This window comes from Acomys russatus, chromosome 5 (assembly GCF_903995435.1).
Source record: "Acomys russatus chromosome 5, mAcoRus1.1, whole genome shotgun sequence".
NCBI classification, from domain to species: Eukaryota; Metazoa; Chordata; class Mammalia; order Rodentia; family Muridae; genus Acomys; species Acomys russatus.
This window is the reverse complement of record NC_067141.1, coordinates 35,085,813-35,157,901: the sequence shown is the minus strand read 5'-3', so window position 1 is coordinate 35,157,901 and position 72,089 is coordinate 35,085,813. Positions and strand designations below refer to the sequence as shown.

Sequence of the window (72,089 nt, the reverse complement as noted above, 5' to 3'; positions counted from 1 at the left end):
ACTCAGGGCTTTGAGTTGGCCCACCCCCATATCTGCATCACCTAATTGATGGAGCACATAGAAGAGCCAGTTCTGCTGATGCAATGCTGCAGGATCTCCATGACACAGGGCAACAACACGATAACTGGGAGGAGTCCCAGTGAGGATCCAATAATAATGGTGTGACAGAAGCCAGAGACCTCAAATGAGAACAATGACTCATTGCAGTTAGTATTTGCAAGTGAAGATGTTTGGTCCAAAGGGTATACTGTGAGACATACTGCAGCACACTACAGCTTTCATAACAAGATGTTTTCTATGCTTTGTTTTGTTTTGTTTCGTTTGTTTGTGTCTTTTTTATTTTCCTTTGGAAGAAAGTTACAAGGGCAGAGGGTAGGTATGAGGGGATGGAGTGAGAAGTGGGACTGGGGTATATTATGTGAAACTCACAAAGAATTAGTAAAACAATAAATGCACACACACAAATGCAAATAAAATAATAAATAAAATAAAAATACAAAAGAGAATGAAGCCAAAGAAACCAAAATGCTACAAACGAATCTTAACTAAAAGAGGATGGGTAGGACCATGGTACTTCCCAAATATGTGCTGGGAATAAAGTAAAACCATAAAACTCAAACCTGCTCCCTCAATAATAAGCAAAAATCATTAATTAATACATACCTTTCAACAGGCTTCAAACTATACAAAGCAATGTCTGAACTCCCAACATTAGGAAAGTTTGATATCGTTCTTATAGAAACTGGAGAGAGCACATAAAATGAATGTAGAACATAGATGCTTTGGAGAGAATCACTAGAAGGCTAATATACTCAGCATATACTCATTTAAAGGGATCAGTGAAGTGATTTGTTTTAAAGATACGTACATATAAAAGAGAACTTTAAAAATACCGGAAGAAAATATAAGGATTGTGATTGTCAACTTGAGTTCATGAAGGAATCTCAAACGAATTTCAAAATATAGAAACCATATTTGAAAAATGACAAATTTGACCCAGCCAACACTTAAAACTTCTGTAAGGTAAACGGAATCCTGCTGTAATTAAAATGCAAAGAATAGAGGGAGAATTAATCTGAATCATGTAAAACATGAAAATCATTAGATGTAGCCTAAGCTCTTATATAAAACGCCAGGGAAAAATCAGCAACCACAAAAGCGAAAATGAAAAGAGGGCTCAGAGAGTCCATTTACAGAAGCTATCCAAAGGATAATAGACACAAAAACTAGCAACTATGCAACTGAAATGAAACACCAGTCACCAGTGCAGCACCCTCAGCACAAACATTACTAATGGTAAAACTGAAGCTTCTCAGGAAAAGGTAGACTTTGGAACATTTTTCTGGTGAGCCTAACATGGTATTAATGAGTGTGACTTTCATGTTGACTAACTGAAACCTTCCATCCTCTGGAAAATGGAGCCTAGAGTCTGCGGTTGGCTCCTTTTAATAACTCTGTTTCCAGTGTTAGCCTCAGGCACCTCTAGTTCCCTGGACATGGTTTCCTTACCTCTCTGAGCATGTTTGTAAATAGCTGAGTTCAAACCTTTACCTAGTAAATAAATGTGTGACCCTTTGGGGCTACGGCTTCTACTGATAGCTTTTTTTTTTTTTTTTTTTTTTTTTTTTTACATAGAAGTCATATTTTCTTACATCTCATCATGCCTCAGAATTCTAACATTTTGGTGTGAAACTTATGAAAACCGTATTTCCTCATACTTAATTGGCCTTACTGTGTATTATGGCCATTTTTATTTAATAACTTTCCAGGAATAGTTTGTAAATGCTATTGTCTATTGTGGGTAACCACTGGAGTATCTGCTCCACTGGCTTAACAGGCAAAGGCTTAGGTTCTCAAGCTGTGGGTCATGACGCCCTTAGGGGAGGTCAAACAACACTTTCACGGGAGGGGAGGCACATATCAGACATCCTGCATATTGTATATTTATATTGTGATCCATAACAGTAGCAAACTTACAGTTGTGGAGTGGCAACAGAATACTTTTATGGTTGGACGTCACATCAACATGGGGAACTGTATTAAAGGGTCACAGCAGTAGGAAGGTTGAGGGCTACTGGCTTAGAAGAGAGTTTCCTTAAATGATTTTGAAGAATTCACGAAAACAAGTAACTGATCCTATTCTCAAAAGGAGTCCCTATGTGCTTTAGGACATGTCATCAACATTTTCTGAAGAGGTGGTCATCCACCATTTTTGTGTATGAAGAGACCCAAAGGCAACCAGAGGAGAGAGCTCACAACCCTGGCAAACGCTTACCAAGGATATGAACGGCCTGGGCCTGCCTGTGGCTTCTAGATTCTAACGTAGAGACCAGAGTTCTCCCAAGCGTTTATTCCTTAAACCTTCTCGTTGCTCAGCCCTTTCTCCCAGGCTTCTTGAGTAGTCGCTGCTTTGTCTGCACAGCTGTCCATTGCCTCAGGAAGCACCTGCTACCTCAGAGCAGCTGTTAGGAATCTGAGTTGTAATTTTTTTTTTTTTTTTTTTTACTTCCACCAAGATGATAAGAGAGCAAGGCCACAGTAAGAGGAAACGAAACAAAAATTCCTCTTCTTCTTGATGGTTTACTACTTTTCTTAAATTAATTATTCTTGTATTGTGTGCTGACTTATTTGGGGCTTTTGTTTGTTTATTTTCTTTTGTTTGCCAACTTGATACAGGCTAGAGTCATCTGGGAAGAGGGAACTCAATTGAGGACATTCGTCCATCAGATTTGCCTGTAGGCAAGTCTGTGGGGGCATGTATCTGATTAAGGATTGATGTGGCAGGTCCTACTCCTCTGTGGGTAGTCTTACCCCTTGGGAACGTTGTTTGGGGCATATAAGAAAGCAAACTGAGCAAGCCATGGGGAGCACGCCGGTAAGCAGCACTCCTCCGTGGCCTCTGCTTCAACTCCTGCCTCCAGATTTCTTCCTTGATCTCCTGTTTTGACTTCCCTTCATGATACAGTATATAATGTGTAAGACGCAATAAACCTTTCTACTCCAACATGCTTTTGGTCATGGTGTTTATCAGAGCATAAGAACGCAACTAGGACACATTGCTATACATTTTTGTTTTCAGAGTCCTGAGAAAGTGATTCATTAAAAAAAAAAATGCCAATAGTTTCACCATTACTTTTATGAAGAGATGGAGACTGAGCATACTATACATTACTATTTTCTTTGATAATATATATTTTTAAATGTCCATCTAGGCCTAACAGCCTTCATTTACATCTTTTTCCTGGTAGCAGGATGTTAAGTAACAAACATTGTAAACAATCTAAAGGTCTGTTCAAAGTTCCCAAAGTTGGGGAATATGTTAGTTTTGCTAATAATTGCAATACCAGTCCACATTCCACGGAGCACTTATACACTAGGCATGGTACCATATACTTTATATGTATGTCTTCTCTTAACGTGTGCAGCAAACTATGTAGCAGTCACTTTTATTACCATCACTTTAATAGGAGGGGGAAAAAGAATCTTAATGAAGGGAAAGCCAAAGCCATACTAGCAGCAAGGTAAGTACATCAACCAATAAGTGCCTACTGTCAGTATAGGACTAGACATTTTTCTGTGTGTTTGGGGTGGGGTGTGTTCTATACTTAAATCCTATTACTTACCAAGGAAGTAGTAATGAACTGTTAAAAAAAAAAAAGAAAGAAAGAAAGAAAGAAAGAAAGAAAGAAAGAAAGAAAGAAAGAAAGAAAAAGCTTTAGGTTAGGATATTTAGAATCTATCCAGTGGGGATTTAGAGAAAGTAGTCATAGATTATAATACAAAGAGGACTTCATTAAGTTGCTGATGAAAACTTGAAGAAGAGACTTGAATAAGCCTTAGAGACTCAGGATTCCTCAGCTTAAATTGAAAAGTTATTTTTCCCACAAGGCAGACTGTATTTAAGGCAGCAGATAACAAAAACTGAGGCACTAGTCCTACACTGTTACTGAATTCACAGTTTTATTTAAATATGGTGTCATGCACTGTGTGGTAAGTTTGCACTAAGTGGTACAGGTAAATTTAAAGAAGTTCCTAAGGACTTATCTGAAACTTCCAGAGACAAATCAATCCTCACATTGTCCCTAAAAAAAAAGTGGTAGGAGTTGTAAACTTACTTTATTTACCCTTCTGGGAGGACTCAGGCCTCCTGGGAATGGTGTGTGCCCAAAAGAGCATTCTTATTTCTCAGTCCAGAGGAGCAAGCTTTTTTCCTTCCTGGTCTATTGGTACCTCCTTTCTTTTCTTTTTAATTTTTTTTATTTCCTTAATGTAGAAGAAGCAAGGCAGTGTATGTAGGTAGCTACATGGTGTACTGCTTGTATTAGTTTGCCATGAGCCAGGAAAGGGAGAGTAAAAAGACCTTTGAGTACTCAGGATAAATCTTGGAGATATGAAGACAACCATGGAAGAAAAAGAGGGATTTGGGTGTTCTGGACAAGCTTATCTGGCAGCTGCATGGTCTTTCTTGACTCGAGACTTGGTTACCTTTTTATTAATTAATTAATTTATTTATTCATTCATTTATTTATTTATTTACTTTATATCCCTATTTATTTCTTTATTTATTCACTCACTTTGTATCCCAATTGTAGCCCCCTCCCTCCTCTCTTCCCAGTCCCACCATCCCTTCCTCTTCCCCCTATCCCTCCTCCCCTACCTCTCAGAAAAGGGGAGCACTCCCCAACAACCCACCCCAGCACATCAAGGTACATCAGGACTGAGAGCACCCTCCTCCTTGGTGGCCTGGGGAGGTAGCCCTGCCGGAGGGAAATGACAAAGAAGTATGCAACAGAGTCAGGCCCCACTCTCCTTACTCAGGGACCTAAATGAAGACCAAGGTACCCATCAGCTGCATATGTGTGGGACCTAGATCCAGTCTGTGCATGGTCTTCGGTTGATGCTTCAGTTTCCACAAGCCTCCCTGAGCTCAGGTTATCTCTGTGTGGTTGGTTTCTTTCTCACTGTATTTTAAGCCATTTTATTAATCTCAGTGAATGCTGATTTTCTTTTTCATTGTTCTTATAATTGGAAGTCAACATAGTTTGAAAATCTCCCCCCAACCACTACCCTTTGCTCACACCTAGTTCTAACATGCTATCAAATAACTTAGCAAAGAATCTTAATATTCCATCATGAGTTCGCCATGAGTTTGAGTTTTGAGAACAGCGGTGCAGGAAGAATGATAAGCAGTTGGACTTCGTGAAGCCTTGTAGGGAGTCAAGGCAGTTACACTAGACTCGGTAGAGTACATGGGGCAGCAGCTGATCTGCCAATCATAGCATCACTTCATCAGCATGCCTGAACAAGCAACAGGGACAGTCATCAGAGACTGACCCATCTCTCCTCAGAATCCATGCGGAGGGACTTGTTGAACAGATGAAATAAAGGGGGGGAAAGTTCATCAAGTTTTGAACAATTGTTTCTTGTTCTTTGCAATTATTAATACGACTAATTATATATTACTATAAAATTAAAAAGTAAAACTTGCATTCTTTATATAATTTACTGGAACAAAATTGCCAACATAAAAACGTACTGTTACTGGAACCCTTCTTATTTGTGCAGCTGTCTCTCCTTTTATCTATGGGGCATAGGCTCCGAGGCCTCCTGCGGATATGAAAATCTGCTAATGTTCAAGTGTCTTATATAAATTAAACAGTATTTGCATATTATTTATTATTTGCATATAATATTCCATATGCCTTAGTCATCCCTGGGTTACTTAATGTCTGTAATATAATGTGGATGCTATGGAAAGAATGGTTATAGTGTAGTGTGGAGAGAGCGAGGCTCTCGAAATGGGGGAGTCTTTCACAGGGTGTCCCACTCCTCACTTCATTCACGACCATTCAAAATAGTGCTCAGGGTCAATCAAGGGAAAGTTTACAGGTTGGAACCTTCTAGAATTTTTTAGATACTATCCTTTGCTGTCTGACTCCACAGATATGGAGCTTGTACATAGAGAGCCTATTTCATACATTTCTGAGTCCAGATTAAAGGTTACGTATTTCCACTTCCATTTCCCCTCATGAGCATTGCTGCCTTCTCCTCTCTGAAAATGAAAAGTCGCAAAACCCATTCCTAAATGTTAATGGTTTGGAGGCATTGAATTATTTTCCCCGAGTCTCCGCCTTCCCTCTTCCGCCTCTTACTCATTCCGTTTCAGATGCATTGAACAACCATAATCAAACAGCAGCACCCTCCCTACACTGGAAGTGTTGGCAGTTTATCCAGACTAACAGTGGTCAGATTAATGTACAGCTCATCAGAGAATTAGTGCGGGTATTTTATACATATTTTCTACACTATCATTTTTTTCAAAATATGTGATTAAACTGATATTGTAGAAAATCTGTACATTTCAAAAAAAAAAAAACCACAAAAAACAAAAAACAACAACAACAAAAAAAAACCTGAGGTAGGCTGGATCTCTTCGCCACTCTTTACAAACCTAAGCTGAGATTTGCACAATAAATGATTGTCCAGGAAACCACCCAAAAGAGAAAAAAAAAAAAAAAAAGAAAACCTAAGTGAATGATCTTTAGATTCTCATTCAATGATGGGGCTTTCAGTTCAGCACATGAAAGAAATCTGTCACCTCGCTCGGGATTTCTGCCCGCTTCTGCTTTTAACACATTAGTGACTGAACTGAGTACAGCTGACTGTTCAGAAAATGCCTTACACTGTGCTACCATCTAATATAGTGCCGCTGATATCAGAATCAATAGAAAAACAAATTGTTTAATGAATCAGTTGTGAGAACACTTGTCGTGACTCACTTTCCATGTGGTGGCTCACACCTGTGACCCTCACACTCAGGAGGCAAAATCAAGGAGGAGAATCAAGACTTTCAGGCCACTCTGGCCTACATAGTGGCACTGCCTCACAAACGACAGCAACAAAGAAAGGAAAATCAGAAAAGAACACAGGAAAAATAATCAACAAAGAAAGGAAACTAGTTATAGATTGGTAAAGAAAAAGCATTTTATAAATACATTCTTTACAGAATACATAATCATTTACAGGCAAGTTACAGAGGGTAAAAGTCAGGTATTAAAACCAAACTGAAATGAAAAAGTGGTGAGTTTATACCATAGCTGCAGAAAGGGAGGGACCTTCCCAGAACTGAGGTGTGAGTCCCAAAGGAAAGTGCTGGCAGGTTTAACTCCCTGGGGCTGGTAGCTTCTGATTGCGATCAAAAGTCAAAGCAAATTGATCTAGCTCATACCCATCAAGAATTTTTTTTCTTTTGGGAGAAATGTAAGAAAGAAAGCTTAGGTGTCAATCATACATGCAATGGCAATCTACACAGCTAATGAAATAATGCAGACACCATAGTATTACCTGTACCAAAGCCACATACACTTTCATACAAAATACAACGCGGGATAAAAAGCTAGGCATGCCAAGGATGTATACTAACACGAAAATCTGCTTGCAAATTTTTACGTTAATAAATTTAAAATGTCCTGTTATGTGATAGGAGTTATTTTAGCATTTGTATCTCTGCTCCAAGTTCTGGTTAGATTTTTATCTGAATAGAATCTTTCTGTTGTATAGATTACTTTCTGTGTCTGTCTCTGTGTGTGTGTGTGTTTCTTTTATGAAATCTCTCACATTTTAAGGCTCAAAGTTAAAGTTTCTCAAAGCTTCTGAATCAAGTATTCAGATCGAAGAGTCAATGGTTTAAACTTCAGAAAATACAAATACTCGTCTGTAAACTTCTACTTACAGTTCTGAAGGAAAATTGCTTTTCATTTACTTGTCATTACATACCTTTTAACATTTTAACTTTCTAAGTATTTTAATTCCTTAATTGCTTTGCAACTTCTCAAGTGGTTATCAACCCTGCCTTTCACAGTGTGGTTCTAAACACACTGCTAAGCTGCACACACACTGAACCACGAGCTACCGCCTCTCAGTAATCTTAACACACACACACACACACACACACACACACACACACACACACACACACAGACACACACACTGGGTCAGGGTCACAGAATGTGCCTTCAGATGGCATGGCACATCTAAACACACGGAGAAGACTTTTCATGTGAGGATGAGCCACTGGACACAACTGCACAGTGATGGGAAACCACATCGCAGAGGATGAGAGGAACATGGTGTGGAAACAGTGCAAAGCAGTCTAATTTCTTCTTATCGTTGTGCCCAATCATTTCCCTTTCTCAAAAGAAATGTGTTATTTTGTATAATTAAGTCTTATTATAGCCAATCTGATTTGTAATCATGTGTTTCTTGGGTGAGTCAGTCTCTCTCTCTCTCTCTCTCTCTCTCTCTCTCTCTCTCTCTCTCTCTCTCTCTCTCTCTCACACACACACACACACACACACACACACACACACAGGAGCAAATTAAAACAATTCAGTAAGATTAAAACAATTCAAACACAAAAACCATAGACTTTGTTTTATATTATCTTGGGCATAGTGTGGTTGATATACTCAGCGACGTTCCATTGGAGAAAATTAATTTCCTCTTTCTAGCAGTTTTCAATTGCAAATAGCTTATTGGCTAGGGGTGAGATTCTGTGAGCATTTCCCTTTTTAGATAGTGGTATTTTGTGTGGTGTGAACTTGCGCAGGTGTGGTGTGTACTGGCACAGCCTCTATAAGTTCACACATGGGTCAATCCTGTTGTATCAGAATGGTGCTGTTCTCATGGAAGTCCTCCATCACCTCTAGTCTTTACTATTTTTTTGTATCCTCTTCTGCATATGTCCCTGAGTTTTGATGGTAAGGTTTGATAAGACATCGCATTTAGGATTGAGCACTCCAAAGCCTCTGTCTGCTAATTTTTCAGTTGTGGGCCTCTGAGGGCTGAGCAAAGCATTGATCTAAGGGTATAGGAATATGTCCTTTGAAACCATTTTATGATATTTTCACTTAGCAGAACAAATAGAAGTGGGTTTTTTAGTAGGGCTCATGACCTAGCTAATTTCAAGTTCTTGACCTTAGCAGTGCTGTGTATAGGTTGTTTCATGATATCTGCCTTAAATCCAATCAAATATTCTTGGCTAATCCTATAACATTTGTGCCACTATTGCACTTGTGTATCTTGCAAGCTGTTAGCTGTTGTAAATTGCAGGGTCCGTAGCTGGGTAGCATTGAGTACTTTTCTCCTCTGGTGGTGTGCACAGTACCTTCTAGCACCATGAATGCTAGTCAGGAGTGGTGAAGCTTCTAGTCAGGCAGAAGATCATTTTCTCCATACTGGATAACAGAGAGTAAGTGGTGTCTTCAGCAATGGGGCTTTACTGTCGCTCTATAGAAGGGAGCTAACACCCTTGGCAACAGCCTGTGATGTTAGACATATGGTCTGAAATGTCCAGTGACTCCTGAAGATGCAATATTCGTGGCACCTGAGGTTTAACTTGGTGGAATAAGACGCCTCTGCCATTATACAGTGACTCCAATTAAATTTGTTTCATCCATAGATGTATATATCTTAGGAAGTCTCTATAGAAGTGGGTTTCCATATGGCTTTTTGAGAGACCTTTAGCGTTAGTTGCCTCTCTTCATATTCCCTTCTTTACCCTGTCCTTCTATTCCCCTCCCTACGCATTCCTCCAATTCTTGTTTCCACTTTATCTCTTTAGAACACTGTATTTTGGTTTTCTTCAATGAAAGAGTCCCTCCTCCCACCCTGGTCCCTTACTAGTTACCTAAACGTTATGTTTATTCTAATTAAATTACACATACATAAAGCTTAAAAGTTAACAACCACATGAAAAATATTAAGTGTTTGTCTTTCTGATTCTGAGTTACCTCACTTCTAGTTCCATCCATTTACCTGTGAATTTCACAATTTTATTTTACTTAACAATTGAATAATATTGTATAAATGTTGCACATTTTCATTATCCATTCATCAGTTAATTAGAGTTATTATTGAGTAGTGTTTCTTAATTCCTGTTATTTTATTGTGATAGGTTTTTTTTTTTTTTTTTTTTTTTTTTTTTACTGATTGCTTGGGGATTATTTAAATTTTGTGTCAGTTTTGGTGCAGTTAGCCTTTTCTGACTGAAGTTTTCCTTTCAGTGCATTCTGAAGAGCTGGATTGGTGGAGAGAAATTGCTTTCATTTTTTATTTTATTTCTCCATCAATTGTGATTGATAGCTTTGCTGGGTACAGTAGTCTGGGTTGGTATCTCTGATCTCTCAGAATTTGTAGAACATCCATCGAGGCCCTTACAGCTTTCAGGGTCTCCATTAAAACAAAACAAAAACAGATGTTATTCTATTATAAACGGACCTGTATTTATATGTGACTTGGTCTTTTTCCCTTGACGCTTGTAATATCCTTTCTTTGTTCTGTACGTTTAGTGTTTTGATTATTATATGTCCTGGGGAGTTTCCTTTCTAACCTCTTCTGTTTGGCATTCTGTTTGTCTCTTATACCTTGGTAGGCATCTTTTCCTTTAAATAGGTAATTTTTCTTCTATGATTTTTGTGGGGTTTTTTTGTTTTTGTTTTTGGGGGGGGGTGTTTCAAGACAGGGTTTCTCTGTGTAGCCTTGGCCATCCTGGACTCACTTTGTAGACCAGGCTGCCTTTGATCTCACAGCGATCCACCTGCCTCTGCCTCCTGAGTGCTGAGATTAAAGGCGTGCGTCACCACACCTGGGCTATGATTTTTGTTAAAAATATTTTCTATGACATTGACCAGGTTTCCTTTCTTTCCTCTATACCCATTATTTCTGAGTTTGGTCTTCTTATAGTGTCCCAAATTCCCTAGATATTTTTGTCTGAATTTTTTAGATTTAACATTTTGCTTGACTGAACTATTTCTTCCAGCTTGTCTTTAACACTCAAATTCTCTCTTCTACTTTATTTAGTCTATTGGTGAGGCTTACCTCTGGGCTTTTTATTTGAATTCCTGAGATTTTTCATTTTAAGTTAATTTCAGTTTGGCTTTTCTTTAGTGATTCTGTTTTTTTGTTAAATTCTACTTTCATATCTTGAATTATTTTCAGTATTTGATGCAACTGTTTCTGTTTTCACCTGTTTCTGTAAATCATTAAGCATTTTTCATACCCTCTTTAAAATCCTTGAACACATTCATAATCACTATTTTAAAGTCCCTGTCTTGTACTTCAACTAAATACCTTTTCTCGGAGCCAGAGTTGCTGTCTTCTGAGGAAGTCATAATATCTTGGTTAATCCTGTTTATGTTTTATGCTAGGTTATAGTACCTGAGGAATGATGCTTGGTTTTCTCTTTTGGTGTAGCTATCTGGTGTTTCCTTTCTTGGTGGGTGCTACATTCTTTGGTTGCTGTTCTTACGATCTGAGCCTACTAAAGTGTGGATACTGAGAGATCTCTTATAGACAGCAGGTTAGAGTTCCAGCCACATGTAGTGGCTCTGGAGTTGCAGCGTCCAAGCCAAGTGGCAGCTGGAGTAGAGACGGGTTCTGGAGTTGATGGGAAATCACAAGATGATGGTCAGCTTGAAGGGATGGCACCAAAAGGAGGAAGAAAGGACCCACAGATCTACTTTAAAAGTCATTATCTGGCCTTCTATTTTGCCTCCCTTCCTAGACACAGAGGTACATACAAGCACAAAGATTCTCCTTAGTATATTTGATCTCATCCTTTGTTTTGGTGTGTCTTAACAAGATTTCTTTAGAAAAAAAAATATTTCTTACATTTTTTTGATGATAGATTATTACTGAAGTAACAAAATAAAATACCATTCTGCCATGTTGTGTTGTTGGTTTTGTTTTCTGGTTTCTGTTTGTTTGTTTGTTTGTTTTTGCCTGCTTCCTTTTTGTCTCTCTGAGGCAGGATCTCATTTGGTAACCTGTGCTGGCCTGAGACTTAGTATGGAGTCCAGACTGACTTTGCTTCTCAGGTGCTGAAATTACAGGTGTGAACCACGACTGTGGCTTTTCTTTTAGTTGATAAGACATATAGAAATAATATAAAGTTTACACCACAGGTAAATCTTATGATATGATATGGTAATAATGACTCTTTTATTTAAAGTGTGTTTATGATTTCATGCTATACTGGGAACTGGTGTTAAGTATTTTTTTTTCCTTATCTAAAACCCAATTTGCATGCATGACCAATGCAGAGGTTTTAGTCCCTTGAATTTCCTGGACATTTGAAAGTGTATGAAACCCTTAAAGGAACATATTAGCATATATCCAAAAAGTTAGACTCAAATACTATTTAACTGCTCTATTTTTCCATTATGGGTCTGTCAGCAGGAACATGTTGCCCTATAGTACATGACAAGGGAAAACGTCAGTAACATTGTTTTTCATAGACAGAAAAAATACCAAAGAAGCAATTTCTTAGCTAAAATGTCACCTGTTAGATGTATAGGGCTCACTGTATTTTGTTGCCCTGGTAACGGCTGGTGTAAAATGACTCCTTTGCACTGCTCCATCAGAGTGATTGCATCCTGTTTTTTCCATCATTTTACAAGAGGCTGTTTTCATTCTCCCTTCCTGACCATATTAAGTGTAAAGAGATTGAATTACTGTGCTGTGCCCTCTCCATTCGATGTGGATTTAAGAGTTGATATTGATGTACTGAGAACCCTGTGCTTCTTCAAGAAAAAAAAAGCTACAAATTATAATGAATTTGACTTTTATGTATCGACCATTCAAGAGTTGAAGTAAGGTTTCAGCACCCAAGGGAGAGACAGGGCCCGATCAGCATTTTTCATTCGAACGAATCCAATTGATAAAGCAATATACCTGGTGTCACTTTGCTTGATCTTCAAGTTTAACAATAGTCATGCTAAAAGTAGATACATTACTCCATAAATTTTGCTCATAAAAAAAATGTGCTAGCCATAGCTTTCTACGGCTGCACTCCTTCCAACTTTTAACTGAGCAGGGTAGAAGGCAGCTCAGCCTAAAATCATGCTGAGGTTGTGCGGGAGGACATGTGGGCAGTGAGTACTGTGGTGCCAGCTCACACCCCTGCCCACAGCTAGCCATTGCAGTCTTGCCTCTACAGCTGGGCCTTGCCCTCCTCTTAGTGGAAAATTACTCTCCCAAGAGGCATGCTGCTTTGTAATTACTAAACTGTTTCATTGTGTCACATTGAACAACTTAATGCCTCAAAAACCCATTTGTTTGAAATGTTCACTTGTCCTGCATTTGATACCAGAGAGTCATTTTTTTTAAAGCAAAGGCTTTTGTTAATGTGCTTGGGGTAATTTAAATTGTGACCATTCCTACATAATATTCGTCATCCTATGGCATTTTTTTTGAAAATCTGGAATAGGAAAAAGAAGTAAGTGAGAGTATGCCAAAGAAATGAACAGAGGAGAGGAGAGTTCATTGGACATAGAAACTCGGTCCCTCTGGCTGGGTTGGGGCCAGGCGATCGACTTCACTTCATTGGCATTTATGTCATGGGAAAGGTCTCTCTAGCCAACTGCTTTCCCTGAGTATTGGCTCCACTTGCAATGTTGTAAAGGCTCGTGTGAAGTCCTACAGCCTGGCCACTGCATTAGAGTCTGCCCACATTGCCGATTGGGTTAATTGTGTATTTAGACAATTTTAAATGACTTCAACCATGATGATCAATGGTCGTTGCCCTTTATCAGTGAAACACTGCAAACATTTAAATAGCTAACTAATGACCTTTTTATTGTTTGATGATTTTTAATATGTATACAACAGGAAACTGGTATCGATTTACTCTGTCACTCTTCTCTGGAAAGCTAGCTATCTAAGGTTTCTCTGTCTCTCTGTGTCTCTGTGTCTCTGTGTCTCTCTCTCTCTCTCTCTCTCTCTCTCTCTCTCTCTCTCTCTCTCTCTCTTTCTCTCTCTCCCTGTCTCCCTCCCTTCCCTGTCTCCTCCCCTCTGCCTCTCTCTCCTCTTCTCCACAGTCTTGTACTTTCTCTTGCCTTCTCTTTTCTTTTTTCAAATTCTCTACATCCCACAGATTCATTGATGTAAAGTATATTGATCCCTCAAATCCCTTTGACTAAAATCTTAACTTTTAAACATGCAGTTTTTATAGAACTTTTCTCACTCCCGCATGTTTATGACCCTCATTCCTGTGATGCTGACATGTTATAGCTCCCTAAAGCAGCACTGTGGCACCTAGACCAGTAGCAACAGGAACCACCAAGAGCTAGTGAGAAATAGCAATTTGCAGCCTATCTCAGGCCTATAACATCCAATCTTGTGGAAACAGTCCAGTGATCTAGAAGAGTCCCCCAGTTGGACCTCAGTTGGCTCACAGCAAGATCTACTCCACATCACATCCATCTCCAGGAGTGAATCCAACTGATTTCAAGTGACCACGCTATGATAAGTGCTGGGGTCACATGAGTACTCTCTCAAAAGCATACTTGTTCTTATGTCTCTTAAAGAGTTTGGGGGACAAATTCCTTGAAGTAGCTTTGAGAGGGAGCAGCCAAGTGACAAGCTCAAGTGAGCAGAGGTCACATCCTGCTGGGTCACAGTCCTGAGAGTGGGGTGCAGTCTCTGCTTGCCCTGAAGAATGTCAGTTTCCCCATTTATAAGTGGAAATAAAGCTACTCAAGTCACAATAGCGTCAAAAGCAGCCATATGGAAGCAGGGCTCGGTTCTTTCCCTGATTTCCTACATTATGAAGATGGACAAATACTAGAGGACAGTATTGATAGCGTCTCATTCTGTCTTTAATAAGAGCTTTGTGGGGGTTTTAGAAAATGAACACATACTGACATGAAATACCTTGTTCCACTCTATATGTTTCTGAGCACGTGGGGGGCCTTTAGGGAAGAGGTTTTCTTTTGCCTTTGCCCTATCTCTTCTCTCCTGTTTCTGTCCTGGCCTCCCTGCGTAAAGAGCCTGGCATATAACACCACCTGCTTGGAAGATGACAAAAAAAAAAAAAAAAAAAAAAGAGTAGCTCTCATTTTGTGCTCAATCACTCATATTTTAAGAGAGATGAGAGAGCTCCCAGGAGCCAGGGCCTTGTAAATATAGTTTCTTTGTGGGATAACAGGACATGGAAGAACTGGTAAGTGTAGATAGTCCTTTCTGGAATGTGTCACTTCTTTCTGGGTTGGCAAAATTAAGTGAGAGGTGCTAGGGCAATTATTGCAGTTAAGATCCAATGATTATACACATGGAGAGAAGACTACCCCTTGGCAACTTACCTTGTTTACACACTTTAGGGACTGAAAAATTTAGAGAGGTACTGTTTGGCCTCAATAATGCAAGCTACGCATGCCATCCAACTTATTTTTTCTTATAGCCTCATTAAAACGCTTAAAAATAACAGGTGCAATTGATTTTATAAATTTTCTTACTCTCCAAATTTACCTGAAATATTAAGATGTCACCTGGAAATTGACATAAACGTCTTGTTTCCCATCTCTTTTTCAAAGTAAACTTTTGGAATCTGGTGTACATCTTCCACTGACAGTCACATGTGACTAATGGGACTGACTCCTGATTGTCCAGAGACGGCTCAGGAAATGTTAATTTTAAAATGCAGGCTAGCAAGACTGCCTGACAAGAAGTCAAACCCCCTTTAGGCTGCACTGGTGAAGCACCTTCTGCCTCTGTGCTGAGCTTTTCACTTCCTGACGTCTGCCTGCACTCAGACACATTCCTTGCTACAGTTAGACAGAGACCCTGGAGCGTACATCATTTTCCCCTCCACCTTTCAGAGGCTTTCACTTCTGTCCCTCTTGGCAGGGAGGGGCGGGGAGGATGTGTAGGACACAGATTAGTCGAATGTTTGCTCTTGTTCTTATCAAACAGAAAAGGCCAAAAGTCTCTGTGTATTGGAGGCTCCAAGGCCTTTCTACTTACCAGTTCTGTGACTCCCCCCACCCCTTAAGGCAGGCAAACAAGAGTAGGAAGGAGACAGGAGATGAGGGCCTGAAAAACCTTCAGGCTACCTGCCCACATTCCCACCTTATGCCTAGCCTTTGAAGGGCTAGAAAGTCCTGTTTTGGTGCTGTCTGAGGCCTTCAGTGTTTATACAGGAAGAAGACTCACGTTTTGAAAAGGAAATCAATTTCTTCAGGTAAGTTCACGAACATAAAATGTAATTAAAAGCAAGCACTGAGAAACAGCCCAAACATTAGAATTTCTTAAAATTAGTTATGTTTTTATTATGCTTGAAAATGCCTGTTCTGTGGCCTAGAAGATGCTCCCCCTTAGAATTGCATTACTTTTGTCAGCAGATTCTTCTTGGGGACAGGTATCTTATCAGCTTGGGTAAAGTTTCGACGTTGCCACTCCACCCCAGACCTCATCACCCCAAGCCTGTATCCAGTGAACACCTCCCTAAATCTCACTGGCTTGCCGTCAGCTCTATCTATCCAACCCTCAGACTGCTCCCTTGTCTCCGTATAAATGTGCACCTCTGAGATCATCAGGGCAGGGCTGACTTAGCCTAGCTGGTTTGATATAACTGGATAAAATTATTGTGCGCTGTGGTTGTAAATACTCTTCTTACTCATAGCCTGGAAAGACTGGAGAGCCATTACATCTTAATTGGGTAATTTCTTTTTTAGATATCCAGAGGCATCAAAGGCAGTGTGGTGCAGGGCATCTGGTACCAGCTGCTGTTAAAATGTTGTTGATTCTGAGAGGACCTGGGACCTCATTCGTGGAGGGAAGGAATCTTTTAGGATTTAAAGCACTTTTACTTAACTTGTTTTGAAACTGGAGATCTCAATCCATTATTCCAATCTGCCTGAGGAAGAAAATATTTGGTCTGTAAGGTCTCTTTTGTTTCCATTTTCTTTCTTTCTTTTTTTTTTTTTTTTCCTTCCTGTTTTATGTACACTGCACTTTTAGAAATTTCAGCAAATTGCAAAGCCATGTGTTTATGTAGCAAATGACTTTGTTCTGGTTCATTTGCAGCTTACAAAATGTGTTTGGATGGAGATGTGCATAAAGACACGCACACATCAACGCACACCTTGCAGCTCAAAGAAAAGAGGTCAGTTCTCAGAGTTCATAAATTCTACCAATTAATTGGGCAGTATGCTGCTGTTGTCATTGTACAGGAGACCAATAAAAGAAAATGAAGCCAGGAGATTCATCTTGGAATAAAAGCAGGAATGTAAAAATGGAGGGGAGGCAATCTTTTGCCCTAAGCATTATGTGCCAATCCAAAACAGAAGGAAAGGAATAAAAGCACTGTGGCAGGGAGGAGAGGGAGGTAGACAGAGGTAGGAAATAGCAGTGGGCGCTGTCCTCGCCACTACAGAATCTGCGCGCGACAAATTGCTGTGCTTTAAGGAGAAGTAGCAATCAGCACCGATTGAAATATCCCTGAATGCAGCTATAATGATGTTCCTCTTCTCCCTCTTGTGTCTGGCACGATAAGCCATCATCAGAAATGTGCACCATCATGCAGGGTACATTTTCTAAAGACAAGAACACCCCTGCATATGATTCCAAGCCTGAGAGCAATCTGTGTGCCTGAGGTGCCGACACAAGGCCAGCTTCACCAGCATGTGACCTGTCCAATCACACGGAGGCCCACTAGCATAAAGACCGCATGCTTCACTAAATGCCACAGTGTTGTCAACTTGAAATTAAAACTCCTCATAATTATGAACAAGGAGCTATGCATTTCATCTTGTTGTAGATCTTGTTAATACCAGAGGCATAAAATACAGCTATTTAAAATGTCTGCAACTGAAAGATTCATGCCAGGCTTTCCTGACCAGGTAATCAGTAGTGGGGGAAATAAAACAATAAATAGAACATTCTCACATTTTATGAAGATAACTCTCCCCTTGTCATTTGCTGGTTACCAAATTGCAACTGTCAAAAAGCACCCTGCTTCCCTAAACCCCAGCTCTGCATCCACAATCCACCAAGGTAGTCCTGGGTGTTTCTATTAATCAGGTTGAATTACAGAACACCCAAGTCAAGTCACATCAAACGTTACTAGATGTAACAAGACAGAACACAATGTGCTAGAAAACAGGATCGGAAGAAAGCATTTCATGCATGTAATGCCATGAGTGTGGGGAACAAAGCCGGGATAAAAGAGGACTCCATGACAAAATAATGCTGCAAATTGTATGTGATTGCGTTTCTCTGGTTTTTTTTTTTTTTTGCCCTGGTGATGAAGACGGTGCAGACCTGATTAAGCCATCTTGTCACTTCTTCCCTGGTTCCCAGTGCAATATTTTTAGATGTGAATGTGTCATGGGGAGATGGGTCTAGCTCAGAGAGCTCCTTAAAAGAATTAGCACACAAACACTTCAAAAAGAGATTTTTAAGGAGACTGTTGTCAAAATGTATAATATATAGACTGCCATAGAAGGTTCTATTGTGGTTGTGAGTATAGTTTAATTAAGCTCTCTTCTCAAAACCATTGAGAACAGTGGACTTGAGGGAAGACAACAATGCAGAATCAGATAACCCTAGATGTCAAGTAAACCATCTACCTCTGAGACTTGTCCGGGTTCCTGTCATGTGGATTTATATATACTAAGGAAAGAATAAGAACTGCTGCCTCTTCTAAGGAACGAGTCAGCCACACACAGAAAAGGCTCTGTTGCCATGTCTGCTAGCTCAGGCATTGTCCTCTCTGTCAGGTTTCATACCATCCATGACGTATAATCCTACTGTGATCTATTGAAAGGAAACTCTGGATTCCAAGGGAGGCGTCATCATCCTGGGATCACAGTTAGCTCAAAAAGACTCTTCCAGTTGAACAAGCAGACAACCAGATGGGAAGAAATTGACAGGTATTCCTAGATCCCAGGGCCCCAAGGTATAGGTCAATGATGTCTGAGATTCTAGCACTCTTATTGATGCCACACAAGGAAGAAAACAAAAGTTAGTTCACCACCTGAAGTTCACTAGACCCACCCTCTCTGTGAAATGTGACCTGAGTTCACAGTCTGATCCTTAGACACTAAATATCTGGAGCTTATTGCTGGATCACTCTTCTTCTTGAACCACTGCCATTTAAGTAATTGATGTAATGCTGTAGGATTCAGTTGCATTTTATACATAGCCAAGATCTGCATAATGGCATTTAGGCTAACAATGGAACATATACACAGAAGTTGTCCCATGAGAATATAAAGGAGGTGAAAAATTCCCATTACCTAACGATGTCTTAAGCCATCATAATGCCATAGACAAACACTACTGTGTTTTGCAGTGAGGCTAGTGGAAACACTCCTGCTGCATTGCCAGTTGTATTCAAAGTATATGCTGTGCAGTCCCTCCATAATGATGAGGAGTGACTATGTCACTTGCTTATATGCTGTACCATACTCCCATTACTTTAGAGTATATTCCTCTGTATAAAAGAATGCTTGTTATAAAATAGCATGCTAAATCGCACTAGCAGCAGCCCATCCAAGGTGTTGGCCATGTCTGATGATTGAATCAGGAGGCCATATAGTGTGATGGGCCTACATCAAAAATTGCTGTTGAAGGCACTCTGCGACGTCCACAGAATGATGAAATTGCACTTCTCAGAATTTGCCCATATTTTTAAGTTTTGCATAACTGTGTATGTTGGAATAGTTCATGACACTTTTGTCAGTATCCTGCGGAAACAAACATATGCCGCTTAGAAGAAAGCCTGCACAGAGCAAGCATTTAATTGACAAATATCTTTGATATGTTCCAGTTATTTCTTTTCCATATTACCACTCTAGATGCCTCTCATGACAAGATCAAAAGAGAGATGACATGGCCAATGTGCTTATTGTTAAGGCAAAGTTGGGGAAATATCCTTTTCCTGTCAGTTTTTCTTCTTTAGATACAAAGGTGTCTATGACTCCTAACGTTTCCAGAAACTAGCCAAATTATCAAGACTTAGAGACTCACACATGTAACCTAGTGATGGACTAAGGTGACATAATACAAAACAGCCCACAGATTGTGCATCGATGAACAAATCTTAGCTAAGCAGCTGAGTTACTCTGTTCTTGTACTCAGGTCACTGTATCTGGTTAAAATGTAGAAGGTACTATTTTTAAGGTCATAGAAGAGACCCTACAAACGTATAAATGTTCCTTCTCCCTTTTCTGTTTTACCAACAAGTCCCTTCCCACATTTTCAAGTCCACAAAGCCAAAGAAACAAACTCAGTTCTTTCCACAGTGAAACAGTATTGTGAGGAAGAAAGAAATGGAGTTTTAAGTCCATGTCACCCCCAGGAGTGTTATTTATTTATATTACCAACGACACCTCTAGACTTACAAGAAGCAAGATGAGAAGTAAATATCCTTATGATGTAGCTGAGAGAACAGTAAACACTCTAATTTTAGCATGTCATGTCTGTGGGAAAGCCCTTATTCTACTAGAAGGCGGCCTTGCTTCCAGTGTGCTGCTTCACCTTTAGAAGTTTATTGGCTCCATGGTTTTCACAAGAAATTTAAGATGTGAGGCTCCTTTAATTTTTTTTTAAAGAGTTTAAAGTTTAAACCCTCCTGACTTTCTTTGGCATGAGAAATTAAGTATAGAGGCCATATGAGAAGTAAGTTTCTTAACAAGAAACTAAGACAGAGGGTCTGGCTTGCCTACTATGGGCCTTTGGTCAAATAATTTAGTTGACCTAACCCTTTGGGTTTTTTTTTTATTTGTTTGTTTTTTTCTTCTTTGGAAGATGATAAAATTCTGACTTGTGGTGACTAGAAATAAGACAAGACTTTTCCACATGGTAGTTAACAAACTGGAGCAAACAGCAAGTATATACAGAGCAGGTCTTCCCATCTCTCATAGCTACTGTAAACTTAGTCTCCAGCTTCCTTATCTCCGCTCCAGCTGTATGCCTATTCTAGTCATACAGTCTCCCAAATGTACTGCAGTTACCGTTTGCAGAGACTCCTCATGTAAAACCGCACAATAAGGATATGCAATAGATTAGCCTGTCATTCTTTATCTATGGTGTTTCTATTAGGAAAGGGGAGGAGGGGCCATGTGCTTCGCTTTTGCTAAGTGCTAATGCATGGGCACTGGCAACAAAGGAAGGGGACCTGGAAACCTGTGGGTTTTCTAAAAGGGAAAGTTGGCATAGGGGAATTGGGATAGAGGAGGGGACGCAAATAACCTTACAGCCAGCACTGTGGCTACTCTAAAGCTCTTGGCTTATTTATAATTCAAAGCTGGTCTAAAAGGCAATAGGAAAATGATTTAATGGCATCTCCTCAGCTTGAAGTAGGGCTGGCTTTTGCACCTGGAGAGATGCCTGCAATGTCCCAGGCAACCTGACACTGAGCCATACCAAGGAGATGTCCCAAGGGCTAGGGTCCACAGTATGGCCAGAGTCACTGGCACAGCAGAAGGCTGGCCGAGCAGGCAGCCCACAAGCTTGTGTACGTTTTACCATTTTTTTTCTCCTTCTCACCCAGGGCACCAAATGCTGGGCACCTTTTGGAAACCCTCAGATGGTGAGTTTTCCTGTGTCTAAGTTCTTGAGAGATGATCCAAAGAACCTTCTAGCTGAAGTGACTACAGGGTTAGGACAAGGACCCTGAGGAAAGGAGAATTAAATAGTCAGTTAGAGGGCCTGAGGGGAATAGGACAAAGGTCTCTGCAGCTGTATGGGGTGGGGTCTCTACTGGGTAAAAACAAAAACAAAACAAAACAAAAAAAGCAGATCTATACGTTCCTATTGAAACTGATCCAGAAAGAAGGGAAGGGACTCACAGCCACACAGCCCAAGGCCATTCCCAGCCTGATACTAAACTGGGTGTTTATAGCAGCAGTGGCAAAGAGACTGCAAGATGAATTCAGTAAGGTCTGGCCGTGGGCCCTTGGCACCTTCAAGGCTTTTTTCTTCCAACCCTTGACGGGGGGAAGTTGTGTTTACCGTCTTCATAGCGACCTTCACTTTCATCACATTCAAAGTAGAACCATGTTAAAGTCTGAAAGGATTAATGAGGTAATATAACATGAGGTCACCCTCTCATTAAACAAAGGGCTAAGCTGCTTTAATATCAAGTTTGACATGCACCTGTTTCACCAATTTCCATCTGTGTCTGTGGAAGCCAGTGCCGGGCAGTACTTAGACTCCGAGTACAAACTTGTGTCATGAGATCTCTTTACCCCGAGCTGACCTCGAGAGCCAAACAGGGTACACCATCTGCAGTCAGAGGCTAGCTGAGACAAGTATGGCCACGGCACATTGGGCAGACAGCAGCCTCTGCTGCTCCTAAATTGGCAGGCAGAAAGAGACCATTTTCAAGCTCTATTCTAACTCACTGACCTAGATTTTTCTTGTGTTCATTAAATGTCACGTTCCGTAGATCAAATGGTGAATCCTGTGTCCTTGAATGAATCGACAGTGAAACTGTGGAGCAACTGAAATTCATTTTATATTTCCACAGATCCTCAGCCAGCTCCTGTCTCCTCCACCATCCCTCAGTCCCATCAAATTAAACTGAATTTAGTAATGGCACAGAGCTATGGCAACAAGAATACCAGCTTTAAGGGAGATTTCTAAATGAGTAAGTCTTTAAGAATGGAATGAATAGATTGATCTAATCGGGCCAAAGTACATAATTTATCTAGCTTGGTTTGCTCCTCACTGACTAGACATTTTGTGGCCTCATGCCCCATGCATTGGAAAGTCACTGGCCCAGGGAAACCAGTAGAGTAGCCCCAGGTACTTTGCTTTATTTGTTGTTTTTGTATTAAAGGCTTGAAAAAAATACTTGTGGCATTACTCTATCTGTGTATGGGGGCAAAAACTGGATGGATTCAAGTATATGATGCTACGAAGGAATGATGCTGGGAAGCCTCAGACTGGATGCTGGGGAGTTTTCTTACCCAATATCCATGATCAGGACAAAGAAAACTTACAATGTGGTCATTTGACTCATTGTGAGTCCTTACTTATAGCATCTGATCCAAAAGAGACTTGGGATAAAATGGCCATCTGTGGTGCCTATTAGCAATGCGAAGCACCTGTGGGCTCCCTGGCTCACTCACTTGGTACCTGAGGCTCTTTTCAGCTCTTCCCACCATGCACTCTAACCTAAGCTTCTCCAGCTCAAGGGCTTCCCTTCCCAGCATCTCATTCCCATATAACCCTGCCCTTTTGGCCGGCCATGCACTTTCTTGGTCCCTTCTCTCTTGTCTCCTGTCTTGTGTATTCTCTCTCTCCCTCTCCTTCCCTCCCTCTCCTCTCCTCTCTTCTTCTATTTCTCTCTTACTCTTCCCCTAACCCTGTCTTCCCCCATGGTCTTGTTTGGTCTACTGGCCATATTTGCTTTATTACTTTCTCTCCCTGCTGTGGACTTTTCCAGATGCCTCTGGCTCTTGCTCATATCTACAATAAAAGTCTTCTCCTTAACTTTATCTTGGAGCAGTCATGCCTTTACTTTATACACATAGGTTTTTGATTCTGGTTCAGTCCATATTTTAGTTTGTTAATTTTATCTTTGGAGTTTTTTGTATGTTGGTTTGCTTTTTCCTCTTATGGGTTTCTTTTCTTTTTCTTTTCCTCAATTTGTTGTTGTTTGGTGGATACACTGAGTTAAAACAAATTTTGTGTGGAAAAAAGATAGGTTACTGCCTATAAAGAATATACAGAGCCTATAAAAAAAAAGAATATATATATATATATATATATATATATATATATATATATATATATATAGAGAGAGAGAGAGAGAGAGAGAGAGAGAGAGAGAGAGAGATCTCAAAGTTCAAAACTAAGGCATTAAAAGAAAATGAAAGAATTTCTGGAAAGGCACATAAAAAGTAGGCTTTACATATCTTGTAGCATTTTGATGTTTGTGCATTGGAGACAAAAAGTGGCTGAGGATAACTGAGTTTTCCACCATGTTATAAAAGTTTGTAGAGCACAAAGCAAACCTCTGAAGACTGGCACAAACAAACGAACTGCAAAAATTTAATAAAGAAGAAAGGAATTACCCTTGGTGATTCTAAGCTCCGTGTGTTGCTGCAAGACCTTGGAAGGTACTTGAGGAAACAGTCTATCAATTTCCAGCCTTGACGAAAAGATCCTGAGTTGCAACTCCAACAGCTTCCAGAGCTCAGGTGGCAAAAACTAATCTTATTCCTTCCTGGGCTGCACCAACATGCCAGGAAGGCAATGGAGGGTGAGGTTTTGATCAGCCAGGGATTCAGCTACAGCTTTGATTCTTTTTTTTTATTTTATTAATTTATTCATATTACGTATCAATTGTTATCCCATCCCTTGTATCCTCCCATTCCTCCCTCCCTTCCATTTTCCCCTTATTCTTCTCCCCTATGACTGTGACTGAGGGGGGCCTCCTCCCCCTGTATATGCTCATAGGGTATCAAGTCTCTTCTTGGTAGCCTGCTATACTAGAAGAATGGATAAAGAAACTGTGGTACATTTACACTATGGAATACTACACAACTTTCATTCTGATCTTATGTTCCATGACATTCACATAAGCAAGTCAAAGCAAAAGGGCTTATTCCAGGGTTGTGCTCAAAAGGGTGCTACCAGAAACCAAAAGGGCAGCCAACTGAAAGGGAAGGATGGGCATTGCTGTCAGGAATCTGCTTTGGGTCTTTCTTAGCAGCCACTGAGGAGGGAAGCTAGCCTCTGCTTTTTCATTTGGAAGGGGTCAACTAGTTGCCACTTTATCGATGACAGTGAGGGAGTGCCCTTGTTCCTTAAACATGTTTGAGCTAGAACAGGATGGGGGCTCAGTGGGTGATGCTGACGTGACAGGGTGAGCTGTGTGAGGGCAGCATGCAGCTAAACATCAGAGGGCACCTCTCTCACTTCATTAAAACAACTGGGTTCTGCACCAGAACCATCAACTTATCTTCCCACATCCCACTTCAAGCTTCATGTCAAAGTTTACAGTGGGCTGAAACAGTTGAGAAGAGTGGAAGTGCTATCTCAAATGTGGGATAATGCAGTTCAGGAAACTCAGAACCACTTCTAGCCCCTCACAGAGTATCAAAACTATAAACTCTCTTAATTTTAGATATTGGACCCCTGTCCCCAAAACATAATCCAACCATGACAGACATACTCACACAAGACTGGATTAGATTAGTAGTAACCCTATCCCTTAGAACGCCACTATGGTCACTTGCTTTAAAATGCCACCTGGCCCACGAAGATGAGTTTCTAGATGCAAAGTCCCTCAGCTATTACGGCCAAAGGCCTTCTGACTTCACCCCTGAGAATGATGATGGTCTTTTATGGAGTTTATATTTGTATTTTTCTGATACAAAGGGTTCGGTCAGGGCTCTCCTTTCAGGGATATTTAGGTTATTTAATTCATAATTGTTGGCTAGCTTAAAATGTAAGATAAAGGAGAAACTACAAAGTTGTGGGAGTGCGCATTTGCCAAATTCAGTTTTCCAAAACGTATTTGCTCTTTTTTCCTATGCTGATTTCCTGTAGGGTTTGTTGCCTTCTGGTTTACGGAACATGACACTTTTACCTGTGAGGATGTAATCCAGTCTGGACAAGTGAGATGTAAGAAGCATTTTCTAGATACATCTAGAGGAGAAGTAGCCACATACTTCAGAGAAAGCTCCAGAAGAGTCTTCAATCTTTCTCTCCACAGCTTCTCTTCATAAGTGAGATCCCACGCAAAGGACATTTGAGCACATCAAGAAGAACAAAACACAGCAAGTATGGGTTATGGGGAATGGAGGCTTGGAGACACTGGAGGATACACATATATGGAGCTATTACACCCTAATTTACAAATATAGCAGGCTCAATTTTCTGTCTGTCATAACATAAACATCTCCACAAGAGCCATCTGGTCACGGGTGGTAACCATAGGAAAGGAAAGGAAAGGTGGGTGAGGCAATTCCACACATTCCCAAAGAGCAGCATGAAAGTCCCAGAGAAGTTAACTGGAGACAAACAGCTCTCTAATGCAGAGTGAAATTTGAGTTTTGACAATAATAGTACCGTCTGCCGTATTTGAAAACAGGTACAAAGTCTCTGAGATGCCAGGATCCCCTAGTTTCACAGAATAACTTTCTTCCAGAATAATTTTCTCAAAGTTGGACAAACAGCAGCAGCATTGGGAATGTGTACAAAATGTACATTTCTTTTTCTGGCCCCAAGCTAGCCCTCCTAATTCAGACACTGGGGATGGGTCCCAGAAGACTGTGTTTTAGCACGATTTGTGGGTAATTCTCTTGCCTGCTCTAACGTCACTATTTCCTGTCTTCAGGGTTCTGGGTTGCTCTTAAACCTAGAAGCTATAGACTCAAGGCCCACATTCCCAAATCCATATGTTGAAATCCTAACCCCTGGTTTGATAGAATTAATATGTGAGGCCTGTGAAAAATAACAGCACCATGAGAGCTGAGGCCCCCGGAATGAGCCGAGAGTTCTTGTAAACTTCAGAGAGATCGCTCACTAATTTCACCAGGTAAGGACAAGTTACTGCTACCTGTGAACCACCAGGAAACAACCCACACTGTACACTCAGCTCACCGCTGCCGTGTCCTAGTTAGTCTCAGAGTGGGAGGAGGTAAATGCTGTTGTTTATGAGCCATCTAATCTATGGAATTTTCTTGTGAAGCCTGAATAGACTAACACACTTGGTATTCGCACGTTTGAATTGGGACCAAGTTACGGTTTTCTTTTCACTAACCTCTAGTTAAAGTTTGGTATTTCCGTTATGAGCTTGGGTAGGGACCCAGACATATGGCAACACCTTCACCAACTGAATGGACAAACATTCTCCTGTCACATGTTAGGGGTGACAGACGTAGTACAACATCATCAATACTCATTGCTATCACGTGAAATTATGCTAACTACGTGGCCTGCTGCTAGATTATCAATGCGTTCATTTGAAGCACTTTTGGATAAGATGGTGCAGTGTCTCAATAAGAAATAGTATTCTACTGTAAAGTGGGAAACACTTTCGAGATCCACAAAAGGAGAGATGGGGCAGCAGACAAGTACGGAGAAAGACAAGGCCGAACAGGGATGAGATTCCAGGTGGCTCCCCAGGGGGCAGACAGGCAACAGAAGCCTCATCAAAACGAAGACAGGCAGCCCAACTGAAAAGAAACTGAGGACAAGCCCATAAGGTCCCAGAGGCTCAAATCCAGTTGCAGAGACAGTGGCTTACCTGAGTCAGCAGGTGGAGGGGATTTCCCAGCTTAGTGGGCTGTGGCCAAGCGCCATTGTAAGGAGTCCATTGTTAAAACTGAGCTACCATGGAGGCCTGAGAACAGGGATTAGCCAGAAGTCAGGGAACCAAAATTCAACCTCCTTGAACCCAGAGAACAGAGTAAGCCCTGGGAGACAGCTGTAGATGGGGAAGGCAGAAAGCCTGGCTGGGGGCAGTGGGTGTAGTAAAGGAGTTGATCATCAGGCCATGTGACCTGAGATAATTCTGAAGTTTGGTAGCCTTGAACTAGAGGTCAGTAGGTGGACCAATGTCTGCAGCCAGCTTCCTGCTGTAAGATGCTCTACTGTAGAGCGGAGAACACTGAAGCTCCAACCAATTCCTTAAGAGCCGAAGATGTCTCCCTCCAGCAGGATGGTTAATGCTCAGTGAGTTAAAGTGGGAAAGCAGCCGTCAGTGCTATGCCTTCCTCCACTCTGGAAGTATTTAGGATAGAGCCCCCAACCACTCCAGGGAATATGATGTGAGGTCCTCAGGAAGGTGGGAGGACCTAAAAGACTACACATTGCAAAGCCAGCTGTGGCGAGCAGAAGCATCTGGCTGCAAGGAACTGAGAATGACTCTGGTAGACCCAACGCACTTGTCAGATACATGCCCAGCACTAGCCTAAATCATAGGAAAGTCAGGAGGCCACAGGCTTGACTGTCAACCCCTCCCCAAGTCAGTATGTGGAAGGTTCTGGTTAACAGCTCAAAAGGAAGTCATCCTAATGCTTTGTCTCCTCATTGGTCACCTTTTCTTTCGTTATTTCTTTCTTTATTTTTTGTTCCTACCCTTATGCTTTTTGATCTTTGTGCTTCCCCTTTTACATTTTACTATATTTTAACACTATTTTTGCTTTATAATGTTTTTATTTTACTTTTACTTATTTAGTTACTTTTAGTGTGAGTGGTTGTTTTTGTTTTGTTTTGTTTTTCAAGACATGGTTTCTCTGTGTAACAGGAGTGGTTGTCTTGATGTGTGTTTGTCTATGCAGTGTGTGAGCCTGATGCCTGAAGAGGCCACAAGTTATTCTGCAACCCTTCTGGTTCATCATCTCCAGGAACCACATGAAGAAGGAGAAAACTAAATCCTGCAACTTACTCTTTGAGCTCATGTGTTCATGTATGTATGTGTGTGTGTACACATACACACAGACAATGAATAAATAAGTGTAACAAAAATTAAATTAAAAAAGAATTGTTGTAAATGAAAAGAAAAACCTCAGTAACTTGCAAAAAAGCATAGTAAAAAAATGTCACTAACTGATTCAAACATAAGAAATAACACCAGGCATGAAGGGCTAAGCCAACGCAGTTCCACAGTCAAGCATCAATAGAGAAGAAATGTTAATTGAGCATAACAAAAATATCCATGAACTCTGGGATAAGATCTTGGATCCAAATCAAAGAATCTACAAAGTAGAAGAAGGAGATAAAATAGAAACCAAGCTATAGAGAATCTGCTCAATGAAATAACAGCAGAAAAATTCAAAATCCAGAGCAATTACTGAAAAATCCAAACAAAAAGCAATTAAAACAATTTCAGATAGGCATGTCCAGAAATGAACCTCCCTGTGACTTATTGTACTCAATTTGTTAAAAATACAAAATAACTAAACATATTGAAAGATGAAATTTAAAAAATACAAACTATGAAGGCAAGCCCATCCAATTAAAATTAAACTGATGGGCAGCCATAAAAAACAGGAAGGCATGGCATGGTGTATTTCAAGGTCTGAAAGTAAATAACTGCCAACCATGGTTTTAGTAAGACCCACCAAAGCATTCTTTTAAAATTGATAGAGAAACAATAATCTTGTTCCAGACATAAACAAAATGTAGTAATTAATGGTCTTCTAACAAGTACTGCAGAATATGCTTAAAGGAATTCTTTACACAGAGGAGGAAGAAAGTTGGTCTAAATTGCAAGAAACCAAGAAGAAAGGAATTTTCTGAGGGGAACAAATAAATGAACAAAAGAAAGTAAAGAAGGAATCCAACATGTCCAACACAGCAAATCACCAAAGCTCTGATAGCGACAGGGGAGAAAGAAAAGAGCATCCTGCAGTCCAGCTAAGCAGAACATCAACCAGCAACATGATAGGAATCAGCAAACCTCTTTCAGTAGCAACCTAAACATAGTCTCAGCCCACCTCAAAAGGACAGACTACACCCAACAATCTGTTGCCTCTGAGGAACATACCTCACAGGCAAAGACACTGACAGACTGAGGGTCAAAGGGTGGCAGCCAATTTATGAAACAAATGGAAACCAAACTCAAGCTACTGTGAATATTTTGATGTCTGATAAAGCATACCACAGTAAAAAACAATTAATTATTATATATAAAGAGAAATCACTACACACTAACAAAAGGAACATCTCATCAAGAAAACATAACAATTATAAATACATATGTATTGAATGTTTGGAATCCCCTATCCTATAAAACAAATGCTAAGTCATAGCAAAATAAATAAATAAATAAATAAAACAATAAAACAAAAACGAAACAAAACAAAAAACCCTACACAAATATTGGGCGACTGAAAACCAAGTAAAGTAATGATATAACACAACAAGAAAAAACAAATGATAGCTGAAATTTCGTAATCACCATAGACACAAAGTTCTCAACAAAATATTTAAAATTCAGTATAAGAGTATATTAAAATTGTACACTATGGTCATGTTCATTTCATCACAGAGATACAAAGATGGCTTAATATATCCAACTCGATAAATTGCAATACTGCTGATAAGCAGATGAACAGAAATCACATAATCATCTCTTGATGGTCCCCTTTCTCACCTTTCATAATTCTCTTTCTACTTTTAGCACACACACTACTTGAATACAGACTCTGCTGCATATAGCACAGACTACGTAATATTTGTTAAGTCTATCTTATCTCAGTTAACTAAAGTTCCATCCGTTTTCCTGGAACTGTCAAATTATTTTAATTTAAATTTTTATCTTTGCTTGAGAATATCATACATTAATACTGCATTTGCATTATTTCCACCTTTCCTTCTGCTCTCTCCAAGTCCTCTTGTGTCTCCCACACTCCTTTTCAAATTTACAACATCATTGTTACACATGGCCTTTATTTTCTTCAAGCATTTTGGGATATTCCTTTAATGTCTTCATTGTGTTTCAAAATGTTTTTTTTGTTTTGTTTTGTTTTTTTTCAGGATGAAATACAGATCCAGCTTCACTATTTTACACATAGCATTCTTCCCAGTGCCACCGGTTGAAGAGACAATCATTTTTCCAACGCACATTTCAGGTACTTTTGTCAAACAAAATTGGGTAGTCTCAGTGGTGTGGCTTCCTTCTGGGTCTTATATTCTATTTTCATCATCTGCATGCTTGGTTTTGTGCCAGCGTCTGTCTTTGTTACCTATGGTTGTACATCACACTCTGAGATCAGCCATTGTGATGCTTCCGAGCATAGCTCGGCTGACTTAGGATCGGGGTCTTTTGTGCTTTCATTTGAAATTTTATGTTATTTTTATTATCCTTTGAAGGATGCCATTGGAGTTTTGATGGGATTGTGTTGATTGCTTTTGGTAAGACAGAGTTTTGTAAATCTTGTAGATTGATTTTGGCAATACAGTCACTTTAACAGCCTTAACTCTGTCAATCCACAAGCACCCGAGTCTTTTCATCTTCTAGTGTGTTCCTTTTGCTTCTTTAGTGTTTTAAAGTTTTCATTGAACAAGCCTTTCATTCTTTAGTTAGATTTATTTCTAGGGATTTTTTTTTTGACGCTATTGTAAATGTGATTTTTTTTTCTTGACTTCCTTTTTGGCAAGACTGTGATTGGAATATAGAAGAGCTACTGCTTTTTTACATGTTGATTTTGTGTCCTGCTACTTTGCTGAAAATGTTCATCAGATCTAAGAATTTTCTGCTGAAGTTATTAAAATCATGTCTTCTGTACGTAGGGCTAATTTTACTCTTCTTAGCTATTTTTATCCTTCTTATTTTTTCTCATGTCTTACTGCTCTCGTTATGATTTAAAACACTGTCTTGAGTGAGCATGAAGAAAGTGGGCACCCTTGTCTCATCCTCGGCTACAAGGAAGGCAAGTGAAGGGAGCGCAGATGAGAACAAGACAGAGCGATACATATGCATGAAATGTCACGGTGAAACCCATTTCTTTGTGTGCCAACCAAAAGCTAATTTTAAAAACCCAACGAAAGAAATATGTATTGCTATATTTAATTTTTAAAAACTATTTCGATACCTACATTTAAATATAACTTATTTCCTTTTCAAATCTATATATTTTGTTATATTTATTGAACTATTAATCCCAGGATGAAGGCCCCAGGCTTCACTGGATCTATAGAAAGGCCAATGCATATGCAAGTCCCTGCTCCATTGCCTTCCCTTGTTGGTCCAAATCAGAAAAAGAAGAAATAAAGAGTTCTAGAAGCTGTAAACAAAGACTTAGCTCTCCATCTCTCCCCCTATATCTGCCTGGAGGCACAGCAGACATCTTAGTCTTCATTTCTGGTATAGTAAGCTTCAGGGTGGTCCAGCTTTGTCTTGTGAGCATCTGTCTCTCTCCGAACCAGAAAGTGCTTATGGGTCATGCCTTTTTCAAATCATCTGTGAGATCACAAAATTAATTATGTGATCTTTGACTTCCCTTTTTGTTCCAAATGTTTCTTCTGTCTCTTCTTTAAGACATGGTGGTCTAGAATGTCATCCAGGCTGGCCTTGAACTTCTGGACTTAGTCCTCCTCAGCCTCAAGCATAGCTGGGACTATAGACATGTCCCCACTGCATCTGGCTCAGGTCTGTTTCTTAATTGTTTCAAACCCAGATAGCACAGACCAGCACCATGCTTGGGCTCCCTTGAAGTTTTTCTGGAGCGAATATCTTTGTATCTTGTTTTCCTTCTGAGTATGTTAGAGGCAGGGAGAGCAAGATATTTCCACCCAGGAGGCTCCTTAATTGTTCTTCAAGTAGCACTGGTACTTGACGCCAAGTAAGAGCCAGAAGTGATGCATTTAGAATAGGGCTTTAGCTTAGCTACATTGTTGATGCTGATGCTGATGCTGATGATAGTCAAGGTCATCACTGTGCAGCCAATGAATTCCATAAGCTGTAAATTCCATAAGTTGTAAAGATTCTTCCTTAGCCACTGGGCACAGAGCCTACTGAAGCTCTATTGACAAGATACTACTTATTTTCTAGAGCTTTGGGCCAAATATTTTACCCATAGCAGTACCACTATCAGCCTTTTGGAAAACATATTTAACCTTACTGTAAACTGAAAGAGAACAATCATGATTAGCTATGCATTGTGCAAGGACATAGAGCAGCCAGGATGATAAATCCAGAACTTCAAATGGGTCACCATATCAGCTCAGTCCCCTCCCGACTACCATGCACTGTTTATTGGTACATTTGCTATTCAAGGTTCTCTGCCGATGCCTTTTCTCCTATAGTTCCCATAAGGCTGTGCGCAGGGATTACCAAAATTCTTTTGTAGGTAAAAGCATTGAGGTTTAAAGAAATTAAAGTGTCTATACTGGGGCATTGGGAGTGATGAGAGTGGAGTCAAGCTCCTAGCAACAATTCCTTTCCTTTTCTTCCCCTGCTGTACCCTGCCTCTCCTGAGTCTGGCTGTGCCTCACTTGTTCAGAAGCCACACTGTCTGAGGTGCCTTACTCTATGTTTTTACAATATTCATTGTCCAGTTTAAACCCTGTGCAAATGCTACATGAGTCATATTATCGCCTCAAGTATATGAGAGTTGGGAAGTAGAAGAAATGTATTTGAGCTTCAGCTGCACAGAGCAGACATTTGAACCCCAGTTTTAACCCATGTTGAAACTTGATAAATTGTGGTTTAAAAGCATTGATGGCAATTATTGCCCATTTACAGCCTTGAAGCCTACCAGTCTTGTCTGAGGTAGCTGACAGGGTATAGAGAGGACACTGCCAACAGGACAGGTGCATCACATACATAGTGAAGCCACTTGGACTTTCATTCTACTTGCATTTCCAATGGGAGTATTTGCTTTATTTAAGTCCTAGTGAATTCTTCTGACTCCCACTGCAGACAGTTGTTTGCTACAATATGATGACAGCACACTTCCCGTTTGGAATGTTGAGTGCAAGGGCTGAGGTAATGGTCAATCCTCCCCCCTTCTGGTGAAAAGAGAAGGCTGGGAGAACACAGCAGCTTTGACGTTTGTCAGCTTGTTAGCAGGAGTCTTCAGGACATGTCTCTATTTCTGTAGTCAGCCCTAGTTGGCGCTAACAGAGAGTGACTGCAGTGTGGGTATAGAGGAAATTTCATTACTGTGTTAAAAATAATCAAATGAAGAGACTGAGAAGTAAGGCCAAGTTGGACTGGCCAAGCTTAAGATGAACAATGCTTACTCAGGTTGCTTATGGGGTGCCAACTGCTGTTTTGAAAACCAGTTGTTTGGGGACGTCTCATGTACGGAAATGTTGGACATTATCTCTAATTGTGCTGAGCAGTGCAAATGAGACACTTGCTTCGAAGCGAATGTTATAATGACTGTATGAGAGACTGGCGGAAAGGCGGCTAGGCATATACTTTCAGATTTTGGGGGTTTGCTTGGTTAAAAATAAAAGACTTATTTGGAGAGTTTTAAATGAACTATATTTCTCCATTTCTCTTGCAATTAATTTTCAGACAGCCCAGTAGCAATTTGCAAGTAAGGTGCCTTGAGCAGGATGGCATGAGTCAGCTGAAGACCAGCAGAGGGCAGTGCTGAGCTGATGCTGGCTCAGGCACTTACTTGGGGCTATAAAATTGTGCTTGTTATTAAATGAAATCTTACAGCTAACTTAGCCACAGAGGAAATTAAACTGCTAATTATGTGTATTTAAACCACTAAAAAAAGGGTCCAGTTATTGCTCCAGATTTCAACAAACACCTACCTCATCTCTGGATTTAAAATATGTAATTATGCCTGGAAATAGTATCTATTAACAATTATATACAATATTTTTTTTTAATTTGTAGACTTATCTGTTTGCATACCCTGTCTCTTTTTAAGCAAACAAACAATAGATTGGTAGCTTTAATATTGTGATTTATTTAACAGAACATGTCAGTGACTTAAACTGAGTAATTCATGCTTAAATTATATACAGGTCAGAGTTCTAAAGGTTTGACTAAATAATCATATTGTTTTTATGGTATTTTCTCAAATACAAAAAAAACAAACAAACATGATTTCTATAGAGGCAAAAAATTTCAAACCTGGAAAGGGACAGAGCCAGGTTTTCTGGAAGAGGAATAAGGATTCAACTGTGTGTGATTTCATTGTCAAATTAGCCTCATGACTCTAAAGTAAAACAGACATCTTAGAGAAGACGAAAAGCCAACAACCACCCAAGACTGGGTTGGGTACTGTGCCTTGCAGTTTGGTAGCTGTCCACACATCACCACACAAGCCACGGGAATGGGAACTGACTATAAGTACATGTCAGCTGAGTGATTTGTGTGGCTGAGGCCCTTCGCTTTCCAACAATGTTCTCATTTTTATATTATTTGGGATCTAACTTCTCCTAGTGTTTCCTGAGGCCAGTTGGAGTACTGGTCCCCTTCTAACCTGAAATCTGCATTCCAACAAGTCTGTAGAGGACTCGCCTGCACTGTTATTTGTGCCTGCACAAATGTGAGAAGCACTATTTTGGGTCTCATAGCTAATAATTTAATTTCTCACCAAGGTTCATTTCCTAGTACTTTTGTATAGAAATGGTTCATAAAGCCCCAAATCACTCATTTGCAATTCATTAAAGGACGTGTTTGCGTGTGTGTGCCAAATGTTACTGTTTCCCCTTTGCGATAAACGAAACGTTTGAAAGTCTGTAGTGGATTCCTTTATGCAGCTGGACCTAACACATTGGCCATTCCCTGACTTGAGGAGAATCCTGGAAGGAGGAATGCCACTCACGACAGGCTCTTGTAGATTTACTTACTGCGGGTGGCCCTGCTGAGAGTCAACTCCAGAGTTCACCACCCTGTCACAGCTCTTCTGTCCACTTTACTGCATGCCTTTTATGGGTGTCATGAAAAAATGATAATGACCCGTTTTCTTACCCATCAAAGGCTATAAACCAGAAGCCTCTCCCACGTTACCGGAGCAAGAAGGGCAGTGTGGCTAAGTCAGCCTGTCAGAAAGACAGGCTCTCCACCTTGGCAAGCGAGATTAATCTAAGTCAAATACTTCTCAGCTTGCCAGTTGTACCTACTAATTCCCTTGGGGGAGAACAAGAGCTGCGCAAAGCCGGTACAATCTTCGCAAACCGTTAGTAAGGCAAGGCAGGTAAAACCTCTAAGTTTGTCCTGCTGGGTTCTATGATGGACTCAAACATCGGTACAGCTCCTCAAGCCCACATTACAAAGAAATGCAGCTGTCAGGGCTGAAAACCCATATGTCCTTAACTACACAGAGGATGGTTTGCTTCTGTGCAGACAGCCTTGGTTAAACCTCGCCCCCCACGCCCCACGCCACCCCTCCCGCTTGTCTTCCTGCCCCTGTGCCAGAAATAATTCGAGGATCTAAGTTGCCAGGCTTTGCGAGCCGTGAGCTGAAATTCTCTGGCAACGAATCAGAGTGACTTCTGGCTGCCCTGTGTGTACAATGTGGGCCAGGAGAGGCAGCCTCATAGGCTGGCTCGAATGTATGCTTCTTGGAGGGGCGCGGGTAGGGGGAGAAGGCAGGCAGCCGGCACCCCTGCTGCATGCTTAGAGTGTACAGGGGAGGCCCACAGGCCAGGAGCAGGAGGGACTCGTGGGTGACACTGCAGGCTATCTCAGTGACCTGTAGGTTCTGCCTAAAGCAGAAGGAAAGGGCTGAGATCCATAGTTCCAGCCTTCTCCGTTTAGCAAATGAATCTTAGAAGCATGAGGTTGTTTTGTTTTTGTCTGTTTGCTTGCTTTGCTTTGTGAGCACTGACCCAACCCCTCCCCCACAAAGCCGCCTTCCCCAAGCCTGGCTTTGAGTAGGGATACCTGAGGCAGCAGTGAGCTGGGGGGGAGCACATACCCAGAATAAGATGTTTGTCTGTAGGGCTTTTAATTGTGTTTTTTGTTTGTTTGTTTGTTTTTGCTTTTAGGGGTTTTTTTTGGGGGGGGTGTTTTGTTTTGTTTTGTTTTTTAATCAGACTTAATTGCAACTGATTTTACTTCCATGAAATAAAGTCCATCCGTTTTAGTACAGGGTTCCATGAGCTTCAATAAGCAAGCACCACAGTGGAAATATAGAGCATTCCTACTTATTGCTAAAATCTCACTTTATAGCCAACTATCACCGCAACCCCCAACCCGTCTCTTTTCTGTCCCCACAGTGTTATTTGAGTGCTTAGGTTTATTTATCTTTATAACTCTTCTTCTTTTACAGTAACTGGAACAGATGTCAGTTAGCACAGTCAGACAGAGGACAGCACAAGACGGGCAAGCACGGGTTCTAATCCAGCCCTGCCTCTCAGCTCATTTAGAACACCTGGCACTCCGCTAAACCTGCGTCTCATTTTATAACTGTCGAAGCAGTGGTCTGCAGCATCTGCTAGCACAGGCAAGACTGACTTGCTGGAGCCCTAGCCACAGTGAGCTGCCACCCTAGGAGACAGTGTCTAATCTTTCTCCTTCTTGTTACTTTCTAGTTAATCTTATTGCCCATATTTGAGGGTGGGATCTTAATTCAAATGCATTTGGCCTTCTGCCGTGCCTATCGCAGTACACGATAAGGTAATTATCAACAGCACTGTCTTATTTTAGGTACTTGTAACTAACATATTATTTGAATGTATGATTCAAAGATGTATGTAAGTTTTTGTATCATTTCACAATTCGTTTTCCTGCTTTCATTTACCAGTACCATTTCTCAGATTTGCCATTATATAACCAGTAACTTTTATTCCATTTCATACGCAAATGGTCTGCTTTCCTACAAGACAGTGTTTCCTGGCTTTTACTGCATAAATGTGAGTGTACTTCTCTCGGATAGGATTGAACCTCACCATGTAGAAAATGATCTCTAATGGGGATGGAAGGAGAGGAGACAGGAGGAAACAGAATTAGGCAGGGATTTAGAGGTTTTGTTTTGTGTTGTGCTGTTTTTGTTTTAAAGAATCAGGGCTCAGGAGCAATGCAGCTAGCAAATGTTAACATCTGTTTATCAATTCTTAGTGAGAAATTAATGACTTCTCATTATTTTAATATTCTCTTGTAAATTATGTTATTATTTTAAAAGTCAAATATAAAAATAAATATATACAAAAATATTAATGAGCATATTTCTACCCTGGTATGTATAGTGTTTATCAACAGTACTGATTTTATTCTTTTGAATATTTCATTAGTAATTAATTTTTCCAAGGTAAGATATTCAAGACATACCCTAACTAATTGGAGAACAGAAAATCGAGAGTCAAACTCTATGGTAACTACCATTCCTTCGTCAAGAACTAGTATCTGGCAGTTTTGGGGATTTTGTTTTTTGTTTGTTTGTTTTGTTTTAGATTCTAGGTCTGTTTTTCCACCTATATTTGTCTCTGTTATGAAGGTTAAAAATGAGGGCTATGGGCAGAGGCTGGTGTGTGGCACATGCCTTTTTCTTAGCAGTTGGAAGGAGAAGCAAGTGATGCCTGCAAGTTCAAGGCCAGCTTGTCTACACAGTGCATTCTAGGCCAACATGAGCTATATAAGATTTTGTCTAAGAACGAAAGGGAAATAAGCACAGAATACCGTTAAAAATAACTGGGTAGGGTTTACATGTAAAAAAGAAACTGTTTCTGAGACACCTTGCCATTCATCTCATCAAAGCCTCTTTTGGTGGCTTGGGAGAAAAGATGGCCTTGGCTTGTTTTAGTCTTCACTAACATTGAACTGGAAATAACCAAGCTTTGGAAATGGTTTTGAATCTTAGGTCATTTCATTCTAATGGCTATCCCTGGTACTTAATCCCATCTTCCCCTGTTTGGTGGTAATACTTATCAGTATGCTCTTGAGATAGCTGAGAAAATAAACAGAGCTATAAAAATACAAATCACAATGCATTCCCCTGGCTGAGGTGGCAGGCTAGCATGTTTCTCCGCCCCCTTGTGGCTTGATTACAGAATTCTTTCTGTAGTTACTGCCTAGGCTCAACACATTACCTGCACTCTATCATACCAGCAGGAGCAGTGCAAGATTCTGCCCTGTCGCCTCATGCAGAATAAAGAGGCTATTTGCTTCCTAAAGAAATGTAGGCTCCAAATGATTCTAGTCAAGATGACTTGAGAAGACAGGAGCTTCAAATCGAGAAGGTCTGTGACTTTGTTTTATATGTTGAAAAGCCGAATATACAAAATACACTATGATTTGACCTGAGAAAGGTATGGCTTTAGAAGATGCCTCTTCCATTGGGGTCTGGAACATGATCTCCCAACAACCTGACTTCTCAGAATCAGCAAATCATTATTCTACAAACTGGCATCTATTGGATGGGATGTGGGACTGGATGGCATGTGTAAGACCACCCAGTTAGATATAGCTTGACCCAACTATCATGAAGAAAGACCTTTAGGACAGAGCATTGGAGAAAGCATGCCATAGCAAGAGAATTCTCAGACTGTGAGAGTTCCAACAGCCAGTCACATGTGATCAGCCTGCAATTTAGTTCTTCAAAGTGTGCTTCCACAATTTCTGCTGATCAAGAGTGAACTGCAAATCAAATGATCACTGTGCAATGAAAATGTTATATATAGAATCATTTCCATTTTGTAGCCAGAAAGGCTGAGTCACCAATTCGAAATGTTTGTTTCTGATCTCATAATCAATCCGTTGCAGACTGCCTTGTACTATCAATAAGAATTCCTGAGCAGACTTTCTCTCTGCACAGTAATGAAGCCTTCCCCTGCTTCCTAATGTGCCACATGCTCTCCCTCCACTTGTCCTTTCATGCTGATGGAAGCATTAGGTCACTGTGTCACAATGCAGTGTCAAAATTTCACATTCATATTGGCTGGGTGGTACAATCAGGGATCCAAGCCAAGAGGTACAGCAACAGATGGACATCTTCATCACATGGCATGTAGATGGCATTATATTTTGAATGAGCAGTCTAAAAAGTACCACCCAAACTGAAAAAGTAAATAACCTTATCCCTGAAGCAAAATAATTTGTCGTCTATTTTCTGCTCTCAGCTTTCCATCATGATCTCATATTTGATTTATAGTCTGAAACTTTGAAGGATAAAACAGTACTTTTTAAAATGCTTTATTTTCATTTGTATTTATGTGTTATGTGTCTGCATGAATGTATGCCCTGGGTGTGCAGGGATGCAGGGAGGTCAGGAGAGGGTGTCAGATCTGCTGGAGCTGAAGTTGGAGGAGGTTGTAACCTGCTTAGTGTGATGCATGCTGAGAGCTTAGCTTAGCTTCGTCTAAGGCTTTACTTTTGCTAATAATATAATTGAACATAGGTTGTGGTTCAAAACCCATAGATCTTGACTTTCCTATGATGAGTACAGATATCTAATATGGTATACGCAAATCAGTACCATGGAGACATGTGTGTGTAGATAGATGACATGTAATCTTGTACTACATGATTACAACTGGTGAAGGGAAGATTACGTATGTGATGGTAGTAATATAAAATCATACTGGAGTTAAAACAACACTGTTGCCTCGTGATGCCAAAGCCATGTAATGTGGTACCACCACACAGTACTTGCACATTTATAGCAATGGTGGTGCTAGCATGCTCACTGTGCCACTGTATAGAAGGGTGCCACATACAGCCATGTACAGCACACGATACATGACAATACAAATAAGTGACCATGCTATTGGTTGTGTTTACTATGTTGTAATTTATTGCTACTTTAGTGTAATAGTTATTGAAAATATTATTTGGTCCACCAAAGTCTGTCAGTGTTACGGATCCTTGCCACAGAAGTGGGCAACTTGAGCTTGACTCCCCAAACACATACAGATAGAAAAAGAGAACTAAGTTCACAATATTGTCCGCTGACCTCCGTGTGTACCATCTCATGTCCCCATTCACGCGCTCTGTCGCGCAACAATAAATTAATAACACTTTTATGTAGCTTACTCTCCAGGTTTCTCATGGCATTCTGGTCTTTCAAAGTCCAACTGGAATGGCTCGCTAAGGTCAGCTTATGGCATTCTAGAGCTTTTCCAGCCCAACATTCCAAAACCTTCTAAAACTAGCTCCAAAGGCCTCAGAACCACAGTGTGAGGTTTATCACAGGAACCCCTCAACTCCTGCCACCTGCTCTCTCTATTACCTACTTTTCTGCTGTGACAAAATTCATGACAAAAAATCTATATGAAGGGTCTGAAGAGATTCTTAGAGGGCACATCAGGTGCCTCACAACTGCCTATAACTTGGGCTCTAACATCCTCTTCTGGCTTTGTCAGGCCCCTGTAAGTAGATGCTGTACACAAAGGTCACTCAGGTGTAGACACATGCATGGACAATGAGTGTGTGTGCAGCACAAGTGCGCACATACACACTAAGTGGTTTTTTGTTGTTGTTGTTGTTGTTGTTTTAAGAAAGGGTTTATTTTGGCTTACCGTTTTCATGGTGGGAAGTCACAGCTGTAGGAGTGTGAGACAGCTGGTCCACTTGCATCTGCAGTCAAGAAGCAAACTGAGGAATTCTAGTGCTTAGCTTCTTTCTAGTTTTTACTCACTCCAGGAACCCGGGCCCTGGAATCGTGCCAATCAAAGTTAGAGTCGATCTCCCCAACTCAATCAACCCAGTCAAGATAGTCCCTCACAGATTTGCCCAGGGATTTGTCTCGGTGGTTCTACATCCAGTCTAACTGATAATCAGCATTGACCATCACACTATGTTTCACCAGCAATATGTGTGTACCCCATATTGATTATATTGCTTAGCTTGTGCTGGGTGTAGTTTTGTAGGCTGTACAATAAATTATATCCTCTGGGTTAGGATGAGTACACTTTATGACATTCTCACAATGGAAAGAATTCTTCATGACATCTTTCTCAAGAGTAGCCATTGTTAGTGATGCTTAATAGTACACCGGATGGTATATTCACACACACATACACACAGACACACACACAGACACATCTATTTCATGAGTCCATTCCAAAGAAAAATAAAATACTAAGACATACAACCATAATAATAACTTTGGAATGTTCCTTTTTAGTCTTCAAGCTAAAATTAATTTTCCTTATAAAGGAGGAAATAACATATAAAACATGATCAGCAGATGTGGGTACACAGATGATGTATATTCTTCTTGCTTTGTGGTTTTCCCATCTGCTTCTGGCTCACCTTTTTGAAATTTCTTCACCTTGTGGTACCCTGATCTAACTCTGCCCCATCCTCCAGTGCTATTGGGAGCTCCTGGTGGAGATGATGACTGGGTCCTTTTAGATGAGAGATAGTTTATCAAGGCTCAGGTTTAGTGTTCTCAAGAAAATATTTCTGTGGCCAACATGAATCCATAAATCATCTAGAATGCTTGTTAAGAATGTATTATATAAATGGCAGACGTACGGAAGCAGGTATGTTTTATCTAACTAAAGAAACCATTAAATATTTAGGAACACTCAACATCAAAAGCTTTAAATCTAACTGTTTGTTGTAGCTTCTGAAAAAGCTGCAAACTCCTTTTTTAAAAGTATTTTTTTCTACAAAGAATCTCGTCAGCTATACAGAAATCTGTACAATTTTAATACAGAAGCTAATGCTGAGCTGCACTTGAATTTTACATTCTTAGCAAAACAGTTGCCTGAGCACATACACTCCACACATTTTAGGACAGCCATTTATTCTTCATCCTCATCTTCGTCCTCCTCCTCCTCCTCATCTTCTTCTTCTTCCTCCTCTTCCTCTTCTTCCGGTTCATTCTTCTTTGAGCCTGTTGGCCTACCAGGCCCCTTCTTTCCTGCTTCACTTTTGTCCTTAGCACGGTGTGCAGCAATAGCCTTTTCATTTGGTTTATGAAACAGGAATAGAAATAGGAAAGTTGCTACTAAAGCAACTTCTCCTTTAGTTTAGCTGCTTTCCGCTCATAGGGTTGTTTATCTTTGGCAGATTGTTCAGATCACATCTCACCCAGTTTCTTTGCAGTATCTCCAATAGATAGGCCCAAGTGTTCACTTTTGATCTTTGGACGATGCTCAGAGCCAAACAAGAAGAAGGCAGACGGTGGTCGTTTTGGAGCATTAGGATCTTTTTTCTTCCGTTTCTTATCCCCTTTGGGAGGAATGTAATTCTTCATCTCCCTGTCATATCGAGCTTTGCCGTTCTTGGCCAAATCTTCAAACTTCAACTTTTCCTTTGCAGATATGGTCTTCCATCTCTTAGAGCATTTCTTGGAGAACTTGGCGAAGTTGACCGAGGAGTCGGGGTGCTTCTTCTTGTGCTCCTCCCGGCACGTCTGCATGAAGAAGGCGTATTAGCACATTTTGCCCCGCGGCTTGTTAGGCTTGTTGGGGACTCCTTTGCCTATGCTGATGGTGCGTGGTGTCTACCTGCTGGCGCGAGTTCTCCCCTCAAAACCCGACAGAGACACTTCCTTCCCCCAAGCTCCAGCAAGAACTGTTCTTCACACAACCCAGTTTTGAAATAACAATTTAATACTCAAAGGCTACCTTTGTCAGAAGGACTGAGAATCCAGAGTAGTTATTCTTGATGACGTGACATTTTTCTCTCCCATGCATATGTAGAAGCAAAAACATGCTGAAACAATTGCCCTTAGGTTTTACAATGCTTTTAAAAGCAATCAGGAGGAGGAGGAGCTAATGATATAATATATTTAACTTATTTTTAAAGTGTTTAAAAATTCATTTGTATATAGTAACATATGAATTAAATACATTGTTTATGTAATGAAATAAATAATAATTGCTGTAAGTAATCATATTCAATATTATAATTTTGAGTAGCAAAAAAATGCTGAATTTAAATTGCTGCTTTTAGTAGCTACACAAATGAATCAGTACAATCAGAAAGCACCCTGGACACCCATTCTGCCACCTCTCTGGCTCCATCACTCCATCCTACCAAAGACCACTGTTTACTCAGGCACTATCCAGCACACACATCTGTGCATGACGTGATAGGAAAGAAAGCTTATTCCACTGAAACTCAGAAGCCAGCATTCCTGGCTCAGGCAGAGCTTCTGAAACTAAGAGCATCTAGGAGCATGGTCCTCCTCAGCCTGACATCTTCCATTTCCTCTTTGAAGGTTGGGTTTGCAGGTATCAGACCTGCATCACAGTCACTGAAGTCCCTCTTGGCTACCTCAATCTCTCTAGTTCCATCTTCTGTTACCCCTGCCCCCAAAATTCAACTGACCCTCTAACCCATCTTGACCTGTGACATCTGTTCCTTGACAGACCCAAACTTTTCATGTCATAAGTCAGGGAAAGCATGAGCGATGATATGTTCTATCCACCTCAACAAACATGAACACAATACATGTCTAAGACACACACAAACACACACATGCATCTCAACAGATACATATAAACACACATGCATATCCACAGACACACACAAACACACATACATCTTCATAGACACACAAATATACACACACATCCAAGACACACAAACACACATACATGTCCACAGACACACACAAATATACACACACATCCAAGACACACACAAACACACACATGCATATCCACAGACACACACAAACACACATACATCTTCATAGACACACAAATATACACACACATCCAAGACACACAAACATACATACATGTCCACAGACACACACAAATATACACACACACCCAAGACACACACAAACACACACATGCATATCCACAGACACACACAAACACACATACATCTTCATAGACACACAAATATACACACACATCCAAGACACACAAACACACATACATGTCCACACACACACACAAATATACACACACACCCAAGACACACACAAACACACACATGCATATCCACAAACACACACAAACACACATACATCTTCATAGACACACAAATATACACACACATCCAAGACACACAAACACACATACATGTCCACACACACACACAAACACACCCACACACCCAAGACATACACAAACACACACATGCATATCCACAGACACACACAAACACACATACATCTTCATAGACACACAAATATACACATACATCCAAGACACACAAACACATATACATGTCCACACACACACACAAACACACCCACACACCCAAGACACACACAAACACACACATGCATATCCACAAACACACACAAACACACATACATCTTCATAGACACACAAATATACACACACATCCAAGACACACAAAAACATATACATGTCCACACACACACACACAAACACACCCACACACCCAAGACACACACACACACATGCATATCCACAGACACACACAAACACACATACATCTTCATAGACACACAAATATACACACACATCCAAGACACACAAACACATATACATGTCCACACACACACACAAACACACCCACACACCCAAGACACACACAAACACACACATGCATATCCACAGACACACACAAACACACATACATCTTCATAGACACACAAATATACACACACATCCAAGACACACAAACACACATACATGTCCACAGACACACACAAACACACACATCCATGGACACATGTGCATAGTGGTAGGTTTTCTTCGCACTGTCCACCGCTCCTTTTTGGACATCAGAATTGTTTCCTTCTGAGTCTTATTCTCATAGAGGGATGATAACTTCTAATGTATCTGTTAGTATTTTGATTAAGTACTATATTCTTTGCTAATATAATGCTTGGAACAGTAAAAAGGGCAAAGAACTATAGGTGATCTTTTAGGATAACATCCAACTGAGGAAATTTTGGTGTATAGTTGGGAAGATATTTGGGCCTCAGAGGTCCCTCACACCATAAAGTAGCTGTGTGTTGAGCTACTTCTTCGACAGTGTGTGACTCTATTTTGACTTTCCATTCATACCTTCAGCACAATAACCAATGCTAGGAGCACGTCCCTCCCCACGTGGGCTTTATAAAGCTACTTTCTGGCATGTGAAACAAGAAAGTCACTGTAAGCACGATATTAGCTTGAGCTCTGTGGAGTTATGATTTAGGAGACATTGGTCTACTTGGTGATATCATTTGGCGTAAGGAGTATGTGTTCCTCTGGCGTCCTTCAAGCACATACAATAAACGAGAGCTAGAAAGACATAGAAAATTCCAGGAGCAACCACAAAGCGACACAGTGGCTGCTACACAGTTAGCTTATGCATTGAAGCTAACCTGGGAAATTGGCTGACTCCTGAAACATAGAAGCCACTTCAAAAAGGCCCCGAAGGATGAGCCATGCAGTGCCTATCAACTGTGGCAGATAGAATGGTTCTTTCTAATTTTATTACAATATTCACAATAGTTCAGGAAAAAGTAATGTGATTAGATAAATATCGAGGTGATCATTATTAAAAAAAAAAAAACTTGATGTGTCAAATTTTCAAGTTGGGCTTAATTGTCTCTCCACATAGCTCCGATTAATTTATTTACTCACTTGCTAATTTATTAAATTTGGAAGCTTTACAACTCACTTCAAATGATTAGTAACGATAGCAATTGCTAGAAAAATAATGAATGATGTGGAAGAGGCCCTTTCTGCATTAGCCAAGAATTAATTACATGAAATGCCAGGAAGGATTGACCTTCTTCAGAAATGCTGGTTGAGGGAGGATCCATTTAAGTTCTTCTAATGGCAAAATAAAGAATGCCAACATAAACAACACAGGAAAAAAGCGGCGGGTACTCACATATCAGCCCAGTTTAAGAAGTGGAGCTGCAAGTCAACCGTGCAAGCTAATGGTGGACTAAATTATCACGGATGAGATTATATATTCAGCCTACAGAACATCACTCACCCAACTTCTCTTTGTCTTTGTCTTTGCATGTGAATGAACTCAAATGTCTTGGGGCTAGTGGTGAGTAAGATAGCATAGAATAGCTTGCTGTTGCTAAAAGAAAATGTTCCAGGTGATTAGTTATTGAATACTATTCAAATCTGGGCCCACTCTATTATTTTGATATTAAGTTCAATTATTAGGGTCCAATGTAGCTTGCTGGTCCCAGGGCATTGGGTGTTGTATTGCCCTTGACTCTTTGCCTACCTGAACCATTAAAGTTGATACTCATCTCTTTAGATGCAGCCAATGGTTTTCCATTTCTCCCTTAACTAACCTATCTAAACAGAACAAGCATAGGTCCTATATCCTTAATCAAACAAGTAAATAATCAAACAAAATGTACAAAGCAGAGAGTGAATGACTACTTACTCTCACAATAGTTCCTTCTTCTTCGGGGTGGGGTGGGGTTGGGTGAACATATGGGCAACATCTATATTATTTCAGATAAATGAGAAAGTTTCTTTTAAGGGCAACAGACAAAACATAGCTTGTCATAGTTTGCTGGATAAGACTGGTGGGCTTCCAGATTTTCTATCCCTGTGTATTTGCTTCTACAAAGTTAGAGAAAAGGAAGCTGAGAGGGTCACTAGCCAAGAATTCCAGGGAGGCCCTATGATATGGACGTGTGTGGAATAAATGGCAGCTCCAGCTGAGGCTGAGCCTGATCAGGCTGATTCAGTCATCTCAGTGTAAACACCAGACTCAAATATGCACTGTGCCTTTGGAGTTATACCTGAAAACAAATTTTAGAACGATCTCATTGTTGGCTAAAACTAACAGATATCTTTCTACATGTCATAACGATTAAAGGTCTGTAATATTGCATGTGTTTGTTTTAAATATATGCCTAAGTTTGTTCAGGAACTCATCTTTAGTTTTATGAAGAAAATTAATGGTCCAATGGGCTTGGTTTCTGTGATGAGACACACTGCACATCTGTAGTATGGCTGTGAGGCAGGAAAGCACTACTATATTCGTAGATGCTTATTCACCTGTTGCCTCCAGTCAGCTATTCCTATGGAGGTGAGGAAGAAATAATTGTTGTAGAACTCATGAAAATTTAGATTCTGAGGATGTGACAAAGCAAAATAATTTACCACATGGTCAGGACACAAAGGGCAGAAAGGAAGAGACTGGGGTTCTGTGATCTCCTATAATGGCACCACTGCTCTAGTTTCTACTGTCTCTCAATAGCACATGGACCTTCAAGAGATAGTTAAATCCAAACTATAGAAAAGTCATTGCAGCTGTCCTTAGAATGCCATGAATTCATGCCAAATGTCTGTTTAATGGTGTTTTGGCTATTTTCTCATCACTGTGATCACACAGCTAAAGCGAAGTAGGGAAGAAAGGTTATTTTAGCTCACAATTTCATCGCAGAGGTAGCAGTGGGCTGTTAATGGTGGGACATGCTCCTGTTTGTAATGGAGGAGTGTGAACTAATAACTTGTAACATCTTTATTGATGGTCAGCCAGAGGGGAACTGAGTCTAGAATTGGGGAAGACCATAACCCATAAAGCCCACTTCCAGTAACCCACTCTTTTATCGAGTCCCTGACTCCTTAGTTTCCTAGGATCCTCCCAAAACAGCACCGCCAGCTGGAGAATGAGTGTTCAAGCACTTGAGCCTGCTGTGTACATTGCACTTAAAAACAATAACTCGTGTGTTAGGATAAAGATCACGTGCTATAAAACCTTAACTACAAATACGCCTAGTGGTCATGTATGAAAAAGGCAAAGTTCTGGATAACATCTCACCTTCCTATCTTTATAAACCACCTGTTACCTTTTGCAAATCTCTCTTTAGAGACTGTCTCCTAGAGCCTGGACTGTAATCTTCACTTTTTAAGGTTGAGGGCCAAGCACAAGTGGTACATATCAAGTGATCAAAAAGTGTTTGTCCAAGGATCTTTGTGATCATGTTTAGCTTTATAGAGTTAATTATGCGTAGAGCATGCATACATGCATGCGTGCTTTAGGAATACTATCTGGAGATGCAGTAAAATTGTTTCCATGTCAGTGAAGAGTGAAACAGACAGCAGATACCCAGGTGCTCAGTGTTCACGCACATTTGACACTACACTAAGTGTTCATGATTGACCAGCCCTCCTGGGTGTTGTTACTAACATTAGCTTACAAATAAGAATGTGGAGGTATGGTAATATTTTTGCTATTATTTGATACTTGCCCAACGTCAAACTAGGTGAGGACAAAGAGGAAGTCTGGAATTGTGTCGGAAATTCTTAGCCATTGTCACTTAGTTTCTCTTATAAATCATTATTTTGTTTGCATGCTAAGAAGTGGGTTTCACGGTGACAGTTTTACACATGTGCATCATTGCATTCTGTTCTTACTCACCAGCCCTCTTCCATGTGCCTTTCCTACTCTTGATCGTTGTCTTTTTTATTAACCAGTTCTCTCTTCATTCATGACAAACATATTCTATCACACACTCTTATTCCTTCTTTTCACTTACATTCTTTCTTCATTTGTAATAGATTTTTTTTAACTTTCACAACCTAAAACACATACACATACTTGTGCACATATGTAGATGATAAATATATAGATAGATAAACATACATTTACATATATACATTTGTAGATAAACATACATACATATATACATATGTAAATGCATGCATATAAAACATGCTTATAATGCGTGTCTGCATGCATGTAGGCAAAGATATGCATGTAAACATGTATATGTAAGCATACACATATATATGCATGTATATATAAGCATACCTGAATACATACATGTATACATGAATGTATATTACTATACCATACATATAATGTACACACATGTATGTAAAAATACATTTGCACAAATGCATAAACACATATATAACATACTTACACATTAAATTTAAATTCCTCATATGAAAGAAAATGTGATATGAGGCTTTCTGACTTTGGCTTATCTCCTTAATATACTGATCCCTAGTTCCATCTACTTTGCTGCACATGAAGTAATTTCATTATTCTTTGCAAGTGACTAAATTTCCATTGTGTATATATACATTTTCTTCATCTATTAATTTACTGATAGATACCTAGACAAGTTCTAGACTTAGATTCTGTGACAATTCAGATGAAATTTCCCCATTCGTCTTGGGCATTTGAATACTTGGTCCCCAGTCAGTAGCTGAGGGAGCATTAGAAAGTATAGTCTTGTTGGAGAAGGCATGTTGATAGTGGCAGGTTTTGAGATCTTAAAAGTCTTACAACATTTCAATTAGGTCTCCCTGCTTTTTGTGAGATCACAACTGTTCCTACCACCATGGCTCTACCTGGCTATCATGGACCCTCTGGAGCCATAAGCCCAAAATAAACCCTTCCTCCTATAATTTGCCTTGGTCAAGGTATTTTATTACATTAATACAAAAGTAACTAAAGTAGAATCTTTGATATAAATGATATTTCATATACATATCTTTGATATATATAGGTATATCAAATATATATGTATGTCTGCACACATACACAAACACACACACACACACAAACACACACACACACAAACACACACACACACACATACACACACACACATACACACACACACACACACACACACACATACACACACACACACATACACACACACACACACACACACACACACACACACACACATACATACCCTGGAGAGGTATGACTGGACAGTATGGTGCTTGTGTTTCACAAATTTTTCTTTATGTTGTTAGGGATGGATGGATTGATTGATTATTAACTGATCTATTTATTATTATGCAGTCTGAGTTGGGCAGATATGGTTAGGCTGAGGATGACCTTGAACTCATGAGCCTCCTGCTTCAACCTCTGGAATGCTAAAATCATAGGCTGTCTCCCACAACCCTGGTTTAGGCAGTTTTAGGGACTTAACCTTAGATCTTTGCATTCCTAGACCAATACTCTACCAACTGAGCCACATTCCCAGCCCCTCTTTTCAGATTTGTGAGGCACCACCATATTGACTTCAGTTGTGGTTGGCCCAGTTTGCAATGAACATTGGTTCCTCATTTTCTCACACCCTCATCAGCATTTGTTGCTGCATTTTGTTTTGTACTTTTTTTTTATTTGTTTCACTTTTTCAAAGCCATTCTGATTGAAGCAAGATGGAATCTCAAAGAAGATTTAATTTGTATGTCCCTGATGTCTGAGGGAACTGAACACTTTCAAACACTTAGTGGACATTTGCAAGTCTTCCTTTTATTTATTTATTTATTTATTTTTATTAATTTATTCTTGTTACATCTCAATGTTTATCCCATCTCTTGTATCCTCCCATTCTTCCCCCCCCCCCATTTTCCCATTATTCCCCTCCCCTATGACTGCTCCTGAGGGGGATTACATCCCCCTATATATTCTCATAGGGTATCAAGTCTCTTCTTGGTAACCTGCTGTCCTTCCTCTGAGTGCTACCAGGTCTCCCCCTCCAGGGGACATGGTCAAATGTGAGGCACCAGAGTACGTGAAAAAGTCATATCCCACTCTCCACTCAACTGTGGAGAATGTTCTGACCATTGGCTAGATCTGGGTAGGGGCTTAAAGTTTACTGCCTATATTGTCCTTGGCTGGTGCCTTAGTTTGAGCGGGACCGCTGGGCCCAAATCTTCCTATCATAATGTTCTACTTGTAGGTTTCTAGGACCTTCTGGATCCTTCTACTTTGCTATTCTCCCATGCTCCTCTCATTTAGAGTCCCAATAGGATGTCCTCCCCTCTGTCCCAGTTTCCTGGTAAGTGAAAGCTTTCGGGGGACATGCCCCTTGGGCTAGTATGCAGATATAAGTGAGTATATACCATTTGAGTCTTTCTGCTTCTGGGTTAACTCACTCATTATGATCATTTCTAGCTCAATCCATTTATCCACAAATTTTAGGAATTCCTTGTTTTGTCACCTTGCACAAAACTCAAATCCAAGTGGATTAAAGACCTCAACATAAAACCAGAGACACTAAGTCACTTAGAGTAAAAAGTGGGGAAGAGCCTGGAACATATTGGCACAGGAGACAACTTCCTGAACAGAACACCAACGGCCCAGGCCTTAATGTCAACCATTAATAAATGGGACCTCATGAGGCTGGGAAGCTTCTGTAAGGCAGGAGACACTATCAAGAGAACAAAGCGACAGCCTACAGACTGGGAAAAAATCTTCACCAACCCTACATCTGACAAAGGTCTAATATCCAAAATATATAAAGAACTCAAGAAATTAAACACCACCAAACCAAACAACCCAATTGAGAAATGGGGCTTGGAACTAAACAGAGAATTCCCAACAGAGGAATATCAAATGGCTGAGAAACACTTAAATGCTCAACCTCCTTAGTCATCAGGGAAATGCAAATAAAAACAACTCTGAGATTCCATCTTACACCCATCAGAATGGCTAAGATCAAAAATTCAAGTGACACTACATGCTGGCGAGGATGTGGGGAGAGAGGAACACTTCTTCATTGCTGGTGGGAATGCAAACTAGTACAGCCACTTTGGAAATCTATCTGGTGCTATCTCAGAAAACTGGGAATAGGGCTTCCTCAAGACCCAGCTATTCCACTCCTTGGAATATACCCAGAAGATGCTCCAGCACACAACAAGAAAATTTGCTCAACCATGTTCATAGCAGCCTTATTCATAATAGCCAGAACATGGAAACAGCCTAAATGTCCCTCAGTAGAAGAATGGATAAAGAAACTGTGGTACATATGCACTATGGAATACTACTCAGCTATTAAAAACAAGTCTTCCTTTTAGAACTGTCCAATTCATTGCCCCGTGTATGAATGAATGGTTGGGTTTTAAGAATTTAATTTTGGGAATCTTAGATGAGAGAGTCCTCAATAATGTATTGCAAATGAATTTAAGAGCACATTAAGATCATATACCATAACCAAGTTGCTATCGTTCCAGGGACAAAAATGTTCAAAATATGCAAATAAATAAATATAAAACAGGCTTAAGGCAGAAATCACATGACCATTTCAGTACATGAAAAGAAAAATGTCTTTGGTAAAGTTCGCCATCCCTTTATGAAAAAAAAAAAAGTCCTGAGGAATCTAGGACTAGAAGGAGCGTCTCTCATACGATGACAGCCACACAAAACAGCGTCAGCTGCTGATAGCCACAGAAACAAACTTATATCCTATATTCTAAACCTATAACATCAGTGATGGCCACAGCAACAAACCTATAGCCTGTATTACACTAACTGGGGAAAAACTGAAAGCATTTTTCTAAAATCAAGAATGGAAGGTGGGCACCAACTCTCTTCAATCAAAGCTATTTCTTAAAGTATTAGCTACAACAATAAAGAGAAGAAAGTGGAAGTGACATAGAAGAGAATGGAAGAAACCAAATCAGTGCTATCTGCAGACAACATGACCTTGAACTTGACAGACCTTAAAGACTACACTAGAAAATGGCTAGATCTGTTAGGGAAAAAACAAAAACAAAAAAAAGTAAAAAACTTTTCATTAAAAAAATGGGATACAATTTAGAATCCCAATAGGATGCCTTCCCCTCTGTCCCAGTTTCCTGGTAAGTGAAGGCTTTCGTGGGACATGCCCCTTGGGCTAGTATGCAGATATAAGTGAGTATATACCATTTGATTCTTTCTGCTTCTGGGTTAACTCACTCATTATGATCATTTCCAGCTCAATCCATTTATCCACAAATTTCGGGAATTCCTTGTTTTTAATAGCTGAGTAGTATTCCATAGTGTATATGTACCACAGTTTCTTTATCCACTCTTCTACTGAGGGACACTTAGGCTGTTTCCATGTTCTGGCTATTATGAATAAGGCTGCTATGGACATGGTTGAGCAAATTTTCTTGTTGTGTGCTGGAGCATAGCCAAGAAGAGACTTGATACCCTATGAGAATATATAGGGGGACTTAATCCCCCTCAGGAACAGTCATAGGGGAGGGGAATAATGGGAAAATGGGGGGGGGAGGAATGGGAGGATACAAGGGATGGGATAAACATTGAGATGTAACAAGAATAAATTAATAAAAAAAATGGGATACAAATCAGAAAAAAAAAGTCTAAATTAAAACATATTATAAATTGTATTATAATATTATAACAATTATAAAAACATAGAAATAAAGCTAGTCAAGGAGGAGAAAGACTATTGTGATGAAAACTTTAAGACATAATAAAAACAGAAGACTCTAGAAGATTATAAAGATCAACTGACTCAAACTCATAAGATATGTATTCTAAACACAAAACAAATGAGAATTACATATTTCAAAACTCACTAAATCATTAAGTATTTTTCTATACTTCTATATATTTTCAATACTTCTATATTTTCTGTTCGCTTTTTCAGCCATCCTTTCTTGGAAGTATCAATGCTAGAAAGGAAGGTATTGATTTGGTAGAAAACATTCCCCACAGCTCATCTGTTTGAACATTTGGCATCACGGTTTGGGGCACGTGAAACCTTTGAGAGGTGAGGCACAGCTTGAGGAATTGGGTGGTTAGGAGCCTAGCCTACTTTCTGTCCTTTTTACTTTGCAATCACAAATGTGAATAAGTTCCTGCTGCCACATTCCCCAGGGGCTCCTAACGCATCACTTCCTGGCCATGGTGGGCTATACATCCTTAAACTAAGCATCTGTATAAATCCTCGCTCCAGTAAGTTGTCATGATGACAAAAGTACCTCTCATGGGAAGGGCGCCTGTTCTCAAAATGTTTATAGCCTTTTGGAGTCAAAGATTGCATATAATTAGGACTCTGCTGTAGGTTTAGCCAAGGGACACTGAGGGAACAGTTTAAAGGCAACAAGTTTACCCATGTAGGGCCTGTCTGTGTTTAGAGAAATTGAGCAATAGTCTTGAATGACAGGTAGGAATCCACCAGGTATACAGGACTGGGAGTGACCTGGGTAGAAGAATAAAGCACTGGAAAGACAGATAGAGGAGGGACTCCAAGGCTCATTGCTTGGAGAAACTGAGAGTAAGAAAGCCAAAATAGAGATAGCAAGCAGAAAGTGGTTAGCAGTGTATAAAAGCATCCCACGGAGGCTGGCAGTAGTGGGAAAACTGTGTCTTTGTCCAAGCATGACGTCGCTCTAGGCCTGTGGTTTCAGCTCAGGCATCTGTCAGAAAGTGTCCTGTCTAAACTCACTGTCCTTCCACAGACACTTCAATTTCAGTTTCTTACATTTGTTCTATAAAGAAACTTTACTTAATTGAACCTGTAATTTGATGTTGACCAACTAAAGAGGAAAAAAAAAGAACCACCAGTCTTCATGTTGACAGTCAAAATGATAGATGCAACCCTTCTTTTTGACTAATTTGCCAGGCATGATTGATTTAATAATAGGTAGGTTTCATTTTAATACTAGTGACAATTGGGGGAAGAGCTGGCAAGGAGAATAAAAGAGTGGTACTCTATAGCAGGTATTTAACGAAGACAGCCTAAAAATCAATATTAATCCTTTGCTGGCAGCTGAACATTTCAGTCAACCTAAGCAGACGAATGGGCCATAATGTCAGTCAGTAGTATTAGTCTACTCCTTGGCTGACTCTTGCTCTAAATGAAAACTGTTGATTAAAAATCCATCCAAGGATGCCACTGCACATGTTAAATAGCTCTTCTTCTCCCCAGGAGCCAGAAAATGTTTCTCTTTTTGCCTTTTCAGAGTTTTTATTTACTCTTCTGTTTCCTAGTAGATCTGTGATGCTCCTATAGACAGAATTCTTCACAGTCCTTATTCAACTGAAAGGCTGCCACTCACCTGTAGAATAGACTAGTGGCTTCCCGGAGGCCCTCGCCACCACCACCACAGACACATAGAGTGCAGTGGTTACACCCTGGATATAATCCAGCACCATGTTAGCTGCAGAGATAAGTTGTAAAAAAAAAAAATCATGATTTTAATTAGTCTGTGTATTGGGAGTGTCTACAGAAATAGATTTTATATTCATCTTGAACTGTCTAGACCAATAGAATACTTAGTAAAAATAGAAATGAATCCAGTCAATCTCCTGAGAAATGCAAGAACTTCTAGTAGATTTTATCTTCATTTGCAACTGGTTGGGAGAAAGGCACATGCAGTATATGATGACCAGAAGAGGTAAAGTCCAGACATGTGACTGGATATTCTTGAATAGGAGATGCTTCAAGACTGTGTGGGGATTTTTGTGTTAATCCAGTGTAACTGGGTATCTTGTGGGAAATTCACAGTGGAGGAAACTTCTCTTCCATGGGAAATGCAGTTAGTGCTTCTCTCCTCCCACCATATGTTTTCTCAGGTGTGTCTTCATGATTTTGACCTACATTAGTGAAGCGCATATCTTTTCCTTCTGGCTTTTTAGTTTTTTTTCATCAATCAGGTCTTTGCAATTATCATGACAGAAGTGAAGAACCTCAGCTTACCAAATTGCTTTTTTGGTGCTAGTCATTGGAAAAGAGGTTAAAAAAAAAAGTGAAAAGATTTACTCAAAGTTAATTTTATAGCAAAAGAAAGGAATGAACTCTATATAGGACAGTTCCGTGTGGAACTTTATAATGGTAGAGTTAAATGAGATAACTTAGATTTTCTGCAGTCTGACTCTAGGAAGCCGACCCTGGCTTGTACTTCATATCCAAGGGACACTAGGTTCTGTATTTCTCTGTGTTTATTATGCTGAAGAAGGCATGTTCATTTAAATTAGCAAAGTGTGTTAAACTGGAAGTTCAGAAGTGACTGGAGTTATGATTTCATGAATGAGTCTGTTGCAGGCTCAGACAGACTATAAAGAGAACCAACTGGTTTCCTGGGTTTTACTGTAATGGAGGTTTGATGATGAATGCAGTGCATCATTGTCTTGAATGACAGGCAATAGATTAGTGTCATTGTCACAGATGATGACAAGACCATTAAAACTACAACAGTTAACATAGCTGGTGAGTGATGAGATGAGGAGCTTGCAGATGGCCCCCCTCTGAAGCAGCTATACTTTCTACACTTTTCAGTGCAGCATACTATGGTTAAAAAAAAATAGCATATATATTAAGCATCCTTCCTTGACGTCTCTCTTCCTTATATTCAAAATTCTTGTTATGCCCACATATTTATATATAGAATCCACTCATATTGCCTCTCACTTGCTAACACACTGCTGAAAGCCCTCAGTGTTCTTTTCTGGATCATATGGTCTACTTTTAACTGGTCTCCCCCTATGTGTACTCCTGGGCTCGTGCTGTCTAGCCTTGACATTGAAGCTTGCCTGAACCTTTTAAAATGTCAGATCAAATCAATCTGTTCTCCAAATTATCCAGTGACTTTCCATTTTACTCAAAGTAAAAGACAATTAAAGTTCACCAAAAATGGTAGAGTAGGGAACTCCAGGGCCCCATGCCTCTACAAAGCAGCTAATAAGCTGGCAAAAACCATCAGAATCAACCTCAGCAGAAGACACAATCAAGGATAATTTCATTGTTCTAAAAATTCCCCATGTTCTTCCTACCCACTAGTCTATCCCCCAAGCCACTCCCTCCCCATAACCACTTGGACTCAATGGTCCTTTTACATCTTCGCAGTATCACCTTTTCCTGGATGTCGTGCAGTTGATGTTCTAAAGCACAAAACCTTTAGGGCTTGAATGCTTTTAGTTGCTGAAGGTTCTCGCAAGTCTCTTCATGCTGAGTAACTCATTAATCTTTAGTGCTAAATACTATTCCTTTGTGTAGATGTACCACAGTTTATCAGTTCACCAAATGAAGAACATCCTGGTTGCATACATGTTTTAGTAATTTGAAATTTGGCCATAAGAAAATTGTATGCAGATGCTTGTGTTGCCATAGTTCTTATCTCTTTTGATTAACCATAAGAGGCATATTTGTGATTCTTACAGTAAAACTAGGTGTCACTTTATAAGAAACTTCCAAAGTATTTTACAAATGACTGCTATCTTGTATTCTCACTAGCAATGAATGAGAGCCCTCGAACATCTCTTCTTAGGTGTATCCACCCATTTGCCTACTTAGGTAATGCTAATGTTTAAGTATTTGGTCCATCTTTTAGTTAGATTGTTCATTTGCTATATGCTACACTTTCAAGAGTTCTTTGCATATTTTACATAAGAGGTATTTTGGCTTATCTCTTGACATTCCTTTCCACAGAACAGTTTGTAATCTTAACAAAATCCAAGTTATCAATTGTGTGTTTCATGGTTTTTATCTCTAAAATATCACCAGTAAACCCAATATATCTAGATTTTCTTTTTCCTCGGTAGACTTCTGGGAGTTTTATAGTTTCACCATTGACCTTTGGGTTTATGACCCCTCGTGAGCTAGCTGTTGAAGAGTGTAAAGTTGTCATGTTTTTTCTTCATTCTTTTATATGGTATTTGTCAGATGATCTGCATACTTTCTTAAGAAGACTATTTTTGTCTATGTTGGATTGACTTTTTAAAATACTTTCTGTTTCTAAACTTGTAGATGTTTTTGCTCAGCTATTTGCTATAATTCTTTCCCTGAAACCGTACTTTCAGTACCACAGCTCACTAGTGAGTCTTAAGATCAAACAGAATCAATTCTCCTTTTTATTCTTCTTCAATACTGAGTTGAATCCTGGGTCTTCTATTAAGAAGGTACTGTGTGAGAGATATGATCATCTATCACAAAACAGTCATTCTTGAAAATGCCTCTTTCTTCACTCTCCATACTCATTCACCCCAAGTTCTATGATATTGCCTCAGAATATTCCTTCAGTAAGTACAATTCCCTAATCTCCATTAGTTTACATTATCATTAATATCAATGTTGATAGTTTTCTAATAATATTTCTTTGTCTCTTTTTGTTCTTTTCAAGTTACATGTTATACTACTGGATGAGGGATAATTTTTAAAGCTTTGTCCACATATCTTGGTAATGCTTCCAGTTGCTCAAGTATATATGATGAATAATAATGAACATCTAACCTCAACTATCTCTCTGACCTCATTTAGTATCTTTTTCCCTTTTTCTTATCTCCATCTCAGTGATATCTTCTTTCCTTTTCAGATGTGCCATATCTCCAAACACCATTAGCACTAACATACTGGATTTTTTTTTTTTTTTTTTGCTTGTCAACCCCTAGTTCTCTGCTCAAACTTGCACTTCTTCTTGAAAGTGCCTATCCCTGTCCTTCTGACTAGCAAACTCTGTAATCTACAACAGCATCCTATAGCCCTCCTCTGTGCTACTCACCTGTGATGGTTTCTACATGTATGTTATGGCTTATATGGCATAATTATTTGAATACTATTCTTTTTATTTTTATTTGCCATTGAGACAAGGTTTCTTAGCCCATGTTGGCTTCAAACTGGTTATTTGGCTGAAATAACTTTTACTTCTGATATCCTTGCCTCCACCCCACACAGTGCTGGGATTTTAGGTATGCACTACCATACTTTTTGCAATGCTGCAGAATGAATCCAAGGCTTCTTATATACTAGGCAAACACTCTACATTCCCAACCCTGAATAGTATCATTTTAATCTCATTCTAAGTTTTAAGAAAGCAGGAATAATTGTTACTATTATTACTATAATAATAACAATGATGATAATAGCAATGATGATGATGATTCCCACCATTATAAGGTCTACTTCTTTGGAGACTCCCAACAACTTTTGGGAATAAGTTCATGCACATGAAAACAAAGGACAGTATAGTTCTAGAAAGAAATGTTCTTGAACAAGTAGTTTGGGATTCTGTATACAATCTGTGCCAGACACCAAATAGAAAACAAAAGCCCTTGAAGACTTCAGTCAATTTATCATGTTTATAGCCGGTTCTGAATCTCAGTGCTATCCATATGAATAACTCTACATCTGATGACTGGAGGGCTAGATTTGCCAACACACCCCCAGTCCTATGTAGGCTTGTTTCAAAATGAGGGTCTGTGGGTGGGTCAGAGACTTCAAGTGTCATGAGTCATTGAGTCAGCCTCATGCACTGGGAGAGGCATGACAGTACATTTAATTACAAGTCTGAACCTACTGAGTCAAATGAAGGCAATTTCCCAAAGTTTGAGAAGAATGGGCGCTTAGTGCCCCATTTCTCACCTTGTCTGACTATTTAAGACAATTGTTTTTCTTTAGTTTGAGCATAGATCTGTTGCCTAATATTTGATCTATTCTGCATATTAACAGATGGTGTATGAAAGAAAAGTTTCCTATAAAAATGCTCTAGTCAATATAGCTACTCAGTTTTCATTACTACAGGCCTCTTGACTTTGTATGCACTCTGATTCTTTGAGAATAGAATACAGCATTAGCCCAAATGTATTTAACCATGAGAACCTACTTGGGTTTCTTGTTTGCTTTTGTTGAGCAAAGCATCTTTCTTGATTGGTGCTTCATGATTTTGGATAATGGTAATCTATATTTTTCTCCTCTCTTATTTTCATGTTGCTAACTCAGAGAACCTAGAAGTTGATGCTACATAACCATAGTCATTTAAAAGAAGGGCTATGATGGAGAGGGAGAGAGAAAGAGAGAGAGAGAGAGAGAGAGAGAGAGAGAGAGAGAGAGAGAGAGAGGGATTCTGGGTAACTTTATGGTTGTGTCTTTATACAACATCATGAAATACAGCTATGGAAACTTAGATGTGTCCTTTGTCATGTTCTCAAGAGATGAAATAACCCCAAGATACGTGATAGCAGGTGGCATAGCCAATATACTGCTCTTATAGTTAAAGTATTATGTATGAGTACAGAATCACACAATAATTATGTGATTAATTAAATAAAATTAAATTAATTAAAATCATTTAAATAAATTTTAAAATCAAGATAAAAGCTATCAAAGTATAATGCATGCATGAACAGTGTCATAGTTATTCAATGTCAAGTATTATTGTCTTTACATCATGTATGGGCTTTGTTCCAACAAAAGGTTTTGGATTATACCAATATCAATGAATGGCAAGTAAAGCCGTTTACTATGACATTCTTATGGCTAGGACATTAGTAGATGACTGTTATCTTCTGGCTCCATATAGTCTGGCTGACCACTGTTAAATATGTCCCCTACATAGATGAAAATAGTGATTTACAACTCATGACTATAATTGCTGAAAACTGTGTAGAGCAAAGCAAAGCCCAGCAGTCTTGAGATGTACCTATCTAGCGATAAAACATCTGAAGTTAGATTCTAGACCTGTGAGTAGCACAGCATTAGCACAGGGTAGCCCTGGTATATGGTTTCTAGTCTCTAAACAAAAGCCCTGACAAACTGCTCTCACGTTTTATACTTTTAATGAACTTGAAATTCGACATAGCTTCGAGTGTAGTATAAGATTTATGTTTAATACAACCTCTGAAAATATTACACAGAAACTCCTCACACTATCAGCTTTTCCTAGATAAATTAAAAACAATTTACCATTTCCATTATTGGGAGAGCTGGGAGCAGAGATTCATGGGCTTTACCCTCCTCTTCTTTTATTTCCTCAAAGTTCCTAACACATGGGTTGGTGCCAGCCAGATTCAAGATGGTCTATTTCCTATCAGGTAAACCATTCTGGGAACTCCCTCACAGACACACCCAGAGGTGGAGTTACTAATTCCCTGGGTGCTTATCAAACCCAATGAATTTATAATCAAGATTAACTGTCATGTGCACTATTTAATTATGAGTACATTTTAATTGGTTTTGCATTTAATTTGACCACTTTTAAGCGGTAGCAACATTAAGTGAGCTAATAGTAAAATGCATAGTTCATTTTCATTATTATTGTCATGATTTGAATATAAAATATGCATCTGATATTCTGTGGTTCATATTCTGGAAGGGCATATATAGGCAGCATTTGCTACTTTGTGAGTTCCTATCTCTCTTCTACCACTCTCCACCACTTTGCTTTTTCCCTTTCATTCCCTAACACTAGATAGAAGGAAAATAAGGATAGAGAGGAAAGGGGGCATTGTTATCGTTAGACTACTCCCTGCTGCTTAGGGGTATTGAGCTCCTTGGGACAAGTTTGGTCTTCACTGTCAGGATATCTAATTTCTTCTTGTCATTTCTTCTTTGTACATGACTACTTAACAAACCTCAACCAACAGCAATCAACAGCAACCACCAACCAGCCACCAACAGCAAGCCAACCTCCCTTGGGGGCCTAGCACTTATATATCCTCTGAAAAGTTCCCAGAATTCAAAATATCACGCATTTGCCAAAACTATCTGCCGCTGGCACAACTACACCCCTGCTAAAGCATGAGGCAAATCACAGTCAGCTGCTGTGAAGCGTCCCCATGTCCCACACCTGGGATTAAAACAAAAACATATTGTTACAACACTTCTGTGTTTTTAAAAGAAACCAAAATTTCAAAATTCTCACGATATATATATATATACATATACATATATATATAATGCTATAAATACTTAGGAAACTACCACATAACAATATGTTCATGCAAATATTCCTGGACTTTTTTCATGTAAGCAGCAAGGGGAAACAAGACTTAGTATATTGCATCTTCATCAGTTTTATGGCTCTTTGTCAGACAGATAAGATTTTTGTCACTGTGGCAAAGTATTTCACATAAACAGCTTAAAGGAGAACATACAGACCATGGCTTATGGCTTCATAGCTACAGGCCCATCATAGCAAAGATGGTGCAACAGCTCACACTACAATAGCAAGCAAGGAAATAATGATAGAGAGGGTTGAGTTCTGTAGTTCTTCGTCCAGAGTCTGAGTACACCGTTGTGTGATATGAGCCTCCAAAAACTTAGGCAATGTTACCCCCTGACATTTGCCGCCTGAGTCTTATCCCTCTCTGAGTCTGACTCCACTTGTTGCCTGTGGCCCTCCTAACATGATACCCCCTAATTCTAGCATCTCTAAATTCCTGGGGTATCCACTGTCTGGCTTCACCCTAATACTTTCATGCATTATCCTCTAAGGGCTGTCATGAAGGACAATTTCATGTTACATGGTTTCCCTAGCTCATTGCTCAACTCTGAATGGAAATTTCCACTTCTTACCTCTTATTTTGAATGCCTACAAAATGAATTATCATGTGGATGAAAGGTCTCCCAGCAGCTTAAACAGTAGCCAGGGTCCTTGGACCTTGGGTCCTTTGTCTCTGAGCAGCTGAGCAGCTGAGAATGATGAAAAGAATTCAGGGGAAATAACTCAGTGCCCATTGTGTGGGCAGGAAGGGTCAGAAGTAAAGTCTTTTTCTTAAATGATAGTTTTTATTTACTTTTGAAAACTTCATGGGTACATGACGTATCTTGATCATATCCACCCAACTCTTCTCCTCCAACCTCCTTCAGGACTCCACAAACACATCTTACTCTCAACTTTCTAACTGCTTTCTAAACATTTTTATTTCTCTCTTTTAATCTATTGAGTCTAATTAATGCTGCCAATATGCACACGCGTGTAGAGTCATCTGCGGCACAGGCGACCTACCAGTGGTCCCTCCCTCTCCCTTCATCAGCTGTCAACTGCCAATAGCTTCTCAGCTAGGGGTGGGCCATAGTAGACTCTCCCCCACCGTGCTGGAATTTTTAACTGACTTGATCTTGTGTAGATGACCACAGCTACTGTGAGTCATTTGTACAATAGCCATGTCAAGTCCAGAAGACAGTATTTCATGGCACTCTTCTTCATCCTAGCTCATTCATTCATTCTATTCCTTCTTCAGTTACATTCCCTGGAGACAAATTGATGCAGATATCCCATCTTTTGCTGGACACTCAGTCACTTTATCTCAGGACTTTGAACAAGTGTGAGTCTCTGTATCAACCAATACTCACCACAAAAAGAAGCCTCTCTGGCCAAGACTAAGAACAGTAAACTCTGTGTGTATAAGTACAACATGACTATGCAGAAAAGCAGGTTTGTAGGCTTTGATGTGTTTAACTTACTTTATTTAAGGTTCCTTGGTGCTTCTACCTCCTTTTCAAGCTGACACTAAGAAGGAGAGAAAGATTAGTAGAGAGAAGGGCCTTAGTTTTCCTTAGCTACTTCCTACTGCTTAGGCTCATTTGGTTCCTTGGGACAAGTCCAATCCTTCTTTCAGGATATCTCCAACTTTTCATCAAACTGCATCAACAGCAACAAGGAGCAGCAGGAGGAGCAGCCTTCTTTTTTTCTCAGAGCCCTCAGTGTCTCTCTGTCTCTCTCTGTCTGTCTCTCTGTGTCTCTATGTCTCTCTCTGTCTCTGTCTCTCTATCTCTCTCTGTCTGTCTGTGTCTCTCTGTCTCTGTGTCTCTGTCTCTGTCTGTCTGTCTGTCTGTCTCTCTCTGTCTCTGTCTCTCTCTCTCTCTCTCTCTCTCTCTCTCTCTCTCTCTCTCTCTCTCTCCTCTCTCTCCCTCTCTCTCTCTCTCCAATCTGGCACTTATTCCCACCAGCAAACACCACACACCCACACAAGGTAGTTTGCAGCTTACAAACATCACGTACTTTCTCACAAAGGAACTGTCAGCTGTGGACAAACTGGAGCAGCCCCCATATCCCACACCTGGGCTTAAAACAAAAACATGTTTACATATAAACCAGAACTTCCACAACACAGGGCGTCATGAGTTTGAGGTTGGTGTCAAAATCAATATATAATGGAGGGTGACTTTGAACTTTCGATCCTTCTTCCTGACTTTGAATTTATGATATCCCTGCCTACACTTTCCAACTGCTGAGATTATACATATGTGTCACTGTGCGCAGTTTAGGTAGTGTTGAGTAACAGTCCCAGGGATTTGTGGATTCTAGGCAAATGCACTACCAACTGAGCTACATGCCTCATCTCTCAAGGTAAAGTGTTTACTATTTAATACCCTTGAATCTGCATTGTGGAAACTGGTCAATTTCTGAGATACTCTTAAGTCCTCCTTCCTATTGTCTCTGTATAAAGTACTTTGGCTTTGTTTCAACATCTCTACTGTCTTCCTAACTATTCTTTCCTTAGCCCCAACTTTACATTGGCTTTCTGACCAAGTTGCAAAGTTGTATAGTATTTTCTACTTTTTTACTCCCAGTTCTAACTGGAAGCCTAGGTAAGGGCATTTAGCAAAACAGTGCCAAATGCATACCCAAGATTATCTTCAATAACCCAGATTTAATGAAGACAGAGACTGGCACTGCCCAATGCTCTAAATGAGAAACATAATCAGTGTTGCTATATTTGAGGGAAAGAAGGTCATTTCCTTTGGAAGACTTCAAATGCTTCGTATGTATAAATTATACATAAATACTTATCTTGCTTTTTAAAGCTTTGATGAAGAATATTACTTTAAACCAAATAATTGGTACCAACAGTTGATGACATATAACTGTTAGCTTTTTAAAATATTTTTTCATGCAAACTTCATTTATACTTAAAGGGAAGCTAGCTGTTAATGTTCACTGACCTGCAAGATTCAAGTAATTACAGAAATAGTTTGAAAATGTTGTAAAAACAATCAGAATTATTCACACTACAGTTTGTGCTTCTGAGATGCAAGTATAAATAATAGATCATACATGGAAATGTATTTGGTCTAAATGTTCAAATATGTATTTTAACTTCTGCCTGTAAAACAGTACTAATGTTTGGTGGTGTTGGCAGCCAAGTATACAAATGGAAAAACTGGCTCTTAGTATGGGAGGAGAATGGAGTTGAACCAATGAATGAACAAATAAGTAAATAAATAAATAAATAAATAAGTCAAGAAACCCAATGCTTGGTAAACCTGATAGCATCTTGCATAAGCAAATGAAATAGTCACAATCTATATTAAAATGGAGAGAAATATTTTCTTAACAACTCTCGCCTTATCCTACAGCTAGAGTCACAAATCTCAGAAGTAATTAAAATAAGGATTTCAAGGGGAGGGCAAATACCCCTGCCAGCTCAGAATGATAAAACACACACAGCCTGACCTCTGTTACCATCGAATCAAATAAGCTGTTAATTACAAAAGGATGAACACTCTCTGGAGATAGCAGCAAACTCCATGCAGTCAATAGGATGTGATAACATCCAATACAATCAAGAAACATTTGAGTTGAATACAGGATTATACATGAGGATTGGAGGATTAGAAGACATGGCATTTCTGAGTCTAGTAAACAGATAGCATGAGATGCCAGCTGAGGCAGGTAGAGGGCAGGAAAGACAGATGTGATGAGTTAATCACAGGGAAAGGTGATGAACAAATGGCTGGGCTCCGTTCCCGAGGCTGGCAGGGACAGAGAGAGCCCCAACGACCTCCCCTGCAGACTTAACCTTCAATTACCAATTGAACACATGTGTGGCTGTAATGGTCACAGAGACTAATAGCTCTGTAATTGCTGTTGATTTTTTTTGGTAAGCAGGACCATTTTATTGTTTCATGTCAAAATAATAAAGTAAATTGTGTTTCTAAAAGTCCTGGTACCACAGTATAACTACTCATGGAAAGACACATTTTTAAGAAAGACCATTTTGGTGAACATAAGAACTCTGTGCTTAGCCGAGCAGTGGTGGCAACACATCCAGGCAAGCAGATCGAGGTCAGTCTGTTCTATGGAACAAGTTCCAGGAATGCCAGAGCTGTTACACAGAAAAACCCTGTCTCAAAAAAACAAAAATGGGCCAGGCACAGAGGTGCAGCCCTCAGGGAGGCTGAGGCAGGCAGATCTCTGTCAGTTCAAGGCCAGCCTGGTCTACAAAGTGAGTTCAGGACAGGCAAGGCTACACAGAGAAACCTTGTCTCAAAAAATAAACAAAACCTTCTTAACAAACAAACAAACAAATAATAACTTGGTGCTTACACCATATACTGGTTAAATATTGCTGTGTAAAAAACTATTCATTAGCTACACGTTGCTGTGTAACAAACGGTACTCACACTTGGTTTAGAACTATTCTTGCTTTTCAATCTCACAGGCTTTTTTTTTCAGCAATCTGAATGCAGTTTAACCAAATTCCCCTTATTAAAGGTCTCTCAGGAGCCTCGAGGTGCTGATTGAGGCTTAGTTATCCCAAGGTCCAGCTAGAAAAGACTTAGTTTCCATGCTGATTCACATACTATTGGAAGCCCTTCTGCCCACCTCCAGGCTCCTTCCAGTACCTGCTGGCAGGACTCGGTTTCTCATTGGATGTTGATTGGAAAAACTAGTTCCTTGGCATATGAATGAGACCACTGGGTTCTTCATAGCATGGAAGATTGTTTGTGAGGTGGGGACAGGAAGAAAGGAGAGAGGAAAAGTGTAGATGAGAACAAAACTAGATCCCAATGTAACAAGAAAACGTCCAGGTATTTTTGTCTTGTTTCCTAGTCTTAGAAGGATAATCCCATCCCCTCAGCTCTACTTTGCTCTGTATAAGCAATTCATTGATTCCAGGCCCACTCAAGGGCAAAGGACTACCCAAGAGTATGGAGACTATAACATAAGCATTGTTGGGATAGCCTAGGGGCAGGCCCCTAAATCTCATCAATGTTCCAGGACCAGTACAATATTAACAATTTGATAAGGTCAAGTATACACAGATTAGAAATAGAGACAAGCTTAGGATCTTGCTCTAATATCTAAAACTCATTTATTCCTAGGCCATATCTATCTACCCAAGTTGTAGTATCATTTTAATGACACATTTCTAGGAAAGTTCTCCCACGTCCTCCACCTTGCCCAAGAGAAATTTTTCTTCCAATATTTTATGTGACTCCTTGAGCATGTATATGGTACTTCTTCCTTGAACCTGTGTTCATTAAAATAATGCTCTATATTTACACAATTTTCATTGGTGTAATTAAATACTCGAAGCCTGGTAACCTTATTTAAAAAGAGGCTTGTTGAGCTCACAGTTACTGGTATTCAACGGCAAGGCACTTGCTCAATTCTGATGAGGACCTCATGGTAAATGGGGTCACAATGGCAGGAGTGAGTATGGAAGATGGCAATTATACTCAGAAAGAAGCTATAAAATGACCCAATGGTTGTTCAGGGTTTGTTGTTGCTGTTTTTTATTGTTGTTTTTGTTGTTTGTTTGCTATTGTTGTTTTTTAAACAGTGTCATTATGTAGCCCTGACTGGCTTGGGAACTTGCTATGTAAACCAGGATGGCCTCAAACCCATGGAGATCTGCCTGCCGTTGCCTCCCGAATACTGACCCATGCCTATCTTGCTTGGAATTACATCACAACTCAGGGATGCCATAAAAACCATCGTCCTATCCAACAGGGAGTGCCTCCAGTGACCCCAAACCTCCCACAAGCTCCACTCTACAAGGTTTCACCATCTACAGCCTCAGTACATGCTTCTTGGGGGACATTTTCAAACTGTACCCTAACTCTGTAGTACAATTAATTGGCTCCCATGTTCCACTACTCCTCTGCCATTGCTTTTCAGTGTTCATCATGCAGTCTTCTACCTAGTAAGTGGCTCCTCTACTGCTGAATTTTTATGTTATTCAGGTTTTCTACTTGATCTCATTTACTCATTCCACACACTTACTTCCACACGCTTAGTCAAGTAAAGGCAGAGAGCCCAACTCCCTTATAGCCCGTGCAGTCACTAACACTTCGTTCTACTTTATGACTTTATTCCACAAATGTCATTCTTTACCAGCTTTTGAAAATCAGGTAAATACAACAGTCTTATTCATTGTCCAAACTAGAAATGATATTGGCATTTCAGATTCTGCCCTCTTTCCATCATCCATTTAAAATTGCATTAACTCATATACAATTATACAAAATATGAAATTATGTGCATGGTTTTTCTATATGTCCTGGATTTTTATTCTCCTTTTCACTTTTGCCATAGCTGCTTCAGTTTTGGAATCCTTCTTTTCTTCCATGGATTAAAATTATAGCCTTCTGATTGGCTATTGCTGCTGGTGACTTTATTGGTCTTTAGGTCTTTGATATGGCCTCCTCTACATCTTCACCTCCCATGCACACATATAAACACACACACACACACACACACACACACACACACACACACACACACATACATACACACCACAGCCACCTGAATGTCAGCCTAAAGGATTCTTTTTGGTCTCCCCACGGTGTCCTAAACATATTTATTCATTGCAATGACTATCTGTATCATACTTATGAAATACCTGTTCACCCATAAGCCTTGAACACTGTGCAAGTAGAATATTACTTCTCTATTGCTAATTAAAGGCTGATATAAAATAGCTACATTAAAATTCACTGAATAAAATCATGAATGAATGCTAAATTCGCATCTTTTCATATAAATCAGCCCTCTTTGTCCTGGGGTACTTTCCAAGGCTGCCGGGGTTGCCTGACACTGGAGATAGTGTCCACAAACTCTCTTCATACCAATGTTTTTCTTCATAAAAATACATCTATTATAAAGTAAAATCTACAAACTAGGTTTAGCAAGGGATTAACAACAGCAGTAATATGGAACAGAACTGATAAAACCACAATAGAAGTTTAAGAAATATTCCTCTCTCCCTTGCTCTTGTTCATACCCTTCCTCCTTTTACCTTTTCCTTCCCTCCCTCTTTCTTTCTCTAGAAGAATAGACCACACAGGTGGTCTGGAAACCAAGCTGGCTGCTATGTGACTCACAGGCAGGTAGTAATTACAGCCTATAGAGCTGGGTGCCAGGGTGACTCCCATCCTGTCATAGCGAAGCAGGGCAGTGCAGTGATTCACTCTGCTACTCAGAAGGCACACAATTTAAAATGTGTGGATCATGCGTTTCTAGAGCTTTCCATTTAATATTTAAGGACTGTGTTTTAATCACAGAAAAATGAACATGCCTAGCAAAACCGTGGGTAGTGGGGAAGCTAAAGTACATAATATAAATTTGTACCAATATCTTTAATTGGTATGAGAACCCTCTATTTTCACAGGCAAGGAAGGGGTAAGATGTCTAAGAAATATGACGTCATCCGTGCCCTAGTCCCTCCCAGTAGGAAGCAGTAGGTGGAGTCCTAGCAAACACTTCGTTGGGAACTGAAAGATGCATTCTGTTCTTGATTAGTAAGGATGGCCACTCAGGTTCACCCACTGGCCTTCAAGCTCTGCATGTGCCCTGCCATTTTCTTGGAGATCCCAGACATGTAACTGATGTGTTTTGATTAGTCACATTCAGACAATCTGCCGTTATTTGGTGTAGAAAATTTTCTGTCTGTGCTCGACTCTGCTCTGCTCTTGGAGACAGTAGCAGAGAGAGGCAAGCAAAGACCGAGGTTTGCCTTTGGAGAAACACTCACCCTGGACAGACATTCAGAGGGGGAAGTGGCTGGCAGCTCTAAAGATAAACTAATTTCACTCAAGCCAACTCGAGGTCCACACCTCCATCCTTGTGATGGTGGAAGTTGCCAAGCTTCACCATGGCAGGATCGGTTCTTCTTCTGTAGGGTGATTTACAGTGCAGAAGCTAGGCACCATGAAGCTATTTTGGGGTGTTTCTTTGGAGCTATAATTCCTCATAGATACCATCTCATCACTTCCTCGAACACACTTCCATTGCGGAGGAAGTATTGTGACTGTTCTTACAAGTAGGTACTTGAGTTGATCTCACTGCCTCAAGCAGGACCACACCTAGGAAGAGAATCCATTCTGGTTTAATTGTGGGGTCCAAAATATCTTTTTGCTCCCTGGAGTGAATCATCTCAGTTATCATTTAATTCATTATTAGTAACAGTACTAGGTCATTATGATGATGTAGAGCCCCAGTTCTCCTTTGTGTGTAGGTATGTGTGAATATATAATTAAAGAGCATATTGGTACATGTGCACAAGTGTAACTAAGTTGAAATTCCTTGGATTCTTTTAGTAATTTTTTTTTCTTAACTCCATCCAAAGAGCCCTGAGTATCCGTCCTCTCTAAACTTCTTCAGCTCCTAGACTACTTGTTATCATCTTCAATGACACTTTTCTTTGGCTAGAAATGAATTAGGCTCTGTCTTGAAGGCTTCCTAGATTAAATGTTCCTACTTCAACCTTAAGCAAGCCTGCAACAAAAGCAGTTTTGACTACACACAATCCCCTGCCTGGTAGGCCGTATCTGCTCATATCCACACACCCTCCCACTTAATTGTCCAACAGCTCTTGGGGCAGCATTATTCTCCCCTGTAGCTTGGTCCTTCATTCACTGTAAAACTATCCTTTACACAAATTTTCATAATGCACCAATGCTTTAACAAAAGTCAGATATGAGGTAAAGGATCAGAGAGCTCTTACATTCATATTTTGAGCATCTGTTATCAGAGAAAGGAGTAATTTTTTTCTAAGGCTCTTTGCCTCTTCTGTTATTACATCGTCCCAAAAAAGTAGAAATACAAGCCTGTTAACGAAACCCAACTTTCTCCAACCTTCAGCTTGAGTTGACAAAGAGCTTTAAGCTCCTGATACAACTTTATTCCATTGGTCCAGTTTTTCCTCCTCCATTATCAAAACCATCATTGCAAACATAGGTCAACCCAATTTAGTCACACCCACTTCTGACTTATATAAAGTGTCTGAATTCATGGATTCTGGTCAATAGTTTACAGTAAGACTATGCTTTGTGAGGCCATGATAAAACGTGGACTTAGTGAAAATAAAAAGGCTGATTCATTTTCATACCTTATTGTTTTGGTTTTAAATGTGGAAACTAAATATTATATGCCAGTTTCTTTCCTATAGAAAAAAAAAGCTATTCAGGGCTGGCTGTGGCTCAGCAGTTAAGAGTGTATACTGTCCTCCTATCAGATCAGAGTTCGGTTCCCAGCCTCACATAGGGCCTCTTACAACTGCCAACTGTGCAACTGCATTCACATGCCCATACCTATTCAGACGCATATTCATACACAGAATTAAGACTACAAATTAAACTTTAAAAAAGAAACAAGAGAAAACCTATCCAAGAATCAAGGCAACACCAAGGAATGCCAAGCAGTGTGAAGGAAAGGTCTTGATAACGTTGGAGGTCACAGAATGAAGCCAATCTTGGGTTTGTGCTTCCCTATTTATGATTCTCTACATTCATACAGTTTCAGTCAAGAGAAACACTTCTTTCTTCTCTCTCTCTCTCTCTCTCTCTCTATATATATATATATATATATATATATATATACACATATACATATATATGTTATATACTATATATACACACTACATATAACATACATATATATACTATATAGTGTATGTTACATATATATATATGTAATATGGGATGTAATATATGCTTTATAAATATTGTACATCTATAGTTACTAACATGAATAGAGCAAAGATAAGTTGCTCTGTTGTTTCACAAACCAACTGTAATGATTAATATTGACTGTCAACTTGACAGGGTATAAAATCACTAGACACTACATTATGTTAGTAGGGGTGGACAGACATTCCCTAAATATAGGGAGGATGGAGCTTACTCAGCTTACAAGTTCCGGGCAGAGCCATTAGGGAGAGAATGCAAGGCAGGAACTTGGAGGCAGGAACTGAAGTAGGGCACAGAGAGATGTTCACAGGCTTGCTGCTTAAGGTTGGCTAGCCTGCTTTTTTTCTTTTTTTTTTTTCCTTTTTATTTTTCTTTTTTTTAATACAATCCAGGGCCACCAACTCAGTGGTGGCAATTCCTACAGTGGGCTGGGCACACACACACATCAATTCTTAATCAAGAAAATGCCTCACAGAACTGCCTACAGGGCGGTTTACTGGAGGCATCTTCTTGATTTAGGCTCCTCTTACCTCTTCTCATATTATGGTGGGAAAAAATGAAGCAGTGCAACTTGCATGTACATCATATTTACTTCTGCCTGCTCAGTATGCACTCCAGGAAGTAATGTCAATATTCACTGGAAAACATACATGTACACTGAGCACCTTCCATGTTGAAGAGGCTGTTATTATAACTTGAGCAAAATTTAAAGAAAAACATTTCCCAACAATAGATAAGATTGATTTAGCTCAGTCAGGCATTTTGTCTGTTTTGTTTTATTCTATGTTTCAAGTTTTCAATCAGTTCTTTGTAAGATATACAAACCCCTCCAAAGCCATTTTAAATAATCTTGAGACTGAATCCCCATGCCACACTTCCTCAGTTAGAGCCAGGGCT

At 39.8% G+C, this 72,089-nt stretch overlaps 1 pseudogene; it reads right to left on the bottom strand.

The window, feature by feature from the left end:
- Positions 1-41,814: 41,814 nt before the first annotated feature.
- LOC127189838 (high mobility group protein B2-like) lies at positions 41,815-54,934 on the bottom strand (annotated as a pseudogene).
- Between the last annotated feature and the right edge of the window lie 17,155 nt (positions 54,935-72,089).